The 72089-nt window shown below is 41.7% G+C and overlaps 1 protein-coding gene, 1 non-coding gene and 1 pseudogene across 4 annotated transcripts; 2 read left to right on the top strand and 1 right to left on the bottom strand.

The window, feature by feature from the left end:
• Positions 1–15737: 15737 nt before the first annotated feature.
• LOC135965347 (cyclin-dependent kinase 2-associated protein 2 pseudogene) lies at positions 15738–16067 on the bottom strand (annotated as a pseudogene).
• Positions 16068–20060: 3993 nt separating this feature from the next.
• LOC135965571 (POTE ankyrin domain family member B-like) lies at positions 20061–49012 on the top strand. 3 transcript variants are annotated; one of them, XM_065522628.1, is made up of 13 exons: positions 20061–20304; positions 20677–20842; positions 25249–25363; positions 25523–25696; positions 28530–28636; positions 29967–30104; positions 32545–32615; positions 38365–38435; positions 39808–39852; positions 40875–41041; positions 47934–48054; positions 48710–48856; positions 48965–49012. In XM_065522628.1, the coding sequence occupies exons 1-13, from the start codon at positions 20061–20063 to the stop codon at positions 49010–49012; spliced, it is 1614 nt and encodes a 537-aa protein (XP_065378700.1). The 3 variants fall into 3 exon arrangements, with proteins under 3 accessions (XP_065378700.1, XP_065378699.1, XP_065378698.1); XM_065522627.1 differs by having other exon boundaries at positions 20061–20455; positions 20717–20842; XM_065522626.1 differs by having other exon boundaries at positions 20061–20455; positions 20717–20842; positions 48710–48886; positions 48986–49012.
• Positions 31330–31436, top strand: LOC135965790 (U6 spliceosomal RNA). The gene has a single exon (XR_010578903.1). It is a non-coding gene; the product is annotated as a U6 spliceosomal RNA (small nuclear RNA).
• Positions 49013–72089: the final 23077 nt, after the last annotated feature.

Raw genomic sequence — 72089 nt, 5'->3', positions numbered from 1 at the left:
AAAATAAATATATATGCATACATAAAAAATCCATTATGGGGGCCACATTATAAACAAAAGCATTGAAACATTTAGAAATAAGAAAAATAGAACTTTAATAACATAATTTTATATCCGTATATATTTATGTTGAGTAGATTAGCCATTGAGATTAAAATGAAATGGCTATATAAAGTAGAAAGTTAGGTTAATCTATAAATAATTTGTAAAAAGAAAGATATGAAGAAGTCATTCATAATAAAGCACCAAGTGATTAAACAGCTGCAATATATAAAACAGAGGTAATTCAAAATAGAATCCAAAATGATACAGGTCAACATATTTCAGATTTCCCAGAAAATGATACTGCTTTGGGAACACAATATTCAAATGAACAACGACCATTTTCTGGAATTGCAAATGGGCAGAAATGCTCAATTCAGGGAGCATAAGAAAGATAATTCACTCAGAGATTTTACAGCACCCCAGCAAATGCAAATTAGTACATCTGTAGATAAAACATATCTAAAATGTAGATTTCTCAGCCTCTGTTTCAGTCATGGGTGTTTATGTGATTAGATTTCAGTTTAATTCGACGTAAGCATATCTGATGTGGTCACTTTTCAGAGTATCTGGAAATTAAAGAAAAGCTGCTTGCTCATGAGTTCTTCTTTGCTCCCTTTCTATGGTCTGCAGTGTGTTTGCGGTAGTGAGTACCTTTCACCTTGAATGCAGAAATTAGAGTAAAAATGAGATCAATGTCCTAGGGGATAACACAGCAACAAGAAAATAGGGACCAAGGTCCCTGCATAACCAAATAGAACAGAGCTTTCCTATTAGCCTGGGCCAGTGTGGAAACAGATTACCACACATAAGCCAAAACTGTGAGATCTTTTTGTAATAACATCTTGGTATTTACTATCATGCAGATATTTAGGTACTCATATTGTTTCATCATTTGAGGAGAAAACAATAGCGAAAGGGAGAGAAAGAGAGAGAGGATAATGAGTGGGTAAAGTCATAGGAGAGGGGAGAGATAAAAGTTTAGACTTTGTAAAATTGTCTCATGAAATTGTTTTATTTATAATAAAAAATAAAGTGAGAGAATATCAGCTTAGGGAATCCAAATACATTGCAGCTATGTGAAATTTATAAGTTACTCCCAGAAAACTTAAAGACTAAAAACATTAAAATTAAAGGTTGGAAAAATACACAACCAACAAGCAAAATTACTGCTAGCCAAAAAAAAAATTGTGAAAATGATATGAAAAAAATTGGCTGAAACAAGCAAACCTAAATGGCTAGCAAACATAAAAAGTGTCAAATTTGCTAGTAGTTATTGGGAAATAAAATTGACATATATGTATATGTGTGTGTATTATATATATGCATAAATGTATATATTCATAGATGTATATATCAACTTTTAATAATTAAACTAGTAGAAATCTTAAGAAGAGAAAGCCTTGGCAAATAAACATTTATAGTACATATTGTTACAAACATTATAGAAAGAAATCTGCCAGTGTCTATTTAAATAAAAGTCTATAAACATACTAACCCAACAACTCCACTATTAAAGCTCATCTGTGTAGAAATATCCATATAGCAAAATAATAAATGTGTCTTGTTAAAAAACAGGATTCAGGTACATAAGTTGCTAGGGCTGCCATAACAAATATCACAGACTGAGTGGCTTAAAGAATGGTCTTTTAGCCGATAGCGGTGTCTCACGCGTGTAATCCCAGCACTTTGGGAGGCCAAGGTGGGCAGATCATGAGGTCAGGAGATCAAGACCATGCTGGCCAATATGTTGAAATTCCATCTCTACTAAAAATACAGAAAAATTAGCTGGGCGTGGTGGCGTGTGCCTGTAGTCCTAGCTACTCAGGGAGGCTGAGGCAGAAGAATTTCCTGAACCTGGGAGGCAGGGCTGCAGTGAGCTGAGATCACGCCACTGCACTACAGCCGGGTGACAGAGCAAGACAACGTCTCAAAATAAAATAATAAATAATTTAAAAATGAATAAAAAATAAAAAGAATGGCCTTTTATTTTCTCACAGTTCAGGAGGCTACAAGATGAAGATGTCAGCAGAGCTGGTTTCTTTTTGAGACTTCTGTCCTTGGCTGGTAGATGGCTCTCATTTTACGTGGTCTGCCCTGTGTACACAACTGTGTCCTAATCTTTCCTTTGTATCAGGACACCAGTCATTAAATTAGAACTCACTCGAATGACTTCATTTAACTTAATTACTCTTTGAAAAGCTCTTTCTCCAACTACAGTCACATCTTGAGGTAGTGAGGGTAAGAACTCCAACACATAAACTTTGAGGGGACATAATTTAATGCATAACAATATAGCTGGCTATTCTACTGTATTTTTAGTAATAAAAATGCAGAAAAATTCTGAATTACCATTAATAGAGAAATCATTTTGTAATATTGTAAGTCATCTATAATATAATAATTATACAAATTTAAAATATGATTTTATTAATTTATATTAATGTGTATGGATATTCATAATATGGTATGCTATGGTTTGGATATTTTTGCCCTCCAAATCTTATGTTGGAATGGAATATCCAGTTTTGGAGGTGGCTTGATGGGAAGTGATTGGATCATGGGGCAGTTTCTCATGGTTTAACACCATCCCCCTTGGTGTTGTCAGGGAGAAAGTGAGTTCTTGTGAGATCTGGTGGTTTGAAATTGTGTGGCACCTCCTCCCTCTCTTCCTTGTTCCGACTCTCACTATGTGACGTGCTGGCTTTCCCATTTCCCTCTCCCATCATTAGAGGACTTTTCCAGAAGTAGATGCTGACACTGTGCTTCCTGTTTAGCCTGCAGAGCTTTGAGCCAATTAAGCCTCTTTTTCTTCTTTTTTAATAAATTGGCCAGTCTCAAGTTTTTCTTTACAGCAATTCAAAATTGGCCTAATATATCTGGTCAGGAGTAGAATGTAATGATGCTATTTTCCTAGAAGGGGACATTTTTCCATTTTGCTTGCTAGAACTTAATTTGATTCTTTCTTTCTTTTTTTTTTTTTTTTTTTGCTATTGAGTTGAGTTCCTTTTATACTTTGGGTATTACCTCCTTCTTAGATGCATATTTTGCAAATGCTTTTCTAGAAGGGGAATCTGTGGATTGTCTATTATGTCAATTGAACTTTTTGATGTACAGAAGCTTCTCAGTTTGATGCAATCTCCTTTATCCTTTTTTTTTTAATTTGGTTACCTGTGGTTTTGGGGACATAGTGAAAGAAAAAAGTCATTACTTGGTCTAGTGTCGTAAAGCTTTTTTCCCTATGTTTTCATCCAGCAGTTTTACTGTTTCAGGTTCTACATTTAAGTTTTTATTCCTGTTTGACTTAATTTTTTTGTATAGAGTAAGATAAGCGTATACTTTTAATCCTCTGCATGTAGACATTCAGTTTTTCCAACACCATTTATTGAAGAGACTATGTTTTTCCTATTGTGTGCTCTTGCCTTTGTTTGAGGAAAATTAGTTGACCTTAAATGCATGGATTTATTTCTGGGTTGTCTACCCTGTTCTGTTGGCTGATATGTCGGTTTTTATGCCAGTATCATGCTATTTTGATTACTATAATTTTGTAACATATTTTAAAATCATTTATTGTAATGCCTCTAGCTTTGCTTTTTAAAGAGTTAAAATTATCACAGGATTTAGTTATTGAAGATCAAAGAACTGTGATGAAATTGACAATGGCATATAGTTATACTGTGGTATAAATGTATCAAACTTAAGGCATGAAGAAACAAAGCATAGTGCATGTTGCCTCGGAAATAAGGTCCTGTAGTGGGAGGAAAGAAAATGAAAACAACATCCAAGGCAAGATTGAACTACTCACGGTCAGTATCTTATTGAAAATTCACCAATTAGGTAAATGTTTATATATCAACTATTACATCATGAGTGAGGACAAAGTAGAAGCCAGGATTCTCAGGCAGTGAGATTCTGCCAAAAAGTAAGGTAACATCAGGAGTAGAAAAGAGGTAATCACTTTCATCAACATTTACTTATGAAAGATCATGAATCAAGAGTCATTTATGAGATTTATGTACATGTGAACATATCTGCATTATTGAAGAATAGCACATTTTAAAATATAGTAATATCAAATATTTGAATACTCAATTGAATGCATTCTTCTTGATTTTAGATATATATTCTATATTTTGGATCAATATTTTCTGTCACTTTAGGTATAGTTATAGAAAGCTACACTCTTTGGAAATATAGAGCAATCAATATCATTCTATGCTAACAAAACAGTTATGAAAAAGCTTAAGGATGTTTTGAAATGATAATAAACTAAAAAGTAATGCTACAAGAAAATAAAAGCATCGCGTATTGGGCAAAATCATTGATTTTCACTAGTTTTTTTCAGGTTCTTTTATCTACTACAATTCAGGGTAGTATAATTTTAATACTTAATAAATCATCTATATTAATGTCAAGAAAATAAAGTTAAGCAACCATGTTAAATTTTTTCTGCATTTTTTTTTAATTTGTAAGATTTTATTTTTCAATACACCAACCACTTTCTGTTGATTCCAGTAGTGGTAACTTGAGGCAAATTATTATATTAGCAGACTAACAAAATAGTTATATTGAAGTTCCAAGACACATGCTTTTTTTTTTCTTAATGTGCTACTAGCTAAATCTATGAATTTTGAAAACGTACAGAATATCCTTGTTTAGACGATGTTTGATGAATTATTAATTTATCCTCCTTCTTCTTTTTGTATGTACATATCAATTTGAAAATGCCAATTCTCAATATCTCAGGATTCCTGTAAATTAGAACTCATCATGTGAGAAGTAAGGAAAGGTCTCTTGGAAACCTTTGAGAACATTATGTTTTCCTTGATAAAAGTGGTTGGCAAAGCTTCTTTCCTGATATTGCCTAGACTTTAAAGACTGAAGTGATGACAGACATCTTGTTACAATGAGAAAAATGCTAAGAATGTTTCAGAGAAAATGGCTTTGCTCTAGTTATTTTATTATGTGACACAAATGAATTTCCTTTAAATTTGCTTTTTGGCCATCTGTTGGGATTTTCCATTACTTATAATCAAAGCCATTTCTGATTTACATATAAAGCTTCATTTTTCATTTGAAGCACATATAGGAAGTACAATAAAAGAGAAGACAGATTTTTAAGATTTAGCGTAATATAAATTATGGTATATGGGTTTTATTGTCTCAGTTATTCATATTAAACTGATTTTCATAAATTTCTAAAAAAAGTGTTTATAACAAAACAAACCATTGCATATTTCCTACAGCTATTACTGAATAAATGCTCAAGAAAAGATAAATCCTGGAATCTAAATCTTCTAGGCATGGCAACAAAAAATTTGAAAGATACATAAAGGATACATTTTTTAGCATGTGTCTACAGTTCCTTTAATTTTCTTATTACAGAATAGCATTGTGTGTCCAAAATGTGTTCTTCATCTTGAAGGATCTTTCTTGAAACAAAAACAGAGACTGAACAATACTAAGCCAAGCAAGTTACAACTTATTGATTACTCTTCATCCTCCCTATCAATCAATTAAAAATTTATTTTTCTCTATCATTTCTTTTCTTCTATTTAAAATTTTTGCAATCTAGGAGACAGAATATAGATACATACCCTGATGATGGTTAGAAAATTAGGAATATAGCTACATAGATATTATAAAGTATCACTTAACACTACCAGTTCTTATTATAGTTCAAACAGGGTTTCACACTCATATTTTTTCTATGTTCTTTCTTAATATCAATATATTATTAATATTAAGTTGGTCATTAAAAAAATACATATTGGGTAGATACATTTTCTAGCTATTTGAATGACTTAAGATGTAAATATCATGTTAAGAAACATTTATAGGTGTTTAATGTATGTCTTGAGCTGTACAAATCATCATCTTATTTCACAAAACCTCTATGTAAGAACATTTGCTATACTAATTTTTTCAATGAGTAATTGAGGCACAAATAGCATAATAATTTATTTAAGTTCACACAATAATTGACACAGATAAGACTTGAACTCAGACGATCTCACTTCAGAAATTAACTTTATCCTATAAAGTTTTACTTTTTTTTTTTTAAATGTTAAAGTCTAAAGCAAGTACCCTTTTTAATACTGACATTCTTGCTTAGAAATAAAAAATTATTTGAAGTTTTTCTGGTCAACAAAATAAAGTATTTCTATACTTCTGCTTTTATTTTTTGGCAGGGCATTTTTAGAGTTTTCTGTCATTATAACACATGAACAATATGTTGTAAATAAGATGTCATTTTAATATAACACACATTGTTTTACATTTTAATAACAATTATGTTACATGGATCAGTAAAGGAAAACAGACTTTTTTTCCTGAGACAAAGTCTTGCTCTATTGCCTAGACTGGAGTGCAGTGATGTTATTATGGTTGACTGCAGCCTAGACCTTCTGGGCTCGAGCAATCCTCCTCCTTCAGCCTCCTGAGTAGCTGGGACTACAGGCGTGTGCCACCACATCTGGCTAATTTTTTGTTATTTTATTTTAATTTTTCTAAAAACAAAGTCTTCTTATGTTGCCCAAGCTGGTCTTCAACTACTGGGCTCAAGGGATCCTCCCAACTTTGCCGCCGTAAGTGCTGCAATTACAAGCATGAGCCACCATGCCTGGCCCTAAAAAATACTTTTAAAGTTTTTATGAAACTTAATTTCAGGCTACAACTGAAATCTCAAAATTAGTGTGTAAAGTTGATCATATTTTCTGAAAAGTATTTTAGTTTATATTGGGTTTATAAGCAAATATACTAGTTACTTAGTCTAGTATTCTTTATAAAAAATGCACTAATGTAATGAGCTTAAAATATAATAAACATTAAATAATAATAAATTAGTACATAGAAAAGAGTCAAATGACAGTGTATAAAACTTATTTATGCCAAAGAGAAGTTGGAAAAACTGAAATTAATGTCTATTTTAAATTAGAAAATTTTTAAAAAATTTGAAAGTTACCTAATTTTAAAATTACTTTTGGAATGCAAATACATATAATTCATAATCCATATAAATTAATGATTTATTTCAATATTTTAAAAATGGAGCCTTCTATACCAATGGAAAAGAAAAAAACAGGTGTTTTAAGTATATCTTTTCATAATTGTCTCCAACATGATTGATAATTGATTAGCTATAAATTTTCAATGACTAAAATTAAGATTTATCTGTCTGTATGAATGTTCCATTTCCTTTTCATAGCCTGTTGGAACATTAGTGTTCAAATGTTAACATAGTATTTTATACTTTTTATACTCTTAATCATAATGTCAACCAAAGTTTTGTAAACTGAATATCTGTGATTTGAACTGTGGGGACTTTTATATAGTAGAAGGATCTTTAGGAGTAAGTGGTTGATTGTTTTTGGCTGTCCCAGTAACCAACTAAAACCATTATACTTTTGACCACCATTCTCAGTTTTCCTAAGGTGTTCTACCAAAGCAAAAACAAAATCGGAATAAATTTACAATAGAATTACTTCTGAAATAAAATGAGTTGAAAATGTACAGAAAAACAATAGTACAGTAGCCCTCCTTATCCCAGTTTCACTTTCCACAGTTTTCAATTACCAGTCGTCAACTGCAGTTTGAAATTATTCAATGGAAAATTCCAAGAATAAACAGTTTCTAAGTTGTGAATTGCACACAGTTCTGAATAGCACGATGAGATTTTTATCCCATCCCAGGTGGAACTGAATGTGAATCATCCCTTTGTCCCACAAATGCATGCTGTCTGCGCTTCCTGTGGGTGAATCACTAAGGAGCTAGCTGGGTTATCAGATCAACTGTTGGTATCACAGTGCTTGTGTTCAAGTCACCCTTATTGTATTTCATAAGTGCAAGAGCAGTGATGTGCAGCAATTTGGATATGTCAAAGAGAAGTTGTAAAGTGCTTCCTTAAAGTGAAAAGGTCAAAATTCTCAGTAGGGAAAGAAAAAAATATATATACTCTGAGGTTGCTAAGATCTATAGTACATTAGAAAATGTTAAGAGAGGCCGGGCATGGTGGCTCACACCCACTTACTCCCAGCACTTTGGGAGGCCAAGGAGGGTGGATCATGAGGTCAGGAGATCGAGACCATCGTGGCTAACATGGTGAAACCGCATCTCTACTAAAAGTACAAAAAATTAGCCATGCGTGTTGGCACCCACCTATAGTCCCAGGTACTCAAGAGACTGAGGCAGGAGATTCACCTGAACCCAGGAAGTGAAGGTTGCAGTGAGCCAAGATCGCACCAGTGCACTCCAGCCTGGGTGACAGAGCAAGATTCCATTTCAAAAAAGAAAGAAAAAAAAAAAAAAGAAAAAGAAATGTTAAGAGAGAGGGACCATATTCACATAACTTTTATTGGAATATATTGTTATAATTGGTAAATTTTATATTAAATAATGTTGTTAATCTCTTTCTGTGGCTAATCTATAAACTTTATCATAGGTACATATAAGAAAAATCATAGTACAGGTATATATTAGCTTTCAGTACTATCCATGGTTTCAGGCATCCACAGAGGGTCTTGTAACATATTCTCCATGGATAAGTGGAGACTACTACTGTCCTGAAATCTTAGAACATATAATCTATTAATAAAACAAAAACAAAACCTGGTTACTGGTGACATAGGGTATATTTTTGGAAAGCAGATATTTACTATATGATAAAAAGTATGGAAGTTCTTCATATAAAGATACTATATTTCCCTCTTCACATATAGGAGCAGGTTTAGAAACTATAATACATCACATTATATATCATACTTTCTATGTATTTGGAGGGTAAGGAAGGAAGTATCTAAATAGTTGCATCACTTTGGATATATTTGCAATACTTGTCATTTAAAATGCTTAAATTCTTTAATGTTTATAAAACTACAATATGAAACTTTCAGCCAAATCTAATATTGTTAATATAAAGACAGAAAAAATATATACACAGACAGACTGCACAGTCCTTGTAAACTATAAATCTAAATTTGTGTCTTAATGATGGCCCTGAGTGTAACATACTTTTTATGGTTGAAAAATAATGTATTCCTAACATATCCTTGCTACATAAATGATTAATCTAGGAAGAAATAAAGGAATAGAGAGGATTTTTACTAATACAGTTTCTCTTGACCTACCTGTGACAAAGACTTTCCTTTGAGTAAACTTTTAGTCAGGTATTTGAGTCCTTCTTGACTAGTCCTGACCTCAGACTTTTCTCTGTCCTTGTAGAACCCAGTTTGAACAAGAATCTTGCTAAGTCAGTGAAGGAGTTGAAAAGATTCCACCACAAAATATGCTACTCTGGCATATTGACTATTTTCAATAAAAACAAAGCCCCCCCCCAAAAAAACAAAACCAAAAAAACCCACAAACAAACAAAAAACAAGCAAACAAAAAAACCCAAGGCAGGTTCAAGATCACTCTTATTTTAACTCTGTTTTTTTTTTAAAAACAAGAGATGAGGCCGGGCGCGGTGGCTCAAGCCTGTAATCCCAGCACTTTGGGAGGCCGAGACGGGCGGATCACGAGGTCAGGAGATCGAGACCATCCTGGCTAACACGATGAAACCCCGTCTCTACTAAAAAATACAAAAAACTAGCTGGGCGCGGTGGCGGGCGCCTGTAGTCCCAGCTACTCAGGAGGCTGAGGCAGGAGAATGGCGTAAACCCGGGAGGCGGAGCTTGTAGTGAGCTGAGATCTGGCCACTGCACTCCAGCCTGGGCGACAGAGCGAGACTCCGTCTCAAAAAAAAAAAAAAAAAAAACAAGAGATGAAATTACCATGTGTAATACATATTCTCTATACCAAAAGTAGTAGCGTTCTTGCCATTAATGATTGGAAGGTAAAGCTGAGGAAAATCTGCAGAAATAAATCTTGTTAAACTAACCTTTTTCTTCCTAGTCACTTCTCTAACCAATAAATTACTGTAACCCAAGCCCCTTGGACTCACCACATTTCACAACCACTCATGTTTAATTCAATAAATAACGAGTTGGACTCTTAACCGCCTCTTTGGGTCTTCATTTCCTCATAAAGGCTTTTATGCTGAGTAAGATATATACAGTTGACCCTTGAATAATGCGGATATTAGGGGCATTGACACTCCACACAGTTCAGAATACATGCATAACTTTTGATTCCCCCAAAATTAACTACTAATAGCCTACTGCTGACTGGAAACCTTACTGATAACATAAATAGGCAATTAACACATACACACATACTTCATACATTGTATGCATTATATACTGTGTATATAATCAAGTGGCCAGTGGTAAAGAAAGTTGGTCAAACTAACGAACGACATTTTAGATTAAAAATGACTTTTATGTAACCCAATTATTCTTACCCTATGCTCACAAAGTTGAGTTTAAGGTAGTTCGATGCAGACGGTTACTCCATTCCAAAGCCTGGGTCCAAATACCCTATTTCCAGGAGGAGTCAGCTTTCTTCAGAAGGTGGCAAGAGTATTGCAAAGTACTGAGGAAAACTTTTTTTGCAGTGTCTTTTTTCATCATTCCATATTTTGCTCTTTATAATTGCAACTTCTCTCCTTATACATGTCTCTTTTGAGACTTCTCACTTCTCTAAGGTGCTATTTTCCCTCCTCATCTATTTTTTTATATGTAGCGTATCCCTCCTTATTGTGCTGAAGAGGCTTCTGACTTGCTGTTCTTGCCAGGAAACATTTCTGCAGTGCGTATGGGAGTGGAACGACTTACAGAGTGTCAGGGCAAGTCCTTACATTTGTTTCATGCTTAGGACACAATACAGAAGATAATTTTCTAAGTTAAAGATTGTATGATTTTGTCTTGACTTCAGAAACTGGTCATACTTTTTACTTTAGTTTCTAAGAACCTCAGAGCTGAGCTTGAAACAACTTGAATAATTCCAATGAGACATTTGTTATTTAACCTTTTTAAAAAATACTTCTCTAATTTAAATCATTTTATTATTGTTCTAAATTTGCCAGGTTCATTTTAGAGTTTTATAAACTGTTTTAAAACTAGTTTATGGCCAGGAGCGGTGGCTCACGCCTGTAATCCCAGCACTTTGGGAGGCCGAGGTGGGAGGATCACGAGATCAGATCAAGACCATCCTGGCTAACACGGTGAAACCCTGTCTCTACTAAAAATTACAAACAATTAGCAGGGCGTGGTGGCAGGCGCCTGTGGTCCCAGCAACTCAGGAGGCTGAGGCAGGAGAATGGTGTGAACACCAGAGGCAGAGCCTGCAGTGAGCCGAGATGCGCCACTGCACTCCAGCCTGGGCAAGATCCAGACTCCGTCTCAATAAATAAATAAATAAATAAATAAATAAATAAATAAATAAACAAACAAACTAGTTTACATTAAGTTGGAATAAAGTTAACCAAATTAATACAAACATGTTTTATTGCACTTCTCTTTATTCACAGATATGGCCTTTTTTTCTTTTATTTACTAATGAAATGTTTGTGACAACCCAGGTGAAACAAGTCTATTGGTACCATTTAATAAACAGCCTGTGCTCACTTTGTGTCTTGGTTTCACATTTTGGTAATCCTCACAATTTTTTAAATATTTCATTATTATTATATTTGTTATGGTGATCTTTGATCAGTGATCATTAATGTTATGGGAGGCGGAGTTTGCAGTGAGCAGAGATCACTCCATTGCACTCCAACCTGGGCAACAGAGTGAGACTCCATCTCAAAAAAAAAAAAAAAAGTTTTTATATGTAGGGTACAAAATAATATCTGACCTTAAGGTGTGTGCAAAGTTTTCTGCATTAATGAAGACTTAAATATTAACACGAGTGATTGTTTTTGTTACAATCACCAGGTTCGATACTTTCCCCAGAAGAAAGCATATACAAAATTTTCACATAATTTAAAAACATCCACAGATATGTAGCTATGGATTCAGTTTATGAATCAATAATTCAGCTCTTCAGAAGTAAAAGATGACATGAGAAAATATCTGATATTGAGGTGGCAAGGAATAATAATGTTGAATTGTACCTTGTTAAAAACTGCAGACAGTTGTGGCTGTCTAAGTAAGACATTGTGTATTACTGAGATGCATCCATGTGCCCAGTGAGAAGACTTGTAAGAATCCGTTTGGGAATAATGAGAACATGAGCATTCCCTTCCCTACATCCACTACTCCCCTCCTGCCATTTGAATGTTGTGAATTTACCAAACATGGTGATTTAGGTCACTTTTATTATTTCAGAAATTCCAGATACTTTACTACTCATATTAAATAGGCCTCGAAGGGACGTTTGCCATTAATTAATGTCTAATACAAAGAAAAGACAAATGTATGTGATCTGTAGTAAATAGTAATAATACAATCTGAATAATACATTTAAAATTTTACTCCACTTTCCAAGTAATAAAGCATTGATTCTAAATATATTATCTATTTGTCAAAACAAATAGAAATTATTTAGTGTTTCATTTAGAAAAGAAATTAATTAATGATGTCTCTAAGTTAATTTTTTACTTCTTTCCCCCATATCATTTTTGTATTATATAAGAGAGCTTATTTTTCTACTGTATCTTGGAATTAATTAGCAAAACATAAAGTATGATATTTAACCCATGGCTACCACATTTTATTCAGTGTATTTAGTAGGTTCTCATATATCTGGAAAAGAAAACTTAAGATATAAACATAACCAAACTAGAATAACATCTTTTTTTCTTCTATTTACTTTACTTCTTGAATCCAATGATATAATATGGCTTCCTCTACCTCTGAGAATACACTTAAAACTACAGAAGCAAATTAACATTCTCCCGATTCACAGGTAGTGCAATATTGAAGATTTCATCTCGTTGAACACATGTTGGATCAAATTTACAATACTAAAGCGCTCTTCTAAATACTGCAGTGTGTAGATGGAAGACAAGCTAGTCAGGTGGCAGAGTGAACATCATGCTGGTAGGCCTTTTCAAGCTGTCACTTGCAAGATGTTTGACTGCTGAGAATGTTAGCCATAATTAATCGCAGAGATAGGAGGCTGCAAATGGGCGAGGTAATATCCAACCCCTGGAATGAACACTAGTCATGGTAAAAGATAATAGATGTGGCCACATTGCTTTGAGAAAATTTAGAGAACATTTTGGGTCACACGGATACATTTCTGCCTTATTTGTGAAATGTATTCAATGAAGTTACATCACACATATAGACTTCCAGATCCTGTGTCTAACGTACTTTCCTTGGCTTTCTGGGAGAACACATATTCTAATGAAGCTCATTTTAAGGCAAATACTTTTTGAAAATCTGAAACTGATAGATATATGTATGCAGGATTCCTTCTTATATGTTTTTTATAAACAGTGAGGTTGTATTTCTCCTTCAGTGTTTAATGTGTTTCATCACATAATGTCCTAGAAGTTTTATCAAATTTTTCTGTCCACTTTTTGAAGGTGTGTGAGAGCAAAAAAAATGCAGTCTGCTGCTTCACTAATAAAACTAGGACAAAGGCCATTCCGACTGAAATATGTGAAACACTCACTTTTATTCATTTCAAGCATTTAAAACTCTAAATTTGGACTTGAATAAAGACATTTCATAGAAAAACAATTATTTTTTATTTATTTTTTAATCTTTATAACTTTTAATAGTTTACAGCCACAGTGGCAGCTTTTATATGTGTACATGCATTTAAATACAGTTTCATACCATAAATAGCCATGTGGAAAAATATCTGCCTCTAGGCAAAAAAAAAAAAAAAAAATCATTGCCACTACATAAATACCTTTAAGTAATACTGAAAATAGACGTGAGGTAATTTTTTTATCTAAAGTGACCGTAGCCTATATTAAGACATATTCACTGTAACAATTCAAGTTTTAAAATCCTTGTTTTATAACTCGAAAATGTGTCTTTTTTGAAAAACATCTTTACATTTATCACTATTGTACATTTATTTGGTAGGAAACAGGGGTGTTTAATGTCTTGCAACAGGGATGTTTGATGTCTTGCAATGATAAAATGATCATATTCAATAGAAAATTATCTCACATTCTGCATAACTTCTGAACATTCTATAAGACAATTACAGAAGTGAAAAACCAATTTGTAGATAACTGAATGAGTACGACCATTTAATATATGTGAATAAAGGCATTTCAGAACATTTTAATGTACACTACACTTTCCGATAGTAAGATTTTAGGTTGAAATAAGATTATACTTTAAAAAGTTGACCATTTTGAAAAAATCATATCACTGTTGGCAATGCCATTTTCATACTTGAGATGCTAGTCCAACATATTGCTTATCCATTTGCTTCTGTTTGATTTTATTGTTATTACATTCATGATAATGCTAAAATACACACACACACAATTACTTGGGGGTTTTTTGTTTTGTTTTGTTTTTAATAAAAAGCCCAAAGAAAAATGCTGACAATGTTCAGTTGAAATTTTGAAACTGGGTTTTATAATTCTGCCCACACAGCAAAAGCTGAAATGATCTATGAAGATGTAGTTTTTGAACTAATGAAGCAAGTAGTAAAACTGACAAAACCAAGTGAAAATTATACAAGGAAACACAATAATAAGTTAACAAATGAATTATATATAATACAGTTTTTCTTCATGTTGACAAGACATCATTTAATCCTTTTTAATATTTTCCCTTCTCTTATAAATAAATAAGCTTATTTGTTAATACTTTGTCTAACTCTAACTTTTATTCTGTTACCAATGTCAATAATACTTTATTTTTCATTATTTCTCTTATAAAGTGACTTCTGAACTTGCTAGTTTGTTTAAACTATCACAAGGTCAGAAAACCAAACACTGCATGTTCTCACTCACAGGTGGGAATTAAACAATGAGAACACTTGGACACAGGGCGGGGAACATCACACACAGGGGCCTGTCATGGGGTGGGGGGCGTGAGGAGGGATAGCATTAGGAGAAATACCTAATGTAAATGAGGAGTTAATGGGTGCAGCAAACTAACAGGGCACATGTATACATATGTAACAAACCTGCACGTTGTGCACATGTAGCCTAGAACTTAAAGTATACTAAAAATAAATATGTAAATAAAATAAAAAAATAAATACAAACATATTAATCATAAGTAAATGAAATATCTGATGATCTTATGATGTCTGGTAGTAATGTCATCTAAATATTTAAATATTCATCGATATATTCCTTTGCTAAATTTTCTTTTATTTCTCTTTTATATTAAACTTTTTTTAGAGAGCACAACTCCAAATCATCTTTTATTAATGTAGAAAGGTCATATTTAGCAAAAGACACAAGGCAGGGAAGTGTCAGGCCTGAGGCCTGAGCCCGTGCTGAGGGAGAAGGAGGCTGGGGACACGTGGGAGAAGTGCTGGGAAGGGCTGAGTGGTGGGGCCCACAGAAAGTTCCAGTGGGCAACACTGTGGGCAGGTCATGGGTGGGACTCACGGGGACCTCGCTGCTAACTCTTGTTGCTTTGGCGGAGTGGGATGGGGGGAAGGGAGGATCGTTAGTGCTGCCACCTGGAGTGAGAGCCACCCCTTGGTTCCTGAGGGCACCATCAAGGGACACAGGACCCAGGAAGCCCAGGATGGTTAGTGCAACTAGGGATGAGGGCCAGGGAGAAGCAGGTGCTCTGGAGTGGCCGGGAAAAGTCCAGACACAGAGGCTTAGGAGCTTCCTGTTAAGTGTGTGGGTTCCTCTGTGTCTCCGCCAGGCACTCTGACTAGGGATGGATGATCCCTCTCTTCAGGCGCTCCGTGGTGCTCTTGCTGCCAGCGAAGGTGGTCCGGATCCCTTTGCCCATCTCCCCTGTGACCGACAGCAGTTCCGTGTGGGTGCTCTGGCAGCCCTGGGTGCCAGGTGGTTTCATGGCCTGCACGCAGCCCATGGAAGGCGGTCCAAAGTCGTTAAACAGCGGTCTGAAAGGGACAGCGGCTCCTGGCACTGAACCCGACGGCGACAGGACGCTTCCTGTAGGGACCGGGGTGCCCGGCCCAGGGGTGCTGGAGCCGGGGGTGCTGCTGGGGGCAGGCATGATGGATCTGTAGAACATCCTCAACTTCTGGGCACTGCAGAGCCAGCAGGCCGCTACTCGGGGGTTGGCTGCCTGGCCGCTCAGCCGAGATCTGATTTGCAAGCTGGCTGCACACCCCGTACTAAATCTATGTTAAATTTTTTAACTGCCGTTTTTATTAATCTAAATACAGTTCAGATATTCTCGATGAAAATTTCACATTTGAGTTGAGACGTACTAAAATGTAAAATACACAATGGATTTCAAAGATTTCATAAGAAAAAAGAATGCAAACTATCTCTAGTAATTTTTACATTGATTACATGTTGCCACAGTATTTTGGATTTATTGAGTTAAAATATGCATTATTTTTTTTAAAAATCTATGCTACATTTTTGTTAAAAAAATTTAAATAAACTATGAAATTACTTCTTGGGATAGAAAAGGGGACATTATTAAATATTTACCTAAATTTTTTTCAAAAATGTATCTTTAACAAAAACATTATCAAACAAAACAAAAGTATTTTAATTTTGAATAGGTAAAATAAACTTATTCCTGCTGAAATTCAATCCTGGTATGATTTCTTTTTTACGCATTTGAGGACTCTGTTTATAACCCAGATAAAACATAAAGCTTATGAAACTCCTCTGAGAATGTCGAACACAAATTACCTGTATAGATATCAGGGTGCAGATGATGCTGAGGCCGGGCTGGCTGAAGAAGAGCAGGATGAAGATGCTGTACTGGCACAGGGGCTGGCCCCAGGTCACCAGCCCTTCATGTACATGGCGATGGTCACCTGGCTCACCAGCAAAGTGAACAACAGGTCGTTGGTGGCCAGCCGCATACCAGTGTGTAGAAGGCGGTCTCCTTCTGCTCCTCGCGCGACTTGCACAGCAGCACGATGGCCACCAGGTTGCCCACCACCCCGAAAATGGACGGTCCCAGGCTGTCCAGCAGATTGGGCTCCAGGTGAGGGACACATTGACCTGGGAAGGGGTTAACATGACGGTGGCTGGTGGTGTGCAGCCCTGGAGTGTGAAGCTGAGTCTGGGGTGATGGAAGAGAGACAGAGCCTCCATGAGTGAAATGACCACCTGCAGGATGTCAGAGCCGCGCCCAGGAAACGGGATGCTAACATGACAAGAGAGGATCTCAGTCCCACTCTCTGGATTGCAACCACTTACCAACTGCAGCCACCCAAATCTCCAGGCTCGCTCTGCTCCTGCCAGCGGCACACCATTGCTGATCTTAATATGTGTAAACTGAGCCTCACATTCCTCTTCGTCACCCCCACCCCCCCACACACCTATCTCACTACTCTGACAAGAGCCATCGTCAGGGAAAGGTAACTCCCTAGTATTATTCCTGACAGATTCTGAGTTAATAAAATGCTCATGGAAACCCTGGAAGACAATTTGGAGAGTGTTCTCTTTCCTCCCTGGCTCCGCTGGCAGTGCCCCATCTCCACGCCTTCTACCCAATGGCCCAAATCCCATGTCACGTGTAGCGGCCCCAGTGGTGGCCTCTGCACGACCCCCTATGGTCAGCCCTCAGCTGTCTTGGACCAGCCTCCAGTCTGCCTTCACCTCCTCCTGCTCAGCCTGGAAAGTGCCAGGGCTTTGGCTTCTGAGAGCCAGGTCTCAGTGGCTGCGATTTAGGGATCTGAGGTCAGAGTAGCCAGTTTTCAAAAACGTGGGAAACAAGAGGGCCAGCGGGATGGATCTGGAAAGAACAGTGCTGGGTTACTCGTTCGATTTTTTTCCTTCCTTCAAACATGAGTCCCAGCTTTGCTGTGCCCCCCGGTGTAGGCTGTGGGAGGACAGCTTCCAGGTGTGCGCCGCACGCACAGGTGGCAGGAAGCCTGGGTTCCGGCTCTGGCCGCTGTCCGCCCCAGTCGCTAGCAGTGTCAGCAGCTGCTGATGTTGGCGGCTGCCGCACACTGGCACTTATAAAGTACTCCACCCTTGGCTGGGTGCGGAGGCTCACGCCTGTAATCCCACCACTTTGGGAGGCCAAGGCGGGTGCATCACCTGAGGTCAGGAGTTGGAGACCAGCCTGGCCAATACGGCAAAACCCTGCCTCTACTAAAAATACTAGAATTAGCCGGGTGTGGTGGCGGGTGCTTGTAATCCCAGCTACTGGGGAGGTTTAGGCAGGAAAATCGCTTGAACCCGGGAGGCGAAGGTTACAGTGAGCCGAGATCAGGCCATTGCATTCCACCCTGGGCAAAATGAGCGACACTCTGCCTCAAAAAAACAAAACTAAACGAAACAACAAAACCCCCTGCTCCTCCACCCCCTAGCATCAGAATACAGCAGAACATTTAGGTACCCACAGAACATAAACCAAGATGGTCTGTGTCCTGCATTTTAACAAACATTAGAGTTTTAAAAGAACTGAAATCATGTAGAATGTATCCTCCAGCCAAAATGGCATCCAATTCAAAATAAAAAAGTAAGATAACAGCAAAATCTTAAATACTTGAAAGATAAACAGCACACATTTTAGTTTTGTTGGTTTTTTTCTTTTTTACATTTTTATTTATTTTATTTTAAGTTCTGGGGTACATGTGCAGGATGTGCAGGTTTGTTACACAGGTAAATTTGTGCCATGGTGGTTTGCTATACATATCAACCCATTGCCTTGGCATTAAACCCAGCATGCATTAACTATTTTTCCTGATGCTCTCCCTCTCCCGCCCCCATCCAGGGGCCCCATTGTGTGTTGTTTCCTTCCCTGTGTCCATGTGTTCTCATTGTTCAGGTCCTACTTATAAGTGAGAACGTTAGGTGTTTCGCTTTCTGTTTCTGCATTAGTTTCCTGAGGATAATGGCTTCCTGTTCCATCCATGTCCCTGCAAAGGACATGATCTCATTCTTTTTTTATGGCTGCATAGTATTTCATGTTGTATGTGTACCACATTTTCTTCATCCAGTCTATCATTGATGGACATTTGGATTGATTCCATGTCTTTGCTATTGTGAATAGCACTAAACAGCAAGCACACTCCTAAGGGAAACGTCTCAAGGGAAACTATTAAATATATTAAACTGAATAAAAATACGACATATCACGCTTGATTCAACACAGGTAAAGCCAGTGCTGGCAGGAAAATGTGTTTCACTAAATGTGTATGACGGAAAAGTAGAAATTTCTCAAATAAAATTTCAGCTATCACATCAAGAAAGTAGAAAATAGTAGCAAAATAAAACCAAAACAAATATAAGAAAGAAGCCCGAGCTCTGAGCAGCAGCCGTGGCCACCGGCAACAGCACGCCACGAGTCTCTTGCGGGCTTTCCTCAGAGGAGCCTGTCAGCATCCTCCAGTTCCAGGCGCTCTAGCCCCTGTCCTGCCTCAAGAGGCTTTTTCCAACCAGAGGCCTCTCCTCCATAGCCTGAAGGCTCGGCCAATTCCCACGAAGTTTGCCGGGAACGCAAGGCTGTCACTGATATTCGTGGCACCAAGACTTGTGCGCAGGTTGCACACATTGGCCACTGTCTGTGCCACGTGCAATGACGCCGCCTGAGGCGCGCACACCGCACGCGCACCCCCGTAACGGCTTGGCTTGCCTGTAACGGCTAGGCCTGGCTCTGCGTTCCTGGCTTGGCTTGGCGTTCCTCGCTTGGCTCGGCGTTAATCGCTTTGCCCAGTGTTTCTCGCTTGGATTGACGTTTCCTCCATCGCGTTCCTTTGCTGGGCTTGACCTTTTCGCTGCTGGGCTTGGCATTCCCTTGGCTGGGTTGGGTGTTTCCTTTGGGCGGGGCGGGCCGGGGGTTGGCCCTTCCTGGGGGGGGGGGGGGGGGGGCGTGGGATCACCCCGGCTGGGCGTGGGCTTTCCCCGGCTGGGTGTGGGTTTTCCCGGGTGGGGTGGGCTGGGCTACCCTGCTGGGGTTGGCAGGTTTTGGCTGGGATTGACCTTTCTCTTCAAACAGATCGGAAACCCAGAATTTCCTGCTAGTTGGTGAAACTGGTTGGTAGACGCGATGTGCTCGCGACTACCGGCCTCCCCTGGCTGTTCAAAACAGATGGTGGCTGAGGTTTCTTCAATACCCGCTGCCTCCCCTGTGAAGAAGCCATTTGGTCTCAGGAGCAAGATGGGCAAGTGGTGCCACCACTGCTTCCCCTGCTGCAGGGCGAGCGGCAAGAGCAACGTGGGTGCTTCTGGAGACCAGGACGACTCCGCTATGAAGACACTTAGAAGCAAGATGGCCAAGTGGTGCTGTCACTGCTTCCCCTGCTGCAGGAGGAGCGGCAAGAGCAACGTGGGCACTTCTGGGGACCACCATGCCTCTGCTATGAAGACACTTAGGAGCAAGATGGCCAAGTGGTGCTGCCACTGCTTCCCCCGCTGCAAGGGGCGCGGGGAGAGCAACGTGGAAGCTTGGGAAGACTACGACGACAGCGCCTTCATGGAGCCCAGGTACCACGTCCCCCGCTGCAAGGGGCGCGGGGAGAGCAACGTGGAAGCTTGGGAAGACTACCACGATAGTGCCTTCATGGAGCCCAGGTACCACGTCCCCAGCTGCAAGGGGCGCGGGGAGAGCAACGTGGAAGCTTGGGAAGACTATGATGACAGCGCCTTCATGGAGCCCAGGTACCACGTCCCCAGCTACAAGGGGCGCGGGGAGAGCAACGTGGAAGCTTGGGAAGACTACGATGACAGCGCCTTCATGGAGCCCAGGTACCACGTCCGTGGAGAAGATCTGGACAAGCTCCACAGAGCTGCCTGGTGGGGTAAAGTCCCCAGAAAGGATCTCATCGTCATGCTCAGGGACACTGACGTGAACAAGACGGACAAACAAAAGAGGTAACCGGGCCTGGGCTGGGAGGAGGCGGGACGTGGGGGGATGATGGGGGCATACCCTCCTGGAGGGATCCGGGTCCTGGCTTTCTGTTCCTCCGCAGGCCCCACACCACCCTGGGTGTGGAAACCTCAGAGAGGTCAGGGCACAGGCCCTTTATGAACAACAACACAGAAACAAAACTTTAGCTGATTTCCTATCCGATTATAATTTCCCTTATAGAACACTAATAGACTGTATGAAAGTAACTTAACTCGCAAAATCAAGTCGATGCAGCAGATTATTTTTAATGTACACATTTTAAAACAATGTTCTATACATTATAGAAAGGTGTATATTGAGAACTAAGTCCCATAATATATCAATTTCTGGGCTAAATATTTTTCAAATAAAATCCAATATGGATTTGATATCAATGTACCCTATGTAAATATGTCCTTTACTGAGGAACCTTACAAGGAAACTGAAATGGGAAGATGGTTTGTGTCCTTGAATAGGAAGATTCGTTTTTCTTAAGATGTGAGCTTTTTCTCTGTTTATCACTTTTACGTAAGCCAAATAAAAATAGCAAAGTTTTAGCATTTTTACACTGCACATCCTGTATTTTATTGCTGTAATAAGTTAATTTTTTGTAACAGAACGGAAAAAGACTTGCTTTTCCAGATATCAAAATGTGAATGTGCTATTTCCACAAATTGTTTACTAACAACTGAAAAAATATCAATGAATAGAACAGAATAGGAAATCCAGAAATACCCAAATATATGTAAGAATTTAGCACTTGAAAATGGCGATGTTTCATATTGATAAAGCAAGATTAATCATTAATAAATGAAATGCATGCTGTTTGGAGAAAACTAGCTAGATTTTTATGTCACAAAAGTAAGTTCCTGGAGTATAGATTAAAATTTTTAAATATACAAAAGGAGAAAAATACCAGAAGAAAACACAAAAGCCTATTTATATATGCAACTATTTATTTATTTATTTATTTATTTTTCTGGGACAGAATCTCACTCTGTTGCCCAGGCTGGAGTTCAGTGGCGCAGTATCAGCTCACTACAACCTCCGCCTCCCGGGTTCGAGCAATTCTCTGCCTCAGCCTATTGAGTAGCTAGGATTACAGGTGCCCGCCACCACACCCGGCTAATTTTTTGTATTTTCAATAGAGGCAGAATTTCACCATCTTGGCCAGGTTGGTCTTGAACTCCTATCCTTGTGATCTACCCGCCTCAGCCTCCCAAAGTGCTGAGATTACAAGCCTGAGCCACTGAACCAAGCATATATATGCAGATATAATAAAATAAGCTCAATTTAAGATTGGGCAAGGTACTTTTTTGCATATCTACCAGTGACCTGTGCACATAGGAAAACGTAGTGTTCCTGGTAAGAGAAGGAATTTAAGTTAGAAGAGGAAGGAAATACTGTTTTCTATTGAAGTTAGAAGAGGAATGAAAGGCCGGCCGCGGTGGCTGACGCCTGTAATCCCAGCACTTTGGGAGGCCAAGGCAGGTGGATAACGAGGTCAAGAATTTGAGACTAGCCTGGCCAGCATGGTGAAACCCCGTCTCTACTAAAAAATACAAAAAATTAGCCAGGCATGGTGGCATGCACCTGTAATCCCAGCTACTCAGGAGGCTGAGGCAGGAGAATTGCTTGAACCAGGGAGGTGGAGGTTGCAGTGAACTGAGATTGCACCACTACACTCCAGCCTGGATGATGGAATGAGACTTCATCTCAAAAGTAAATAAACTAATTAATAATAAAAATAAATAAATAAAGGAATGAAATACTGTCTTCTATCCACAAAGTTTGTGAGGGTGAAGAACAGTGGTACTTATGTAGTTGCTGAAAGTTTAAGCTGCTGCAACTTTTCTAACACACTTTGATGATAAGAACCACATGTTAAAAATGTGTATGCCTTTTACCTATCAACTCTATTATACTGAAATATCTATATGAAATAGAGACATATGTTTTTCTTAGTATTGCTTAAAATAGCAGTGTATTAAGAAGAGCTCACATAAAGATTTTATGAAAAACTTTCAGTGCATCCATAGGATGGAATAACATGTAACCATTGAAGGTATCAGTAGATACAGAGATATGTTGTCGTGCAAAGATGTGCTTTGCTATATCAAGTGAGGAAAAAATCAGTTTGTTAATACACCTACACAAACAGAATCTGCTCTTGTGTTACTTGAAAACATGTAGAAAACATAATCAAACTTATTTCTGGGGATTTGTAAGTGAAGTTCTTCCCTTTCTCTTATCTGTGATTTCTGCAATGAATATCTGAAAAGTTTTAGTTAAATTTCACTAGTAATGAAATAATCCTTGGGAAGAGAAGGAATGTGCTACTTGCATAGATACAAATAATTTCTCACATTTTATTATTTATTTTTATTCCTGTGGATAGCTATCTTCTGTGAACTTTTACCCTGTTGAGAAGTAGAGGGTTTCTGTTTACCTGTTCCTGTAGATTTTATTGTATATACATTTTATTATAAAATTATCTTTTCATTATATATATAAACATGTGTAAAAAGGTATGAATTAATTATTTTATTTTAGTTATATATTTATGAAAACTAAAATAGCAAATATAAATGACCATTACTATTGTAAATGTATTGCTCTACTCAACAGGAGCATTCTTTAAAAATATTGAACTCCCAAGCTGTGTTTATGCATTCTTTCAATCCGTTTAGTCATCAAACATAAGCCAGACACCTATTATGTGGAAGGCATATTCTACCATCTCTCAGGATCCTTCCATCTTTGAAAACTTCATATTTACCTGCTGGGCCTGAGCAAGTTGAGAGATTTAAAATTGGGGCATTAGGAGGTAATCTCAATTGAAACTTTTCTTCCCTCCTTTCAAACAAAAGCATTTCTGAAGGTAGACAACAGTAAAAGATAACCCTCAACTACCCTTCTGAAAATGTATAAGTCTTGGGTAAAGACTGTTTTAGTACTTTTAAGAACTAAAATGTGGTACACAAACAGCATGGAATACTATGCAGTCATAAAAGAAAGAACGAGAGCATGTCCTTTGCAGGGACATGGATAGTGTTGAAGGCCATTACCCTTAGCAAACTAATACGGGAACAGAAAACCAAATACCGCACGGTCTCACTTATAGGTGGGAGCTAAATGATGAGAACACACAGACACCTAGAGGGAAGCGACACACACTGGGGCCTATCAGAGGGTGGAGGGTGGGAGGAGGGAAAGAAGCAGCAAATAGAACTAATGGGTACTGGGCTTAACACCTAGGTAATGAAATAATTTGTACAACCAACCCCCTTGACACGTTTTTACCTATGTAACAAACCTGCACATCCTGCACCTGTACCCCTGAAAGTAAACGTTGAAAAAAAGCTCCACAAATAGTTTCATAAATTCATTTTAAAAGGAGAAGAATTATAATAGTCTTAAATCCTAATATGAATGATTGGAAATATCTAATGTACATACATTGTATAAATCTAAGTATTGATAAAAATGAGCCCATGCCATTCATTTGAATTTCAAGCTTTCTTTGGCTTAAAGTTTTTGAAAACCAAAGTAAGAAATAGATTATTTTAGAAATTTGTTTGTGTTTTCACCTCAGCCCTCTTATTCCATACTTCTTTTAAGAACTAAAATTTATCTAAATGCTAGTCATCTGACTGGAACCGCCCCAGACGTGTTATATTGTAACATATTCTACTTAATGTAAGGCACCAGGGATTGTATGATGCCCCATTATTGTATGTCTCAATAAGAGAATTATTTAAATGCTGCCAATTACAGTTATAGTAAATCATGAATTATAAGTGGTATTTCAGTGTGAGAAATGGTGAAACATAGAGACAATGATCATCTTAGAATCAATAAAATACATCGTTACCTGTAATCTTTAAAACATACCTGAAAGTGTAGGTATAATTGTATCATCTTACTGAATTCAAATGTTGTCTTTAGTGGTATTAGTAAAAATTAAAATATCTTACAATTACTGAGCTGTTATTTGTGTTAGGAACTATTCTATATCTTTCGTGTAGAGTCTTATTTAAGCAATACTGTGGTTTCCTCTGAGAAATCGACTCTTTTCATTCCCATTTTATTGATGAGGAAATTGAGAGCCAAAAAAGGTAAGCAACAGCTGGGAAGCATCAGAGCTTCAAGTAGGATTCCAGCCCAGGTTGAATGCCATTCAAGGGCTCTGCTCTTCCTATTCAAATAGGCTGCTCTTTCATTCATACAGTGAGTCATGAGGTAATAATAGTGTGCTTTCTTCAAAGGGAAATTAAGTTTGTTTTGAAGGCAGAGTAATAGCAGGCTATTCTGTGTTTGCTATTGCATGAATCATTGATGTAGCTGTAGATCGTGCACTACAATTTCCTAAAACTTCTCACTCTCATAGGACTGCTCTACATCTGGCCTCTGCCAATGGGAATTCAGAAATAGTAAAACTCCTGCTGGACAGACGATGTCAACTTGATATCCTTGACAACAAAAAGAGGACAGCTCTGATCAAGGTATGCAGTAGTCAACTATATCAGTATGAGATGGCTTTGATTTCAATACACAGCATAAAAATGAGTTTTCTCATTTAAATGGAACTAGTTGGTGAAAGCAGTGGAATGTTAGTTTTAATTCTCAGGACTTATAATTTATTTTTGGTCTAATACTGACAGGCTGTACAATGCCAAGAAGATGAATGTGCATTAATGTTGCTGGAACATGGCACTGATCCAAATATTCCAGATGAGTATGGAAATACTGCTCTACACTATGCTATCTACAATGAAGATAAATTAATGGCAAAAGCACTGCTCTTATACGGTGCTGATATTGAATCAAAAAACAAGGTATAGGTCTACCAATTTCATCTTCAAAATACTGAAATGCATTCATTTTAACATTGACCTGGGTAGGAGCCAGTTTTCCATATTTGGAAGCTCAAGCATAACCTGAATGAAAATATTTTGAAATGAGTTTATTATCTAAGACTTTATTTTAAATATTGTTACTTTTAAAGAAGCATTCGAGGGTACAGTTTTTTTTTTTTTTAATGCTCTTGTGGTTTATGTTTTTTTAAAAAACACTGTATTTGTAAAAGGTAATACTTTGTTTTTTTTCATGCCAGGTTTTTTTTTTCCCCTAATAAATGTAAAATGACAAAATTTGCCCTGGAAATAGGTTTTACATTAAAACTCCAAGAAAACTCAAACACAGTTCAGTGAATAGTAATCCTGCCCCTTTGGCAAGTTCCCCCCCCCCCAAAAAAAAAAACAAAAAACAGTAATAGATATGAGGTGATGGATTTCTCAGTGACAAGTCTTTTTCTCAGTGACAAGTCTTAAGATATTTCTGATTACACATGAGGCAGAAGCGGAAAGGGAAAAAGACAGCAATCAGAAATATCAAGACCAATTTAGAAATTAGGTAATGGAGGGAAAGACCATGAAGAGGTTTTCTGTGTGTGTGTGTGTTGCTGTTGATCATTCATTTGTTTCCTTTGTATGGTGAGACAAGGTTATTTTCAATTTTAGAGAATGACAGTTTTCAGTTTGGGAGAGGGAGTTAGTGGGTTGTAAACTGCTTAGAGATCAATTTCAGGAAGCCTCTGAGGATCCAGATAGGCAGTGAATAGGTGGTAATGTAGTGGGAAACACTTGAGCAGAGGGAACAACAAGTAATTAACTGACTTAGTGTCCTATTCTGGTAAAAATGGCCAATTGGAGTCTCAACTCTGCTTTCAACTCTAGAATATCTTGATGGGAAGGTGGGTGATAAGGGGCTTATAAGGAGCAAGATCAGGTTGGATTTTGAGTTTACTAGACCTTGTTCTACTCTTACCGGGGAAAATTATGTGATGTTTTCAGCAAATGAGTCTCTCTCCTACTCTTTCCTCTTTTTGGCCAAATCCTCAAATGATAAAGGGAATTGGTTATGTGGATGAGCGCTGAGACTGAAGTAATCATCTATTGTACTAGCTTCCAGCTAGAGTTGTGCATTCCAGTTACCTCAGGAAAATTTTCAAATAATCCACAAGTCTAGGCTTTCCCCTGAAGGTTTTGATAGAGTAAGTCTAATATGTACATTTAAAAATGTTTCCTTGAAGCCAGGCGTGGTGTTGCAGGGCTGTAGTCCCAGCTGCTGGGGAGTCTGAGGTGGGAGGATTGCTTGAGCTCAGGAGTTCGAGTCTAGCCTGGTCAACATAATGAGACCCTGTCTCTAACAACAACAACAACAACAACAAATTTCTCAAAATCTGGATACACTTCTGCTTAAGAACCATGAATACATAAGTGTGATATGTAAATTCTTATGTCTCAGAAACTTAAGATATTTCCAGAAGAGTTGGAGTTGCATATGTGCTAATTCCTTTAAATCTTTCCTTTCCAATAACATTAATCTAACTTTTTTTTTGGTTTGTTTTTGAGATGGGGTCTCAATCTGTACCCCAGGCTGTAGTGCAGTGGTGTGATCACAGATTACCACAGCCTTGACCTCCCCAAGCTCAGGTGGTTCTCCAATCTCAGTGGTTTTTTTTGTTTTTGTTTTTTGTTTTTTTGTTTTTTAGTAGAGATGAGGTTAATGCCATGTTTTTCAGGCTGACCTTGAACTCCTGGGCTCAAGTGAATCACCCACCTCAGCCTCCCAAAATGCTAGGATTACAGGTGTGAGCCACCATTCCTGGCCAAGCCTGACTTTTATATGTGGATGAGACATTAAAATGAATATTATTGGCACTATCAGCTTACGGAATAATACCTTTTCCTTTATACCTTCTGTTATTCCCTGCCATTCAGAACGTCTTTAGAAATTTGCAGTGAGTAGTCTTTCGTTAAGTAGAGAATGGCCCTCTCAGGATTTTGTGTCTCTTTGTTCACTTATTCAAGTGCTTAGGTCAGTAAGTCATTGTTAAGAGCAGAGTTTTCTCAGTTAGAATTGTAGCAAATTCTAAACCTTTTTTTAAATCAATTGAAGCTGTATTGTGGACTATCCATTATGTCTCTTATGTTTGCAGAGCTTTGACATAATCAAGATGGCAGGTTTAAACACTAAAAACCATGGAGTTATTAAGAATACAGACGGGAATTCTGTTAGTTTCAGTAATCCTATGAACTGATGATTTAGTTAACAATCTGGAAAAAGTAAATACAAATAGATTTTAAATGAATGAATGGAAAAATTCTTCAAATGGGCAGTAGGAGTATTAATAGCAATTTTTATTGCACATTGGAGCTTGAACTTTTGGTAAAACGTGAAACTAAAGAAATATTTTACATTCAAATTCTTGCTTTATACACAAGAATTTTGTCTTAGGGTTGGATAATATAGAGATAAAAGATACATCCCCTGCCCTCAAGAAGCTCTTTGTTTAAATGGAAAAAAAATCATCATCCAAAAGTGCCATGCCAAATGCTGGGTTAGAAGCAAAGAGTCTTAGAAGCAGTAAATGTTGAAAATGAGTTTTTGAGATGATCAGAGTTGATGTGGTCAGGCAGCGAAGGGGTGTTTCCAAGGGAAGCAGCAGCATGTGGGAAAGCACAGAAGAGTAAGATGGAAGCAGCTACATTTGATTTACTTTCTATGAGTGTAAGTCCACGGGATCTTATATAAAGTTTCCAGTTCAGCTGAGAAATAGGTAATTTTTTGAATTACATATTGTTTTTGTTTTATATTGTTTTACAGCATGGCCTCACACCACTTTTGCTTGGTGTACATGGACAAAAACAGCAAGTGGTGAAATTTTTAATCAAGAAAAAAGCTAATTTAAGTGCACGTGACAGATGTGGAAGGTATAGTTATTTCTTTTAATCTGTGTGTTGTTCGAGATTGATAGCAGTCACTCAAGTCATAAATAATAAATTAGTAAGATTAAATTATACTTATTGGGACATAGTGATGAGTATCAACACAAATCAGTTAAGTAGAAAAACAATTATTTGGACTGGGCAACATGAAGAACAGTTTTAGTAGGATTCATCTTCTCTTATTGTATTGACTGATGTTATTTGTTGTATGATGTTTTTGGTTAGATGAGATTATGTTAGTTAAAGGGATTTCATGTTAATTTTATGAAATGTGAACTTTAGCTTTTAGTTTACTTTATGACCCAGTATTGAATGTCTTAACCTTTTCTAGTAGTTTTTAACCTCTGTGTCTTATATGCTTTTCTGCTAAATAGGCTGCATGAAACATAAGTAGGAGTTGAAAATCCTTTTTTCTATTCAATGACTCTGCTTTAAGTTGCCTTGTTTGAAGAATATTAATGTTAGCTTATCTCTACTTGACAATTAATTGCTATTCCCACATACGGTGGGTCCAACAGCTTTTCCTTTTTTATTTCCAGTGTATTTTGATGGTTTTATTTTTAATTGGTATGGAGAGAGGGAGTGAAGATAGTTTTAAGTGGATACACTTTTCCTTTTATGAAGGCAAGCCGTAGGTGGGTGATAAAGAGAAAAGAGCTAGGCTTTGAATTCACACAAGACTGGGTTTAATCCCTAGCTTTCTTACTTGGTAAGTGTGTGACCTTGGGAATCTTATTTACCACCAAATGTGTTGTCATATATGAAAAGTAGGAGAATATATCCTTCAAATTAATTGTGCATAAGTAAGGAAGATATATATGGCATTTAATTCAGTGCCTAGCACATGCTTATTGGCATCATTAACTGAAACTCCTATGACTATTCTTACCATTATTATTAATATTACTGCTTTCAGCAAGCAGAGAGGTCTTACTTATCTTACCCTCTAGCTGATTTTCTATTACAGCATATCAATCTAGGGAAGCTGTAAGGAAATTTTCACTTATAACCTTGTCCACTTCAGATAAGTGGCCCTAGCATTGTTTTTTGCCCATTGAAAGACTTTAAATTAATGTCTTCTACTTTCCAATACCTCACCGAGATAAGAGGTTTCCTTGTTGTCCCTTCTTTTAAACCTTGTTGGTATTTTACAAAGATGAACACTTAAGCACCCAAGTGCTTGTGTGTTTTAGTGCATGTAAATCTTTAATTCTGTATGGACAGGTAAGATGTTAAGTTGATAAAGTATATCAAATTAGCTTTTAAAATAAGTTTATTACAGTTCCTAAGGGAGAAATTATCTCTGTCATTTTAGAAATGCTCTGATACTTGCTGTATGTTGTGGATCAGCAAGTATAGTCAGCCTTCTACTCGAGCAAAATATTGATGTCTCTTCTAAAGATCTATCTGGACAGACAGCCAGAGACTGTGCTGTTTCTAGTCATCATAATGTGTAAGTGTTTACATTAAAAGGCGAATTAATGCTAAATTGAGGTTTAAAATAATTATAACAATAGCATCTTACATATCAGGTGAGATGTCATAGTGCGGTTCACCTAGTTTTAGAGTGGCAGTCAGTTAGTCCCCTGCATCAGCAAGAAATAAAAAAAAAAGCAAGATGATTTAGAAGTACCAATGGATACAGGATTCTTTATCTCAGGACTTTTAAGACCTTGATACTTAGAGATCCCAACATTGTTCATTTCATCCAAGTATAACACCTATGGATGGGATTAAAAAACAGTGTCATATCTTTCATTTTTCTGATTAGTTATTTGAGTCTTGAAATGTCCAGCTTAACAGAAAACCTTGTACTGTCTTCTGGTGACTATTTCCTACATACTCCTTGAATTTTTCAATAACTGAAGAGATTCACTAAATCCAAGGAAGACAGTCCCTTTTATCAAGTCAGAAGGAGGAGAATAAAAAGGACATTCCAGTCATTCTGATGTTTCCCTTGTTTCTGTTGCTGCGTTGTTGCCACTCAAACTGGTCCTGTTGCCTGGTAATGGTTGACCTTTGACACCAAGATGCCCTTACTGATTCAGATCCCTCAAGTCTTTAAGTTCCCATATCTATGCTTCTGTGCTCAGCCATTGTTCCCAAAGCACCAGCACCCTGCTCTGGCAGCTGGGCATCCTGACTTGATCTGCAGACAAAGTGAGCAAAATGACACTTGCCCCCATATTCAGAACCTAATGTGGAAACCACATCTTAGCCAAGAATTAGCTGAGACCTTCATGGTACAAAATCCTTTGAGGCCGTTGTTGGTCTTTTCTCTGGCAGATATTAATTGGGCTTGTTCTAAAGGGTCAGAGGGGTTCAAATAATGTGACAGAAAGAGATCAGTGTTTGTTTCTTCTTCTTTGCTATCAGATCTGTACTGTGAGGCACCTTTATATTCTCTATAGAACCTTAGGCAGTAGAAAGTCCCATATGAACCTTCTCCAAGCAGTGGCTCCCAGTTGTGGTCGGCCCTTGAGTGATCTGTTTTACATGATAATGAAAATCGTCCAAGCTACTTTCATCTGTAACTCAAGATTTTAAAATATCTTCAAATTCTACCTCACAGGGAGCCATTGAAGAGAATTCTCAGAATCTCAAGTAGGTTAGTTGGACTTAACAGAACCAAGCCCTGTGCATGACTCATCACTAATCATGTGTAAAAATAGGGCTTTGTGCTTGCTTCCGCAGCACATATCCTAAAATGGGAACAATACAGAGAAAATTAGCATGGCTTCTGCATAAGGAAGCAGCACAAATTTTTGAAGCATTCCATAGTTTGGTCAGTCACTGGAAGGTCATTTGACTATTTGCTGACTAGCTCTAAGGAAACAGTGTGAATCAAAGCAAAAAATGGGTGCCACCAAAATATTGAAATTGTGATTTGTACTAAAAAAATAGTCATGTAAGATGGTCTATGAGGTGATTCAGAGCTGAATAATGTGTTTGGTGCAAAATATGTTGTTAGTGTGTATGTCAAAAATTAGAGAATGTCAACTTACAACTTCTTCATGGAAACTAAAAAACATATAGGTAGAGTTTTGGTCTCCATGTCAGCTGGAATTGAACATCAATATAAACCATTATCCTAAGAAACATCTGCTGGCTCAGAGTTGGAGTCGGTAGAGAAGGATCACTGGTCCAAGCCAGGTCTTAACATCCATTGGTTTTTCTGCCGTTGGTGTGATTGGTCAACTCCGTAATAGTGGACACTCACATTATCTACTTTAATAAGATATTTATGAGTAAATTTAGTTACAAACTAAGACGTAGTTGAGATGCCCAGAATTATAAGCCCTAAGGAGCAGGAAAACTAAGAAGCAAAATTAAGACTTAATAACATTTGCTGAAAACTATAACATTTGCATATTAGAACCTATGAACAAAATATGCATTGGGTTTTATTTGGGATTCCAAGATAATTTTAGTTATAATGTTTAGGAACAGATTATTTCTTTGCTTTACTATTTCTCTGAGCATTTAAAAAATGTTATCTTGTTAAATCTTTGTAACAACCTAGTGAAAGAAGGTAGCAAAGTCCTCACTTTGTTGAAGAAGATAAGCAAGTCATCCAAGAACAAATAGCAGCTGTTCATTATGGAGCTAGGACTTAAGCAGAGTTGGAACGCTTTCTATTATGTCATGCTAATGCAAGCTAATTTACTGGGTCACACTGCTCTCGATTTATGAGCATTTCACCCTACATTTTTGTCTTCTTTACTTAGAAGCTTCAAGAGAAGTTTGTAGAATGTACTCATAAGTGGATGGGATAATACTGTTAAGTTCTGATATTATGATATTGTTTGAAATACTCTAAGAATTTTACATTTGGTAAGTGTTTTACATCAGTATTAAAATAGTAATTTGGTTTATTACATTTTTATACATAGAATTTGCCAATTACTTTCTGACTACGAAGAAAAAGAGATGCTAAAAATCTCTTCTGAAAACAGCAATCCAGGTAACCCTTGTGATAGTGAATTACTTTAGGTCAGTTGTCCCTGATCTTTTTGGTACCAGGGACCAGTTTTGTGGAAGACAGTCTTTCTATGGGCTGGGGGAAGGTGGGGATAGTTTCAGGATTATTCAGTCATGTTACATTTATTGTGCTACTTTATTTATATTATTATTACATTGTAATATATAATGAAATAATTATACAACTTACCATCATGTAGAATCTGTGGAAGATCTGAGGTTGTTTTTCTGCAACTAGATGGTCTCATCTGGGGGCAACATGAGACAGTGACAGATCATCAGGCATTAGATTCTCATAGGAAGCACACAACGTAGATCCCTCGGGTGGGCAGTTCACAACAGGGTTCATGCTCCAATGAGTAGCTAGTGCTATCACTGATCTAGGAAGGGGCAGAGTTCAGGCAATAATATGAGCCATTATTATTGGTTGGCTGTAAGTACAGGTGAAGCTTCCCTGGTTTGCTTACTGCTCACCTCTTCCTGTGTGGTGTGGTTCATAATAATCCATGGGTTCATAATAATCCATGGACTGCTACCGGTCTGTAGCATGGGAGTTGAGGACCCCTGCTCTGGGTGGTCCTACCATAGATAAAAAAGTAAAAGTAAGGAACTTTTGATCTCAAAAGAATGCTGAAGCAAAGTTATGTTACATATGCTTGTCCCAACAAGGTCTCACTATTACTGACTTCATTCCTCCTCATTTGAAGTTGGAAAGAGACACATTTACTTTGTTGGAGGAAGATGTGCTCTTCTACCTGCTGGTTAGTTATCATGATAACAGCAATTTTGTTAGAACAAATGCTCTGCTACCATTTGTCAAAAGATTGTCATAATAAATATACAAATTTCTCAACTCTAGGCTCAGGAGATTATAATAAAATTAGAAAAATGTTTCACAATAACAAAAATGCTAGTATGCTACCTGGTTGTGGACACCTAATACATTGTATAACCCAAACGATATGAGAACACCTTTAATTTAGCCATCAATTAATCAAAGAACTTTTATAAGTTTGGTTTTATAAGTTGCAGGAGATAAAGATGGAGCAGATGTAGTTTTGATCCTAAAGGTGCTCATAATAGAGCTGTCTCTATTTCATTTCTGTGCTTTTTCAATAGAATTTACAAAGAGGATATTTCCATTTATGTTTTCACTTCACTTAACAAATAACTATTGAATGTCTTTTAGATACTAAGCATTTTTCTAATGCAATAGAACACAATTAAAAATACAGACAGGAGTTTGTTATTATCATTGTCATTATTTTTTTATTTTACTACTTTATTCAGTTCTTACTGTGTGCTAGATGCCCACTGGAAGCTTATAATTTATTATATATTGATTATGTGCCAGACATAAGTGAGGAGGAAGGAAAGTTTTGGTAAAAAAAAAAAAAAAAAAAGTAGGTATGATTCAAGGGAAGCATGCAGAGTGAGAAGAATTTTTCTAGGTAAAGAAGCAGAAGAATAATGTTTGACAGAAGGAACATGCAACAAGATTGTGTGTTGGCCAGAAGGAACATCTAAGGAGATTGCCTGTTTGGCAGGAAGGGCAGCAAGTGCAAAAGACAAGATGCTTGAGTGAACTTTGCAGGGTTTCTGAGCAGTTCAGTTCTGCTAGCACCAAAAGTGTGAGATACCAGAGGTTGGGAATGAGGTGAATACTTAGGTAAGGCAAGTTTATGACAGACTTTTTAATACTACAGAAATGAGTAGATTTTATCCTGTGGGCCATGGGATGTTTACCAGGTAGAATGCTTTGGACTGCAAATACTGATGAACAGTGGTGAAAACAGTAGGAACCAGAGTTGTTTTGTTTGTTCAGTGATATCCTAGGGATCCCTCTTGTCCCTCTTTCTGTGCTGTCGACAGTGTTTTATTCATGTCTCCTTTCATGATTGGGTAATCTGCAACAGCTCCAAACATCTTGTTCTCACAACACAACATCTCAAGGGCTTCTTTTCTTCACCTGTGTTTTCTAAACAGGGAGAAAACTTAGAAGTACACAAGGGGCTTCCTGTAACATTTCATTGGCTGTGTTACACTACCTGCTCATTCCCAAACCAGGCACTGGGAATGCAAATACGTGATTAGCTTAGAATTAACGTTTCCCTTTCTAAGGCTGAGGAGGGAGATTGGGATAATAAACTCCCAATAGACTTGTGTTTCTTCTGCAAGAAAGAATAAGGAATGGCTATTGGTAGGGAGTCGACAATGTTTGCTGCAGGGGCTCATTGGAGACATGGGAGCAGGGGAGTCACAAGATTAAATGTGAGTATTAAGGCATTCTGGTTATGGTGTAAAATGGGTTAGCAAGCTTTTCCTGTAAAGGACCAGGTGGGAAATATTTTAGACTATGTGGTCTCTGTCATAACTACTTACCCCTGCTGTTGTCTGCTGTTGTAGAGTGAAAGCCACCATGATTCTATGTAAGCAAACAGGCATGACTGAGCTCCTTTAAAACTTTATTTACAAACCATAAGGCAGATTTAATTTGGAATGTGGCCTATAGTTTCCTGGGATTGGTGGAAGGTTACCATGGAAAGAAACCAGGAGACAAAGGAAGCTTTTGCAATAGTCAGCTATAGTTTTCGTCACACGTCCTTGGACTAGTATCAATGTATTATAAGGTTTTCACCCATCCATGGTGGAATAAAGTTAGGAATCTCAGTTACTCATTTTAATATGTTGGTCTTTGTTTTTATGGTGTTATGCCTTTTTATTTGTTTTGCTTAAGTTTTTCATGTAAGAACTAACATTAGTAGTTGACGGTTTTCTTTTAAATAGAAGCCATTTTGTAAAGTTTATTTTCCTAGTGGCAGTGGGAATATAAAGCAGAGGCAGAAGAGAGGTATAGTCCATATGATTTAGTGATAATTGAATGAGAAAGGCTTGGGGGACCGAGAGAAATGTCAGATGATTTACAGGTTTCCAGGTCGTACACTAGTATTTAACCTGGACATGAGGAAGGAGTAGGAAATTTTCTGGTGAATACAGAAGAGCAAAGAGCTGCAGGTCAGCAGGAATGACCGTTTTTTTCCTATGCATGTTTAATGGAATATTCATGTAGTATATTTTGAGTAGGTAATTGGATAACCAGCATTTATAACTCACATCCTACTACTTTGACTCTCAGTAACAAGACTTATCAAAGATCAAAGAATCTGAAAGTTGATGAAACTGTCCCTGTGTATCACTATCAGTGACCGAAAGTCGGCATCCACAGAACACAGAATTGGGATAGGTGAACTTAATAGATAAAGATGAATATCAGAATTGTGTTCCTCTTAGGGAATGATAGTCTCCATGACCTGTGTGAGTCACGGCTGCCAGAAAAGAAAGAGAGCAAGGAGTGTATTAAAAAAGCACAGCAAATTCAGTCCTAGAGTGCCCTGCTTGACTTCAGTGGGGCATTTTTGTGTTCTTCCTTTAATAACAGCAACATATAAATAACAAAAAGAAGTAAGAGAAAGAGTGTTTTTTTATAGGCTAGTATTTAACGTAAACTTGAGAGTGAGTACCAAGATTATACTTAGAATTTACAGACCGGGTAGGAAGACGAGATAGAAATCTGAAGATTACTGACTCAAACACAGTGTATTTTCATTGCTTTATTGTCACATCTCTGAATTCACAACTATGAATTATATTCGTATGCACTATAACTTTAGAAAGCACCTTCCCAAACCAAATATTAAGTGATTGATTATAATTTCTTTGAATTATTATAGAATTGACTTTCCAAGTGCTCATGAGAATTATTGAGAATTTGCTACATAGTAACATCTCAGCTGTGTCCACAAGAGCTATCTGTCACCTTGTCTTAATGACTATTGGCTCACTAGGAATATTGGTTTTGGCATTAAAATGATATTTTTCTAAATGCAGATAGGACCAGGGATCACTCTTGAACATTAATGTCCAAGCATCTTAAAATTACACATCAGGTTTCATAATCTGACTTCTGCCCCACTCTCCATCTTTAGCCCTTTTCCCTGTGCGCCCTTTCTCTGGCATTACTGAGTTGCTGGTAATGTCCTACTCACTCGTTCACTCTTTCAGGCCTCACTCCTGCTCTTGCTGCTGTGTGGAATGCTGTTACCCTTTCCTTCCCTCTACCACTTTTAATCTGGCTAGCCTCAATATTTCAGTCTGTGCTTGGGCATGTGTTCTAGAAAAGCCATCCCTGATATGCTTTATTTTCATTGTTTTTAAACCCTAATGCCTAGCATGTATGTAGCAGGACTCAATAAGAAATTTCTGAGTAAAATAAAGACTGTTTTTACAAAGATGATGTGCAAGACTGTTCTCTGCAGTCTTGGAGCAGAGGGGACAGATATGTGGGGGAATAACATAGAGTTCAGGTGGTAAAGATGCAGTAGAAAAATCAGTGAATTCAGAAGGCAGCCTCAAGAAGGAGGTACCTTTTTATCTGGGGAAAGACATGCAGAATCAAGGAAGACTTCACATATCATTGTTTTAAAAGATGAAAATAAGGCCAGTTGTTGTGTCTCACAACTGTAATCCCAGCATTTTGGGGGGCTGGAGGAGGTGGATCACAAGGTCAAAAGATCAGGAACATCCTGGCCAATCATGAAACATCATCTCTACTACAAATATGAAAAATAGCTGGGCATGATGGTGCATGCCTGTAATCCCAGCTTCTTGGGAGACTGAGACAGGAGAATCGCTTGAACCAGGGAGTCAGAGGTTGCAGTGAGCTGAGATTGTGCCACTGCACTCCAGCCTGGTGACAGAGAAAGACCCTGGCTCAAAAAAAAAAAAAAAAAAAAGAAGAAGAAGAAAAAAAAAAAAAGAAAAGAAAATAAATTTGTCAGAATAGTAGAGGGAAACATTTTAGATATTAGGAAGACATTGTGCACTAATAAAGGTGTCAGTAGTAGTTTTGGAAATCATTTATAAGGTACTATTGTTGCAGAAAACAGGAGGCAGGAGAGACCCAGTGGGTGAAACAGGAGGATTTTATTTAGGTGCACACCGGTTCAGTGGATTTGCATCCAAATGCTGAGTCCTGAACAAAGACAGAGCCTGGCTTATAAAGGCAAGCTTACAGAAGCAGAACAAAGGCAGTTAATCATATAGTGACAGTTTTGCAACCTCAGCATAGCTTGTGACTTTGCAACTACATTGAAGGAAAAGAAGAACTTGCAAAATATATACATTTGTACAAATAGCTATGAGTAAATGCTGAGGGGAAGGGGAGACGGTAAAGGAATTTGTTTTCTTAACCTTGCTCTGGGATGTCTGGACCCATACCTGTGGGCTCTGGCTTCTTGGACAGGGTCAACACAACCTTACCTGGGCCCTGCCTGTTACTATCCTTAGAGTCAGAGTAGTTAAGTGCAGGAAAACTTGTTTCTCTTTAAAACTAAATTTCCTTTTCATTACATTTACTGCTTCATGATTAGGAAGTGGAGAACAACATTCTGTGTTACCTTATATGTTTCTACTGTATTTTAAAATTGTGTTTCTGGTGGTTTTGTTCATTTATGTTGGGTGGATGAATTTGTGAGTGAATCTCATCAGGCGTCTCCCCAAGTGGTTTGTTGAAGTCTTAGAGAGTGATTTCCTAAGTAACTATTTCATGAAACACTAAACACTCAATTTATGAGATAAAATAAAATGTTGTCTTAAATCTATTTTTATAAAGGCAATAGTTTTTAACTGTTCTAAGTGGTTCATTTTAACTGAATATATGGATTTCTCAACAGAACAAGACTTAAAGCTGACATCAGAGGAAGAATCACAAAGGCTTAAAGGCAGTGAAAATAGCCAGCCAGAGGCATGGAAAATTTTACATTTAAATGTTTGATTTAATGTTGTTTTCTTTGCTTTAATAATATTAGGTAGTCCAAATGAAATTATCTTTCAGACTAGGTTTTGAGGATGAATAGATTCTTTTTTCTAAGAACTTTTTAATAGATTCATAAAATTTAATAAATTCAGCAACCTCATTAACAGAAGAATCAATAGATTCTAAGTTAGCATTTGAAACTTACCTTAAAAAACATAACCACTATAAACTTTAAAATACTCTTACTTTACAATATTCTTATTTAAAATATTCTTATCTGCCTTTTTGATTAGCTTATAGGTAATCTTTCCTTTTGGAATAGAGGCAAAAGAAATTCCAGAACTTTGTTCTTTTATTCTTACAGCACCCTGACATAATAAAGAAAGTAACATCAATTATTGGATTATATTATTAAGCAATAGAATTATGAACAATGTAACACTGATGGTCCCTGAGCTGGATTCGTGGTTGAAGAGTAATCATGGCCAGTGATTGAAAATCTGCAGTTTTATATTGCAGTCACTGATAGCAAGGTGAAAGATATATTCTGCCTTGTGATCTCTCATTGACCTCAGCGTTTCTCTTCAGGGAGGGAACCAGGTCATAAAAGCAACCCAAATGCCTATTACAAGAATCGTATCTTGCAGAATGGGACCTTTGGTGTTAGTGCAGAAACACAATAACATTTGAACTTACTGCAGTTGCAGAAAATGAGTACAGATTATTAAAATTTTTATCCACTGTCGTTAGTACACATTAGAATATATTAGAACTGGACTTAAGCAGATAAACTAGATACATAACACTATCATATTATGACATATAATTTCAATTAAAATTTAAGAATTTGCATTTCTTTCTGTTTGGTGTTGATTTCAGCTCCTAATAACTGAAAGCATGCCTACAATTCAGTTAGTAATCTGTAGAGGCTCACTGGTTAGGGTTTGGTGAGGTAAACTCTTTTCAAGTGAGGAAGACTTTGCAACACTACAAATCATCCGCTGATGCATTTTTGGCAGATTTAACACGTAATAAATTAAGTGGAGTCCAAACAAATGGTGACAAAGTTAAGTTTGCTGGTTCATGTTTATCTTCTCCCGTTGGCTAAGGTGAATTATTTTTCTCATGTTAGTCAGAAGCCAGTGATGTGGCAGTAGCTGAACGTAGATTAAAAAGTTAATTTTTAATTTTAATTAATCATTTATTTTAACAGTTAAATTTTAATTTTAATTATTTTCTAATTTTTCATTGTCTATACTTGATTACTTAAAATAAAATTATTTTTAAAACATGCATTCCAAAAGAGGAAACATCACAGAAATACAACAAGCAAATTAACCTTCTATTTTTGCATTTGCAGGAAATGTCTCAAGAACCAGAAATAAACAAGGATTGTGATAGAGAGGTATACCATTATATTCAAATGTTTCTGTTGAATTAGATTTTTACATTATGTTGTTTAATAAAGTGTTGTAAGTATAGGCACACATGATCCTATCATGTAAGTAGCATAAATCATCAGTGAAAAATTTAATATTTAACTCAGAAAGAATTCTGTAGATTGAGTTTTAAAGAGATACAAACCCCAGAAATATTCTTTCATTATTATGGAATAATCCTGAATGGTGCCGTAAAGTGCTAGGTCATGCGACTTTAGGAGCTTTGGATTAATCATTTTATCTTTCTTGGTTTTAGTCTGATTATCAATAGTTAATGAGGCTAAAGAAGATAATTTCTTATTCTGTGTATCTTCCAGCTAGAAAATTGTACGGCTATCGAATGTGAAATTTGGGGAACATCTTATTTTCTGGGCATCCACGCTTGTACCTCAGCAGTTTCACTCTGCTCCTTGTGTTGTGGCGAACTTTGGTTCCCATGTTTCAGTGAGAACCATCATGTTTTTGATATCCCAGGGACCAAATGAAAAAAAATGATCAAAGGCAGTGGGGGAGAAGAATATCTCAGTGCAGAAAAGTGCAATCTTCCTTTCTATTCCTGAAGCCCCACAGTGTCTCATCCTCTAAATCTGACTGCTTAATGTGAGATCTAGGTGGTAAAGACAGAAGAAGACACATTTTGCATCTTTGTCTTTTTATTTGTGTGTTCCCACGAGTCAAATGGGATAAATACATATATAAGATTCTGAAGAGTCATTGGGAATAAAAGCACAAAATGAAGGAGGGCCCTTTTTGAATTTTGAAAAATTCTGTTTTATTCAGTCAAGCAGAAATGAAGCAAACTTTACAATGATATGATAATTACATCTTAAAATTAGATGGTAATTGTTCTGTATACATGATCAAACTTAAGTGTGAAATATTTTTAATGACTACAATAATGACAAACTGAGTCAATTGATAAAATCAATCAAAAAGGTTCTTTTTATTCAATAAAGTGAATATCCTTAATATCAAACTTCCACTCAAGGCTGAAGAAGACATGAAGAAGCACGGAAGTAATAATATGGGATTACCAGAAAACCTGACTAAGGATGCCGCTGCTGGCAATGGTGATGATGGATTAATTCCACAAAGCAAGAGCAGAACACCTGAAAGTCAGCAATTTCCTGACACTGAGAATGAAGAGTATCACAGGTAAGCCTCTGACAACATTTAATAGGAGACAGCCATATGCTGTCAAACTAATCCTAATTTGGGCTAATATTCATGATTAAAAATTTTATATTTTTCCTAGGATATTCAGCCTTGCCTGGTAATCAGAAAAATGAAAATCAGCAAAAAATGAGTTACCATTTTTTCCAGTCATTAATTTATTTGAAAAATAACGAGTATTGGCAAATGTGAGGGGAAAGGAATTTCTTTACATTTTAGTGAACTTTTATTTTAGCTTCAGAGGTACATGTGCAGTTTGTTATATAGGTAAACTGTATCATGGAAGTTTGGGCTACAGATTATTTCATCAGCCACATAATAAGCAAAATACCCAAAAGGTAGTTTTTTGGTCGTCTCCCTCCATCCATGCTCCACCCTCAAGTAGACCCTTTTGCCTGTTATTCTCCTCTTTGTGTCCATGAGTTCTCATTGTTTAGTTTCCACTAAATGAGTAAGAATATGTGGCATTTGATTTTCTGTTTCTGCATTAGTTTGCTTAGAATAGTGGCCGCCAGCTCCATCTGTGTTGCTGCAAAGGAAATGGTCTCATTGAAAAAGACATGTCGTACACTGTTGGTAAATGCATTTCGAAAATTAATTGAGTAGCATATTCACACACACATATATAACATAGTAAGGATATATATGTATGTTAAGGATACTTGTATAGATTAGTTACGTATATACTTACATATAAGAACATTTATTACAGCTTCATTATATCAAAAGATGGGTCCTTATCAGTAGGAATTTATCATTATTAAAAGTAAATCCTTACCAATAGGAAATAGCTCAATTTTCGTTCCCAGAAAATAATGTAGTATGGAACCATTTTTTACAAATGAGGTTAGATCTAGAGTATACGGATTATTTCACAATTAAAATGTATTTAAAACCTTTACTTTGATAACACATCTTAAGATAATTTTGTTAGAATTCTTGTAATATCTGCTGTGTTGCAAATGGAAGCTGCATGCTCCATTGACACTGTACCTTGATTGCTAGTTATTAAATTTTTGTTGTCAGTGCCTGAGTGCTGAAATATTGGATCTTCAATCTGAATATTGCCAAGGGATTGTATGGAGATCTATATTTAATATAAACATTTCAGTATATTGGGTAAAACTTTTATTAAAATGTATCAAAGGATCTTTCATCTACTAAACCAGGATTTGGTCAGATTTTTCTGCAAAGAGTCAGTTAGTAAATATTTTAGGCTTTGCAGACTGTATATATATTTTTGAGACAGGGTCTCTGTTGCCCAGGCTGGAGTGCGGTTTTGTGATCATGGCTCACTGCAGCCTCCACTTTCTGGGCTCTAGTGATCCTCCCACCTCAGCCTCTCTGCTAGCTGGGACCACAGGTGTGCAACATCACACCCAGCTAATTGACTCTGTGAACTGTAGAGTGAATAAGCGTGGCTGGGTTCCAAGATACTTGACTTACAAAAACAGGCAGTGGGATTTGGCCCACAGGTGCTAATGTGCTGACCTTGTGCTAAAAGGAAGGTGCTACTAATGCAGTAACTCTTATTCATAAAAGTGTCCGGCATGTGTGACATTATCCTTCCTTTTAGAAAAGGATATATTTCAGTATTCACCACACCACATTTTTCCACAGTGACTTCATATAATTTTTTAAATTTCATTTATAACATAAGACTATTTTCTGCATTTCTGCCACTTTATTCCTGTGAATAGAACTCAGTAGTTTACTGTGATCAATTACTTTGTATATTTGATGAGTATCAACTGTTCTAGAATTGGCTGATTTTTATCAAGCCAGAAATACTCTCCTTGAAACGTTTAGTGTTTCTTGGTCTTTATGTATAAGCATGAACAAAGTGATATTCAGCTTATGGAATCTAGAATTGTTTAAGGTGACTTTTAGTTCTATAGTTTTAAGGATTTACCACCTCAGTCTGGCATTTTTAATGCCACATGTGTATAATTTTATAACTTTTAAAATATATAATTGTTATGTAAAATTTGAAGACTACACCTGTTATATAAAATTTGAAATTAATTGTCTATTATTTTCCATGACTGTGGAAGAAAATAACAACATTCTCAGCCATGACTTCTAAGTATGATGTCCTTAAAAGAACATGTCTACACTCATGAACTCAATTTTCTTTTCATTCACTCTTGATCTCACACCAGTAAGTCTTCAGTTTCAGTACTCCTCCAACGTTGTTTTTCCTCAAGATTATCACTAATTTTTTTCTGTAATAAATCTAGACATTTTTCGTACACTTCATTTTATTTAATCTGTTAGCAGAATTTGAGCCAATGGAGGACATCTCCTCTCTAACAGCGTCTTCAATTTGGCTTTCAGGACCTCAGTCCCTCAGGCTTTTCCTCCTGCCTTTCTAATCCATTCATCATGGCCTCTTTTGCTTGCTCCTCCTCATCTTTCTCCATTTGGACATTGTTTTTTCCGAGGGCTCAGTCCTCAATCTTCTCTCTCATGACTTTTTCTTTTTTTGAGACAGAGTTTCACTCTGTCACCCAGGCTGGAGTTCAGTGGTGTGATCTCGGCTCACTGCAACCTCCACCTCCTGGGTTCAAGTGATTCTCCTGCCTCAGCCTCCTGAGTAGCTGGCATTACAGGTTGGTGCCACCATGCTCAGCTAATTTTTGTATTTTTAGTAGAGACAGCATTTCCCTATGTTGGCCAGCCTGGTCTCAAACTCCTGACCTCAGGTGATCTCTCTGCCTTGGCCTCACAAAGTGTTGGGGTTGCAGGTATGAGCCACTGCTCCCAGCCCCTCGTGACTTTTTCTACCGTGTATATGCTAGTGATTTCCAAATGTATGTCTCTGGCTCAGATCTCTCTCCCTAATTCCAGATTTCCATATGAGCCTGCCTACTTGATATCTCTATTTGGTTAGCTATTGGGTATCACACACTTGTCAGACCCAAAATTGGGCTACTAATGGCCTTCCTGAAATCTACCCCTCATGTATTCTTTCCTACTTTGGTTAAGGGCAACTCTTCCAGTTGCTCTGCCAAAAATCTCGTTGTCATTCTTGACTCATCTCTCTCTCCGTCTCTGACACCTTACATCTATTCTCTCAGTAAATCTTGTCAGGTCTACCTGAAGAATATGTCCAGAAGCCAGTCATATCTTCTACATCTGAGCCACCCTCATCTGCAGTCTACATGAGTGTCATAGACTGGTAATTGATAGTTCTGGCTTTTAAAAACTTCCCTTTTCATCAATTCTTAACTCAGTGGATGTACTTAAAATATAAGTCAAATTGTGTCAGTCCTGTGCCCCAGCCCTTCTGATTGCCTCCCATTTCACTCTGAGTATGTGTCAAATTTCCTCCTAATTCTCTCCCTTGCTCTGCTTTAGCCACACTGAACTTCTTGCCATCCCTTATCTACCCCTAGTGCTTAAAGACTCCAAGCACACCTCTGTACTTGGCAGTTCCCTGTGTCTGGAATGCTTTTTCCCCACATATCCTCCTAGCTTACTCTTTCCATTCCTTCAGTTCTTTATTTAAAACCTCCTTTCTGCTAAGAAGTAGAAAAAGGGTAAAAAGAAACACATTATGGAACAACCACTTTCTGAGGAAGAACCATGTACTGCCCAGATGCATCATGCTTAAGATTCAACTGGGAGTGTACCAGGGAGGCTCTCTAACGTAACCAAGGGAAGGTTCAATGAAACAAAGTGATTTATCATCTCTAACTTCAAATCCATTTGTATCTTGACATCAACACTCTTAACCTTATATCATCATTTCTTAGAGTCTTTGATATACAAATAAAAGGTTTTTTGTATTAGAAAGAAAGAAATCCCCTTTCTCAGCAGAGACTTTTCTGACCATCCCAACTTTCCTACCACCCTCCCCATCAAACACATAAATGTTTCATTTTCCTGCTTTAGTTTTTCTCCTCTAACGTACTGTATATTTTGTCTTCTCTGTCTGTTGTTATTGTGTGTTTATCTCACTCTCATGAATAAGGATTTTATTTTTCACTACTATATCCTCACTGCCTAGAAAAAGGCCTAGCGTATTGGATGTAGCTACCTAATAAATCCTTATTAAATGAGTGAATGGAGTTTATCCTGGGTATGTTGTTTGATTGATTCTCACTGTAAAATTTTGACATGGGTCATTCTATTAGTTTTGTCTGGTAATTATATGCATTTTAGTAATAGTTTTGGCTTTTTATAATAAGCTACATTCTTTATATTAATTTTTTTATTTAGGGAGAAAAGCCCAATATTGTGGTTATTCATTATTTATTCTTTTATTTGTAATCATAATTGTAATTATGGTAAACTGAGTCAGAGGAATTGCAAACTTTACTAGTATTTTATTTGATTTGATTTTTGAGATAGAGTCTCACTCTATCACCCAGGCTGGAGTGCAGTGGTGGGGTCTCAGTTCACTGCACCCTCCGCCTCCTGGGTTCATGTATTTCTCCTGCCTTAGTCTCCTGAGGAGCTGGGATTACAGCGCCATGCCACCACACCTGGCTAATTTGTGTATTTTTAGTAGAGACTACTAATTTCACCTTGTTGGGCAGGCTGGTCTCGAACTCCTTACCTCAGGTGATCCACCCACTTTGGCCCTTCAAAGTGCTAGGATTACAGGCTTGAGCCACTGCACCTGGCCACCTGCTTTAAAAAAAAAAATTGGGGTGGCACATTTAATGAACTTACAAATTCTTTTCAAGGGATTATGAACCTTTGGTATTTGAAATAAAAAGACAGAGTTGGAAATTTTTTGCTTCCTATAGTAAGAGGAATACTGGTCCGGCACTGGCTATTCTGATGGAGCAGGTGCTGCTGCTTGGCTGTATTTCAGAAGCAAGCTGCTCACATCTGTATTGGTTGGTGAGCAAGACCAGTGGTCATTGATTGGTTGATTAGATTTCAAACTGGCTCTGGGTGGCTTCTTGTTACCATTGGTACAGGTCATTTCTTTCCTAAGTTACACTCAACTTTAACTGAACATTTTCTGTTTAAAAGTTGCCTTCAATTAACTATGTTCAAAATGAAACTATTTTATATTCCAGAATTTTAGACCTCATTTTAAAATTGTGGTCACGATGAATTGGTTAATAATAGCTCTCAGGAAGATCTATTTACATTTTTTAAAATACATATTTCTTTGCATAATTTATTCCTTAAAATTAATTGCCTTGTTTCTGTTATTGGTATTTCTAGAAGCTTTTGTTCAAGTCCTAACATAAACTCCAGTAGGAGATTTTAGTCTCTTTGTCAGTTAATATATGTATATGGTAGTGATATTCTCTTTTTATATTCCTTTTCTTGTTCACTGTCTTCTCTGTACAATAACAGTAATATTCTTATGCATTTTTACCTCATTAAAAATAATTACAGTTTTCAGGTCATGTGATGCCAACATGTTTGTTCCTTTTGCTTGGTGTGTGTGCTGCTATTCAGGCTCTGTTGTGGTTCTACATGAATGGCAGCTTTTTAAAATAACTCTGTGAAGAATGACGTTGGTACTTGGATAGAAATTGTATTGGATCTGTAGACTTCTTTGGGCACTATGATCATTTTCACAATATCAATACTTTCAGTCCAGGAACATAGGATGTATGTTCATTTATTTGTGTCATCTCTGATTTTCTTCATTGGTGTTTTCCAGTTATCCTTTTATAGTTGACTCACCTCCTTCGTTACGTATTTTCCTAGGTATTTTACTCTTTTGCAGCCATTGTCAAAGGGACTGGGTTCTTGACGTGACTCGCAACTTGGTTGTAGGTAGTGTATAGTGGTACTACTCATTGGTATTTGTACATTTTGTAGCCTCTGAGACTTTACTGAATTCATTTATCAAGTCTAGGAGTGTTTTGTAGGAGTCTTTAGGGTTTTCTAGGGATAAGATCATATCATTGGTGAAGAGATAATTTGACTTTCTTTTTTCCAATTTGGATGTCCTTTATTTCTCTTGCCCAATTGCTCTGCCTAGGACTTCCCAGTTTTATTCTTAACATGCATGAAATAAAAGTAAAATCAAAAGTGATTAATGATTACTTTATTTCACATTTCTGTCACATACACAGATAAAATTAATTCAAAGTTGTATGTTAAAAACACAATATTAGACCCTGTCTTGTTCCAAAAGGAATTTCTGAGTTGTCTATAAAATACAGAGGAATCAAGAATATAAGTGGAAAGTGTTTCCCAAAAATAAATATAAAAAGTATGGGTTAGCACAGGGCTTCCCAATCCCCAGGCCATGGACCAGTACCAGTCCCTGGACTGTTAGGACCTGGACCACAGAGCAGGAGGCTAGTGGCAGGTGAGCAAGCAAAGTTACATCTGTTTAAAGCCACTCTCTGTCACTCACATTACTGCCTGAGCTCCTCTTCCTGTCAGATCAGTGGTGGCACTGGATTGTCATAGTAGTGTGACTCAAACCCTGTTGTAAGCTGCTTACACAGGGTATCTAGGTTGTTCACTCCTTATGAGAATCTAATGCTTTATGATCTGTCACCATCTACTGTCACCCCCAGATGGGACCATCTAGTTGCAGGAAAACAAGCTGAGGCTCCCACTGATTCTACATTATGGTGAGCTATGTAATTATTTCATTATATATAAGTAATAATAGAAATAATATGCACAATGAATGTTATGTGCTTGAATCATCCTGCAACCATCCCCCAACTCAGGTCTACAGAAAAATTACCTTCCACAAAACCAGTCCCTGGTGCCAACATGGTTGGGGAGAGCTGGGTTAAGAGATGTGAGACCCCTTTGCCTTGTCTTGGATTAATGTGCAGATATGCATTGTGTGAATGACATCTGATGGCACCATGTTGCCCTGTAGATCATTTTAGGGACACCTCCAGTATTTCATGAAAATCAAAATTTCTTCTAGTGATGAACAAAATGATACCCAGAAGCAAGTTTCGGAAGAACAGAATGCTGGAATATCACAAGAGATTCTGACTGGTAAACAAGAGCAGATGGAAGTGGCTGAAAAGAAAATGAATTCTGAGGTATTTTCTTTAGTCATTTTCAAATGTTTTAATATGTGTATTTATTTAAAAGACAACTTTATGTATTTTGGAAAGCACACAGGATTTTTAAAACAGAAGTGCAATGTTTAGATGCCTACATGTACATTGTGGAAGGGTAGAATGCTTAAACAGTTATGAATAAATGCAATTCTTATAACTGACTGTAAAAATATTAGAAAAGTAGTATATTGATAAAACTTTCTTCAGAAAAAGGAACTTAAAGAACTTTAAGAAATTGCTTCTGTCCAAATATATGCATAGCTAAGGTTCTTACAATGGTGTGGTTGATAGATTAGATATCAGAGAATAAACCCAATTTAAAAAATATTCTCAAGGTTATTAATCTTATATTTTATGCATTTGTGTTTTTTATAATTCAGAGAAAGGCTTTTCCAATTCTGAAATTCTAAAAATCCTCTAGTGACTTATTTTTCATGGTCTTTAAATAAGTATTTCAACTTTTTGGAATTTACACATTTTTAGATTTGAAGTTTTGTCCAACTTTTTTCCAGTTAAATATCCACTATGGGAATTTTTTCCTTATACAAATATAAATGTCATCCTTTAATTTCAGAAGAAATCATGATATGTCATTCTCTTGAGTGCTAATTAAAAGTTCCCTTTGTTTACTTAGGTTTCTCTTACCAATAAGAAAGAAAAAGATCTCTTGCATGAAAATCGCATGTTGCAGGAAGAAATTGCCATGCTGAGACTGAAAGTAGACAAAATAAAAGAGCAGAGCCAGCTAAGGGAAAAGAAACTTTTGGAGGAAATTCAAAGTGTGAAAGCAAAGAATGATAAACTTCTAAAGGCTGTAAAATTAAGGGAGGATCATTAACAAAAGTCAGCATTTAAGTACAGTGGACAGCTTAGCATGTTGACAACTGAGAATAATGATAAACTTCTTAAGGCTGTAAAATTGAATGAGGAAGCATGAGTAAAAATCAGTATTTCAGTAGAGTGGACAGCTTAGCATTTTGACCGCTGAGAATGCTCAGTTCTGAACTGCAGAATGTAAGACACAGCTAGGAAACACTGGAAATGGAAATCCTATCATGTCGTTTTAGACTGACTACTGCCCTACATGACTGTGATAATGTCAAATAGATGAAAGAGACTTCTTTACAGAGAACAACATGAACAGGTTTATTTACAGGAAAAAATGAATTCTCATATATCTAACCTAAAAGATAACAGTGAGATTCTTTCTGAACAACTCTAATGTTGACAGCAAAATTAACAGCCTAAACATTAAGCTGCATCACACAGGATAAATTCTGAGAGACAAGATGGGGCAGGCCCCCATCTTTCCTGTTCAGACAACTTAGTCATTCTAGTGTGTGGGCTTTGGAGACTACAAACCCATCAAGGGCAGAAGAGATCCTGTGGCACGGCACAGCTGCTTTACCAAATCATGGCCAGACTGCTTCTGTAAGCAGGCCCTGATCCTGTTCCTCATCACTGGACAGGACCTCCCACCTGAGGCCTCTAGCTACCCCCACTAGTGTTCCCTGGCCAACGGAGATTTGAAACCTTCCTGGGACAGAGTTCCCAGAGAGAGGGGAGGGCCACCACCTTTGCTGTTTGGGCACCTAGCCATTCTGGCCCATGGGCTTTGGAGAGCCCAAGCTGACCAGGGGTGGAAGTGGTGTCTCAGTGCAGCACAGCCACCCTCCAAAAATGTGGCCAGACTCGTGTTTAAGTCAGTCTCCGACCACATTTGTAAACACTGGGTGCAGGCTTTCAACCAGGGTCTCCAGCCACCTTCACTGCTGTTCTCTGGCTGACAGAGGTTTCAGACTTCCCTGAGTCAGAGCTCCAGGGGAAGGACCAGACTGTCATCTTTGCCGTTTGGACAACTTAGCCATTTCAGTCTTCAAGTTTCAGAGTGTCTGAGGCAACCAGGGGCTGAAGTGAACCCCCAGCACAGCATAGCCACTCTACAAAAATGTGACCAGACTTCTTTTTTAAGCAAGTCCCTGTTCCTGTTCCTCCTGACTGTTCAGGACTTCTCAACTTGCCTCCAGCCACATCCTACAGGTGTGTACAGATTGGCAACTGGTTCATACCTCCGAGGTGCAGAGGAAGGGGCAGGCTATCATCTTTGCCTTTTTGCAGACTTCACTGCTGATACCTTCAGGCACTGGAAAATAGGAGGCCATTGGGGACTGGAGTGGACCCCCAGCATACCACAGCAGCCCCACAGAAAAGTGGCCAGACTGTTATGTGGGTGCCCATTTCCATATCTCCTCAATGGGTAGGCCCTCCTGGCAGGGTCTCCAGCCAGCCCCCCACTGGAACTATCAAGCCTGTAGCAACTTGGCAATTCCCTGGACTGAGCTTCCAGGAGCAACTGAAATCCTCTCTGCCGCTGCCTCTGCAGTGGAACTGCCCTTGCTTCCCTCAGAATATCAAGGGAGCAAAGACCCTAAGTGCCATATCGACACCTCCAACAAGCTGCAGTTGACCCAAGGAACACACCAGTCCATTTCCCACAGGTACAACACACCCTGCACTGTTCATCACCAGACAGGGAACCCTGACTTGGGCTCACAGCACAGACCCTCCATCCTGGGGTGATTACATTAAGTAACTGCTAACTTACATCTCTCTCGGGTGGAGCCTCCAGGAGACAAAGTTGTAGAGCAACAAGTCAGATGATATGCAGCCCAGAGGGCAGGGACAGCTATCTCTCTAGCTCTGCTTGCTCTTATGAGACACTTTATCCCAGCACTTAAGGAGTGCTGCGGTCAGACCAGCCCTGTCTCATGTGCAAGATTGCCCAGCACAGATCAGGTATAAGAGTTACCTTCTTTAAAAAGGGGAGTTGCTTAAAAAAGAAGTCTGGCCATGTTTGTGTAGAGCAGTTGTGCTGTGCTGGGTTCACTTTTGAGAGAGTTCTCTGAGACCTGATCTCTGCTAGGCAGTTTTGCACATCAGGTGAGGCTGCTCTGACCTCAGCACCCCTTAGTCAGCTTGCCTCTCCCAGGACCCCAGCCAGGCCACACCTGCTTACAGGACACTCTCAGATGCACACACCATAGCTTCTGTACCAGTGGACCGTGCCTGATTAGTGGAGAGCTGCAGCAAGGTGGCCCCTACAGCCATGCACCAGCCTGCACATCACCTCTCCATACTGCAGCCCTTTATATGGAAACTTCTCACATCCCTTTGCTGTGTGTGTTTACACAGGTGGGTTTTTCTGTACTTGCCCTGATAGCACTAGCACATGGGAGTGCAGCACACACCCCAACCCACACCAACTGCCACTGAAGACGAAACCGTGGTTGGAACAGAGCCAAAAACCCCACCCTTGTCAACATCTCACCATTGAGGTAATGCTGTGCAGAGAAAAAGGGACCTTCTTATATCCTGAGTGACCACTGCTGCTTTGGGGAAGGGGGGGCTCAGAGAAGGCACCCAGACGTGCACTGGCCAGCAGTCCACCCCAAACCAGCACTGCCTCCAGTGTAACAGCACACAGAGTCAGCAGGGGCTACCTGGCCCACACCCCTGCAGTCTTGCCTCCACCCCCGGTCAACGCTCGCAGGGAGGCAGGGACTCCTGCATCCGCTAGCATTCCGCCACAGCTGCCACACTTGGATCCCCTCAGTGCAATGGACTCCAAACCTCAAGGAGCCAGAGAACAAAGATGGGTCCCAATACACGTTCCCCAGAGTTAAAGCACACAGTTCAGGAATTGGGAGCTGCGTGTTGGCCCCCTAAAATCCTCCAAAAACAAAACCAGTTGGCTGAGTCTGTCTTACACCACAATCAAATCCTCACGGTCATCAGATATAATAAAAGAAAAATACCCTGTCCAAAGGTCAGCAACCTCAACGACTGAAGGAGGATAAGCCCATAAAGATGAGAAAAGATCTGTGCAAGAACACTGAGAACTCAGAAAGTCAGCATGCCTCCTTTCCTCCAAATGACTGCATCAGCTCTCCAGCAAGTGTTCAGAACTGGGTTGAGGCTGAGATGTCTGAAATGATACAAGCAGAGTTCAGGGTACGGGTAGGAATAAAGTTCACTGAGTGAAAGAAGTACGTTGTCATCCAATACAAGGAAGCTAAAAATCGTTGTACAACACTACAGGAGATGACAGACAAAATAGGCAGTACAGAGAAAAACATAACTGACCTGATAGAGCTGTAAACCACACTACAAGAATTTTCATAATGCAGTCACATGGTGATTGTGTGTGATGGCATTATGAAAATTATTGTAGTGTGTGTGGGCACCCGAGAGTGCCCTGTAAGCAGGTGTGCCCAAGCTGGAGTCCTGGGAGAGGCAAACAGACTAAGGACGGCAGAGGTCTGACCAGCTCCATCTCATGTGTAAGACCACCCAGCAGAACAGACGAAGCAGAGGAAAGAATCCCAGATCTTGAAAACTGGCTTTCTGAAATAAAACAGGCAGACAAGAATGGGAAAAAAAAGAATGAAAAGCAATGAACAAAACATCCGAGAAATATGGGATGATATAAATGACCAAATCTGTGACGAATTAATGTACCTGAAAGGGATGAGGAAAATGGAACCAACTTGGAAAACGTACTTCAGAGTATCATTCATGAGAATATCCCCAACCTAACCAGATGACCAACAATCAAATTCAGGAAATCCAGAGAACCTCAGTAAGATATGCCATGAGAAGATCATCTCCAAGACACACAGTCATCAGATTTTCCAAGGTCAAAATGAAAAAAAATATGTTAAAGGCAGCTGGGGAGAAAGGCAAGGTCACCTACAAAGGGAATTCCATCAGACTTAGCAGAACTCGCAGCTGAAACCCGACAAACCAGAAAAGATATTCAACTTCTTAAAAAGAAATTTCAACCCAGAATTTCATGTCCAGCAAAATGAAGCATCATAAGTGAAGGAGAAATAAGATCCTTTTCAGACAAACAAATGCTGAGGGAATTCATTATCACGGGATCTATCTTACAAGAGCTCCTGAAGGAAGAACTAAATATGGAAAGAAAAGACCATCACCATCCAGTACAAAAACGCAATGAAATACACAGTCCACTGATGCCAAAAACCAACCACATACACAAGTCTGCAAAATAACCAGCTGACAGCATGACGACAGGATCAAATCCACACATACCATGACTAACCTTAAATGGAAATGGGCTAAACGCTCCAATTGAAAGACACGGGGGCAAGCTGGATAAAGAACCAAGACCCATTTGAGTATGCTGTCTTCAAGAAACCCATCTTGCATGCAGTGCCATACATAAGCTCAAAATAAAAGAATGGAGAAAAATATTTCAAGCAAATGGAAAACAGAAAAAAGCAAGTGTTGCACTCCTAGTTCCTGACCAAACGGACTATAGCAATAAAGATAAAAAAAGACAGAGGGCCGGGCGTGGTGGCTCACGCCTGCAATTCCAGCACTTTGGGAGGCCGAGGTGGGCAGATCTCGAGGTCAGGAGATCGAGACCATCCTGGCTAAGACGGTGAAACCCCGTCTCTACTAAAAATACAAAAATTAGCCGGGCACGGTGGCGGGTGCCTGTAGTCCCAGCTACTCGGGAGGCTGAGGCAGGAGAATGGCATGAACCTGGGAGTCGGAGCTTACAGTGAGCTGGGATCGCGCCACTGCACTCCAGCCTGGGTGACGGAGCGAGACTCCGTCTCAAAGAAAAGAAAAAAAAGAAGGAGATTACAAAGGTGGTCCTGACCTTTGATAAATCTCATTATTGATTGATACCAACCTGGGCTATCTTTATTGCCCAAACCAATAGGATAATTTGCTGAGGTTGGGGAGCTTCTCCCCTGCAGAGAGTTCCTGATCTCCCAAAATTTGGTTGAGATCTAAAGTTGATTTTGCTGTACAAGTCCTTTCCTGAAGTTTTACTCATTTCCAACAACAAAGGCAAGTTTTCCTGCTTCCATGGCGATGGAGAGCAGGCACCTCCTTTCCTGAGTTTCGGCTTGCTTCTGACAGGAAAGGTGAGTGTCAGTTTTTTCCAGCATCTAAGATGGCAGAGAACGATCACCAGCCTGAGCCTTATTTCCAGGTAAGTAGCTGAATTAGAATTTTGTCTTAAAAATTTTTCTAATGACTAAAATTTAAGATTATCCACCAGCTGCTTTTAATTTCTCCTTACCATGAGAACACTCAGTAATCATATAAATGGTGCATTTGTTTGTTTTGCTCAATTCTTTGTGTGTGTTTGTGTTTGGGGTTTTATTGTTGTTGTTTCACTTTTCTCCCATCTCTTCCTGACTTGGTCAAATCCAAGGGAATGTTCCAAATTGTGGGGAGCATGGCATCTGAATTGGCTAAAAGCCCTGTGGCTGCAAAAATGAAAGAAAAAATTCCAGTTATCAGAAAATATTTTTTATTTTTATTTTTTTTTGTTTGTACATAAGCGGGCTCACCTACATAACAAGGCCATCTTTTGCTAGCCAAGGCCAGGCTGAAGGAGTAGTCTTGGTGACCCAGTGTTAAGATTCTGCCTGTTAACTACAGAAACCTGAGTTTGGTTCCTAAGTCTAGTTCTTTCTGTTTGATGTTTGTGTTACTTTTAAAATATCAGCAGTTTGTCCAAGCTATGATGTGGTAGTAAAAGATTCAAAAGGATTTTTTTTTAAAGTTCTATGATTATAAGTTTACTTAAAAGCAAATTTCCTTTTTTTAAAATTATACTTTAAGTTCTGTGGTGTATGTGCAGAACATGCAGGATTGTTTTATGGGTATACACATGCCATGCTGGCTTGCTGCATCCATCAGTCCGTGATCTACATTATGAATTTCTGGTAATGCTATCCCTCTCCTAGCTCCCCACCCTGACAGGCCCTGGTGTGTGGTGTTCCCCTTCCTGTGTCCATGTGTTCCCATTGTTCAACTCCCACTTATGAGTGAGAAGGCGTGATGTTTGGTTTTCTGTTTTTGTGTTAGTTTGCTGAGAATGATGGTTTCCAGCTTCATCCATGTCCCTGCAAAGGATATGAACTCATCCATTATTGTGGCTGCATAGTACACCATGGTGCATATATGCCACATTTTCTTTATCAAGTCTATCCTTGATGGGCATTTGGGTTGGTTCCAGTCTGTGCTGTTGTCAACAGTGCCTCAATAAACATATGTGTGCATGTGTCTTTATATTAGAATGATTTATATTTTTGGGGGTATATACCCAGTAATGGGATTGCTGGGTCAAATGCTATTTCTAGTTATAGATCCTTGAGGAATCATCACACTGTCTTCCACAATTGTTGAACTAATTTATACTCCCACCAACAGTGTAAAAGTGTTCCTCTTTCTCCACATCCTCTCCAACATCTATTGTTTCCTGATTTTTTAATGATGGCCATTCCAACTGGCATGAGATTGTATCTCATTGTGATTTTGCTTTCCATTTCTCTAACGACCAGTGGTGATGTGCTTTGCTTCACATGTTTGTTGGTTGCATAAATGTCTTCTTTGGGAAGTGTCTGTTGATATCTTTGCCCACTTTTTGATGGGGTACTTTGTTTTTCTCTTGTAAATTTGTTTAAGTTCTTTGTAGATTATGTATATTAGCCCTTGGTCAGATGGAGAGATTGCAATAAATTTCTCTCATCCTGTGGGTTGCCTGTTCACTCTGATGATTGTTTCTTTTGCTCTGCAGACACAGTAGTTTAATTAGATCCCATTTGTCAATTTTGGCTTTGGTTGCCATTGCTTTTGGTGTTCTAGTGATGAAGACTTTGTCCATGCCTATGTCCTGAATGGTATTGCCCTACTCAAGGACACTTCTGTGCCTGAGTGCCATACCACCTAAAGTAATTTATAGATTCAGTGCTATTCCCATCACGCTACCACTGACTTTCTTCAAAGAATTAGAAAAACTGCTTTAAATTTCATATGGAACCAGAAAAGAGCCCACACAGCCAAGAGAATCCTAAGCAAAAAGCACAAAGTTGGAGGCATCACAGTACCTGACTTCAAACTATTCTACAAGGCTGCAGTAACCAAAAGAGCGTAGTACTCATATCAATCCAGATATATGGACCAATGGAACAGAACAGAGACCGCAGAAATGACACCATGCAACTAAAACTGTCTGATCTTTAACAAACCTGACAAAAACAAGCAATGGGGAAAGGATTCCCTATCAATAAATGGTGTTGGGAAAACTGGCTAGCCGTATGCAGAAAACTGAAACTGGGCCATTCCCTTACACTTAATACAAAAATTATATTAAGATGGATTAAAGAGTTAAATGCAAAACCTAAAACCATAAAAAACCTATAGAAGAAAACCTAGGTCACCAACTGCAGAGAAAGGTACTTGCAGTGAAATGCATGGTACAAACACGCATTCCTGGCTTCCCTGAGTGGGTCAGGTTGACGAGTGGTCCACCTGCTCCTGGCAGATCCCTGCAGACATGGCTGGTTGCTCTTTGAGCCAGGTTGGCCTTGCCTGGCATGAACAAGCTGCAGTGCAACAACTGTGCTTCAAATGGAGCCACACAGAGAAAAGTAGCAGCAGGATCAGGTGCAGGGTGTGCGCTGCCTTCAGAGTTCCAGTCCATTCCTCAGGGCTCAGATGGCACTGTGGCCTTCTTCGTTGCAAAGAGGGAGACCACAGGCCATCTTGAGGAGGACTTTATGTTCAAGTGCAGAAAGCAGCCAGGAGTTCCAACCAGTGGACTCGGCCTTCTGTGCCCCTGGCCAGATTTAGAATTTGACCCGAGGCAGGACAAGCTCACTCAGAGTAACATGGTGGTAGCTGGGGTCTATGCATGCCTGGCAAGGACAAGCTAGCTCCAGGAGCAAGCAGCCACGTCTGCAAAGGTGTGGCTGGAACAGGTAGAACAGCCACTGACCTCACCCACTCAAGGAAGCAGAGATGGTTTCAACAGCCAGACTGGCTGCCACCTGATGGCTGATGGAGCTGAGGCCTGAGGAGAAGCAGATGGCACTGGGGCCCTACCTCTAGGGTAGAACTGATGTACCATGAGCGGCAGAGAGTGAGGTTGGTGGCTGGTCCACCAGCTCCTGGCACACCCTTGCAGAGGTGATTGGTTGCTTTTTGAGCCAGCTTGGCCTTGCCTGGCATGCACAAGCCTCAGTGCAACAACTGTCTTACACATGGAGCCACATAGAGGAAAGGAGCAGCAGGCTCAGGAGCAGGGTGTGCGCTGCCTTTAGGGATCCAGTCAATTCCTCAGGGCTAATATGGCACTGTGGGCTTCTTTGTTGCCAAGAGAGAGACACAGGCTGTCTTGAGGAGGACTTTCTTCTCAAGTTCAGAAAGCAGCCAGGATTTCCACCCAGGGGCCTAGGCCTTCTGTTACCCTGGCCAGACGTAGAATTTGGCCCTAAGCAGGACAAGCTCACTCAGAGCAGTACTTTGGTACCTGTGGTCTGTGCATGCAAGACAAGGCCAAGCTGGCTCAAAGAGCAACCAGCCACCTCTGCAAGGGTGCCCCTGGAGCAGGTGTAGCAGCCACCAACCTCACCCACTCAAGGAAGCAGGGATGGCCAGTTTCCAACAGACTGAGTGACTGCCACCTGATGTCTGGTGGAACAGAGGCATGAGGAAAAGCAGATGGCACTGGGGCCCTACCTCTAGGGTAGAACTGATGTACCATGAGCGGCATCGAGTAAGGTTGGTGGCTGGTCCACCGGCTCCTGGCACACCCTTGCAGTGGTGGCTGGTTGCTCTTTCAGCAAGTTTGGCCTTGCCTGGCATGCACAAGCCTCAGTGCAACAATTGTCTTACACATGGAGCCATATAGAGGAAATGAGCAGCAGGCTCAGGAACAGGGTGTGCGCTGCCTTTAGGGTTCCAGTCAATTCCTCATGGCACAGATGTCACTGCGGGCTTCTTGGTTGCAAATAGGGAGACCACAGGCCATCTTGAGGAGGACTTTCTGTTCAAGTGCAGAAAGCAGCCAGGATTTGAACCCAAGGGACTCGGTCTTCTGTGGCCCTAGCCAGACTTAGAATTTGGCCCAAGGCAGGACAAGCTCACTTGGAACAGAATGTCCGTAGCTGGGGTCTGTGCATTGCCAAGCGAGGCCAAGCTGACTCAAAGAGCAACCAGCCACCTCTGCAAGGGTGCGCCTGTAGCAGTTGGACCAGCCTTCAACGTCACCCATTTAAGGAAGGAGGGATGGCCAGACTTAGAAATTGGCCCCACGCAGGACAAGCTCACATGCAGCAGTGTCTGTTTCTGGGGCTTGTGCATACCAGGCAAGGCCAAGCTGGCTCAAAGAGCAGCCAGCCACCTCTGCAAGGGTGCGCTCAGAGCAGGTGGAGCAGCCACCAATCTCACCCACTCAAGGAAGCACGGATGGCCAGATTCCAACATACTGAGTGGCTGCCACCTGATGGCTGATGGAGCAGAGGCCTGAGCAAACGTAGATGGCACTGGGGCCCTACCTCTAGGGTAGAACTGATGTACCATGAGTGATAGCGAGTGAAGTTGGTGGCTGCTCCAACTGCTCCAGAGGCACTCTTGCAGAGGTGGCTGGTTGCTCTTTGAGCCAGCTTGGCCTTGCCTGGCATGCACAAGCCTCAGTGCTACAATTGTCTTACAAATGGCGTCATATTGAGGAAAAGAGCAGCAGGCTCAGGAGCCACGTGTAGGCTGCCTTTAGGCTCCAGTCAATTCCTCAGGGCCCAGATGGCACTGCGGGTTTCTTCATTGCCAGGAGGCAGACCAGAGGCCGTCTTGAGGAGGACTTTATGTTCAAGTACAGAAAGCAGCCAGGATTTGCGCCCAGGGGCCTAGGCCTTCTGTGTCCCTGGCCAGGCTCAGAATTTGGCCTCAGGCAGGACAAACTCACTCAGAGCAGCACTTTGGTACCTGAGGTCTGTGCATGCCAGGCAAGGCCAAGTTGACTCAAAGAGTAACCAGCCACCTCTGCAAGGGTGCCCCTGGAGCAGATGGAGCAGCCACCAACCTCACTCACTCAAGGAAGCAGGGATGGCCAGATTCCAACAGACTGTGTGGCTGCCACCTGATGGCTGATGGAGCAGAGGCCTGAGGAAAAGCAGATGGCACTGGGGCCCTACATCTGGGGTAGAACTGATGTATCATGAGCAGCAGTGAATGAGGTTGGTTGCTCATCCACTGTCTCCTGGCACAGCCTTGCAGAGGTGGCTGGTTACTCTTTGACCCAGCTTGGCCTTGCCTGGTATGCACAAACCTCAGTGCAACAATTGGCTTACAAATGGAGCCATATAGAGCAAACGAGTAGCAAGCTCAGGAGCAGGATGTGGGCTGCCTTTAGGGCTCCAGTCAATTCCTCAGGGCTCAGATGGCACTGCAGGCTTCTTGATTGCAAATAGGGAGACCGCAGGCCCTCTTGAGGAGGACTTTATGTTGAAGTGAAGAAAGCTGCCAGGATTTCCCCCCAGGGGACTCGGCTTTCTGTGGCCCTGGCCAGACATAACAATTTGGCCCCATGCAGGACTAGCTCACTCAGAGCAGAATGTCAGTAGCTGGGGTCTGTGCATGCCAGGCAAGGCCAAGCTGGCTCAAAGGGCAACCAACCACCTCTGCAAGGGTGCACCTGGAACCAGTGGACCAGCCACCAACCTCACCTACTGAAGGAAGCAGGGATGGCCAGATTCCAACAGCCTGAGTGGCTGCCGGCTGATGGCTGATGGAGCAGAGGCCCGAGGAAAAGCAGATGGCACAGAGGCCTTACTTCTCAGGTTGAAGAAGTTATGTACCCTGACCGGCAGCGAGTGAGATTGGTGCCTGGTCCACCGGCTCCTGGCGCACCCTTGCAGAGGTGGCTGGTTGCCCTTTGAGCCAGCTTGGCCTTGCCTGGCATGCACAAGCCTCAGTGCAACAATTGTCTTACAAATGGAGCCTTATAGAGGAAATGCGCAGCAGGCTCAGGAGCAGGGTGTGCGCTGCCTTTAGGGTTCCAGTCAATTCCTCATGGCACAGATGTCACTGCGGGCTTCTTGGTTGCAAATAGGGAGACCACAGGCCATCTTGAGGAACACTTTATGTTCAAGTGCAGAAAGCAGCCAGGATTTGAACCCAAGGCACTTGGTCTTCTGTGGCCCTAGCCAGACTTAGAATTTGGCCCAAGGCAGGACAAGCTCACTCGGAGCAGAATGTTGGTAGCTGGGGTCTGTGCATGCCAGGCAAGGCCAAGCTGACTCAAAGAGCAGCCAGCCATCTCTGCAAGGGCGCACCTGTAGCAGTTGGACCAGCTGACAACCTCACCCACTTAAGGAAGCAGAGATGGCCAGATTCTAACAGCCTGAGTGGCTGCTGCCCGGTGGCTGATGGAGCAGAGTCCTGAGGAAAAGCAGATGGCAGTGGGGCCCTACCTCTAGGGTAGAAGAAATGGTGTACCCTGAGCAGCATCGAGTGAGGTTGGTGGCTGGTCTACTGGCTCCTGGCACACCCTTGCAGAAGTGGTTGGTTGCTCTTAGAGCCAGCTTGGCCTTGCCTGCCCTGAACAAGCCTCAGTATAATTATTGTCTTACAAATGGAGCCATATAGAGGAAATGAGCAGCAGGCTCAGGAGCGGGGTGTGCACTGCCTTGAGGGCTCCAGTCCATTCCTCAGGGCTCAGATGGCACTGCAGGATTCTTGGTTGCAAAGAGGGAGACCACAGGCCATCTTGAGGAGGACTTTCTGTTCAAGTGCAGAAAGCAGCCAGGATTTGAACCCAAGGCACTCGGTCTTCTGTGGCCCTAGCCAGACTTAGAATTTGGCCCAAGGCAGGACAAGCTCACTCGGAGCAGAATGTCCGTAGCTGGGGTCTGTGCATTGCCAAGCGAGGCCAAGCTGACTCAAAGAGCAACCAGCCACCTCTGCAAGGGTGCGCCTGTAGCAGTTGGACCAGCCTTCAACGTCACCCATTTAAGGAAGGAGGGATGGCCAGACTTAGAAATTGGCCCCACGCAGGACAAGCTCACATGCAGCAGTGTCTGTTTCTGGGGCTTGTGCATGCCAGGCAAAGCCAAGCTGGCTCAAAGAGCAGCCAGCCAACTCTGCAAGGGTGTGCTTAGAGCAGGTGGAGCAGCCACCAATCTCACCCACTCAAGGAAGCACGGATGGCCAGATTCCAACATACTGAGTGGCTGCCACCTGATGGCTGATGGAGCAGAGGCCTGAGCAAACGTAGATGGCACTGGGGCCCTACCTCTAGGGTAGAACTGATGTACCATGAGTGATAGCGAGTGAAGTTGGTGGCTGCTCCAACTGCTCCAGAGGCACTCTTGCAGAGGTGGCTGGTTGCTCTTTGAGCCAGCTTGGCCTTGCCTGGCATGCACAAGCCTCAGTGCTACAATTGTCTTACAAATGGCGTCATATTGAGGAAAAGAGCAGCAGGCTCAGGAGCCACGTGTAGGCTGCCTTTAGGCTCCAGTCAATTCCTCAGGGCTCAGATGGCACTGCGGGTTTCTTCATTGCCAAGAGGCAGACCAGAGGCTGTCTTGAGGAGGACTTTAAGTTCAAGTGCAGAAAGCAGCCAGGATTTGCGCCCAGGGGCCTAGGCCTTCTGTGTCCCTGGCCAGGCTCAGAATTTGGCCTCAGGCAGGACAAACTCACTCAGAGCAGCACTTTGGTACCTGAGGTCTGTGCATGCCAGGCAAGGCCAAGTTGGCTCAAAAAGCAACCAGCCACCTCTGCAAGGGTGCCCCTGGAGCAGATGGAGCAGCCACCAACCTCACTCACTCAAGGAAGCAGGGAAGGCCAGATTCCAACAGACTATGTGGCTGCCACCTGATGGCTGATGGAGCAGAGGCCTGAGGAAAAGCAGATGGCACTGGGGCCCTACATCTAGGGTAGAACTGATGTATCATGAGCAGCAGTGAATGAGGTTGGTTGCTCATCCACTGTCTCCTGGCACAGCCTTGCAGAGGTGGCTGGTTACTCTTTGACCCAGCTTGGCCTTGCCTGGTATGCACAAACCTCAGTGCAACAATTGGCTTACAAATGGAGCCATATAGAGCAAACGAGTAGCAAGCTCAGGAGCAGGATGTGGGCTGCCTTTAGGGCTCCAGTCAATTCCTCAGGGCTCAGATGGCACTGCAGGCTTCTTGATTGCAAATAGGGAGACTGCAGGCCCTCTTGAGGAGGACTTTATGTTGAAGTGAAGAAAGCTGCCAGGATTTCCCCCCAGGGGACTCGGCTTTCTGTGGCCCTGGCCAGACTTACAATTTGGCCCCATGCAGGACTAGCTCACTTAGAGCAGAATGTCAGTAGCTGGGGTCTGTGCATGCCAGGCAAGGCCAAGCTGGCTCAAAGGGCAAACAACCACCACTGCAATGGTGCGCCTGTAGCAGTTGGACCAGCCGACAACGTCATCCACTGAAGGAAACAGGGATGGCCAGGTTCCTGCAGCCTGAATGGCTGCCTCCTGATGGCTGATGTAGCATAGGCCTGAGGAAAAGCGGATGGCACTGAGGCCTTATCTCTAGTGTAGAAGATATATGTACCCTGACCAGCAGTGAGTGAGATTGGTGGCTCGTCCACCGGCTCCTGGCACACACTTGCAGAGGTGGGTGGTTGCCCTTTGAGCCAGCTTGGCCTTGCCTGGCATGCACAAGCCTCAGTGCAACAACTGTCTTACACATGCAGCCACATAGAGGAAATGAGCAGCAGGCTCAGGAGCGGGGTTTGCACTGCCTTTAGGGTTCCAGTCAATTCCTCAGGGCTCAGATGGCACTTCTTTGTTGCCAAGAGGCAGACTACAGGCCGTCTTAAGGAGGACTTTATGTTCAAGTGCAGAAAGCAGCCAGGATTTATACCCAAGAGACTCGGCCTTCTGTGGCCCTGGCCAGACTTAGAATTTGGCCCAAGGCAGGTGAACCTCACTCGGAGCAACATGTTGGTACCTCGAATCTGTGCATGCCAGGCAAGGCCAAGCTGGCTCAAAGGGCAACCTGCCACCTCTGCAATGGAGCTCCTGTAGCAGTTGGACCAGCCTTCAACCTCACCCACTGAAGGAAGCAGGGATGGCCAGACTTAGAATTTGGCCCCATGCAGGACAAGCTCACATGGATCAGTGTTGGATTCTTGTGCCTGTGCCTGCCAGGGAAGTCCAAGCTGGCTCAAAGAGCAACCAGCCACCTCTGCAAGGGAGCGCCCGGAGCAGGTGGAGCAGCCACCAACCGCGCCCACTAAAGAAAGCAGGGAAGGCCAGATTTCAACAGACTGAGTGGCTGCCACCTGATGGCTGATGGAGCAGAGGCCTGAGGCTCCTGGCACACCCTTGTAGAGTTGGCTGGTTGCTTTTGAGCCAGATTGTCCTTGCCAGACATAGACAAGCGTCAGTGCAACAATTGTCTTACAAATGGAGCCATTTAGAGGAAATGAGCAGCAAGCTGTAGAGTGGGGTGTGTGCTGCCTTTAAGACTCCAGTGAATTCCTCAGGGCTCAGATGGCACTGTGGGCTTCTTTGTTGCCAAGAGGCAGTCCACAGGCCATTTTGAGGAGGACTTTATGTTCAAGTGCAGAAAGCAGCCAGGATAGCAATCCAGGGGACTAGGAATTCTGTGGCCCTGACCAGACTGTGAATATGGCCACAGGCAGGACAAGCTGACTCAGAGCAGCACGTTGGTACCTACGGTCTGTGCATGCCAGGCAAGGCCAAGCTGGCTGGAAGAGCATCCACCCACCTCTGCAACGGTGGGCCCGGAGCAGGTGCTGATGGAGCAGAGGCTTGAGGACTCTGCCTTCTGTGGCCCTGGGCAGATTTAAAATTTGGCCCCAGGCAGGACAAGATCACTTGGAGCAGCTGGGGCATGTGCATGCAATGCAAGGCCATCCTGGCTCAAAGAGCAACCAGCCACCTCTGCAAGGGTGTGCCTGGAGGAGTTGCACCAGCCACCAACCTCACCCACTCAAGGAAGTAGGGATGGCCGGATCCCAACAGCCTGAGTGACTGCCACCTGATGACTGATTTAGCAGAGGCTTGAGGAAAAACAGATGGCACTGAGGCTTTACCTCTAGGGTAGAAGAAATGAGGTACAGGAGTGGCAGTGAGTGAGGTTGGTGGCTGGTCTACCTGCTCCTGGCACACTCTTGCAGAGGTGGCTGGTTGCTCTTTGAGCCAGCTTGGCCTTGCCTGGCATGCACAAGCCTCAGTGCTAAAATTGTCTTACAAATGGAGCCATATTGAGAAAAAGAGGAACAGGCTCAGGAGCAGGGTATGTGCTGACTTTAGGGCTCCAGTCAATTCCTCAGTGCTCAGATGGCACTGTGGGCTTCTTCATTGCCAAGAGGCAGACCACAGGCCATCTTGTGGAGGACTTTGTATCCAAGTGCACAAAGCAGAAAGGATTTCCACCCAGGGGCCTAGGCCTTCTGTGGCCCTGACCAGAGTTAGAATTTGGCCTCAGGCAGGACAAGCTCACTCAGAGCAGCACTTTGGTACCTGAGGTCTGTACATGCCAGGCAAGGCCAAGTTGGCTGAAAGAGCAACCAGCCACCTCTGCAAGGGTGCCCCTGGAGCAGGTGGAGCAGCCACCAACCTCACCCGCTCAAGGAAGTAGGGATGGCCAGATTCCAACAGCCTGAGTGGCTGCCCCCTGATGGCTGAAGGAGCAGAGGTCTGAGGAAAAGCAGATGGCACTGGGGCCCTACCTCTAGGGTAGAACTGCTGTACCATGAGCGGCAGTGAGTGAAGTTGGTGGCCTGTGCTTTATGTTCAAGTGAAGAAAGTAGCCAGGATTGAAACCCAAGGGACTTGGCCTTCTGTGGCCCTGGCCAGACTTAAAATTTGGCCCCAGGCAGGACAAGGTCACTCAGAGCAGCATGTCCATAGCTGGGGTGTGTGCATGCCAGGTAAAGCCAACCTGGTTCAAAGGGGAACGAGCCATCTCTGCAATGGTGCGTCTGTAGCAGTTGGACCAGCCTTCAATGTCACCCACTGAAGTAAGCAGGGATGGCCGTGTTCCCCCAGCCTGAGTGGCTGTCTCCTGATGGCTGATGTGGCAGAGGCCTAAGGAAAAGCAGATGACACTGAGGCCCTAACTCTATGGTAGAGGAAATGATATATCCTGACCAGCAGCGAGTGTGATTGGTCGCTGGTCCACCGCCTACTGGCACATTCTTGCAGAGGTGTCTGGTTGCTCTTTGAGCCAGCTTGGCCTTGCCCGGCGTGCACAAGCCTCAGTGCAATAATTGTCTTACAAATGGAGACATATAGAGGAAATGAGCAGCAATCTCAGGAGCAGGGTGTGTGCTGCCTTTACAACACCAGTCAATTCCTCAGGGCTCAGATGGTACTGCGGGCTTCTTCATTGCCAAGAGGCAGACCACGGGCTGTCTTGAGGAGGACTTTATATTCAAGTGCAGAAAGCAGCCAGGATTGCAATCCAGGGACTAGGCATTCTGTGGCCCTGGCCAGACTTTGAATGTGGCCACAGGCAGGACAAGCTCACTCAGAGCAGCACATTGGTACCTGCGGTCTGTGCATGCCAGGCAAGGCCAAGTTGGCTCAAAGAGCAACCAGCCACCTCTGCAAGGGTGCGCCTGGAGCAGGTGCTGATGGAGCAGAGGCCTGAGGACCCTGCCTTCTGTGGTCCTGGGTAGATTTAAAATTTGGCCCCAGGCAGGACAAGATCACTCGGAGCAGCTGGGGCATGTTCATGCAAGGCAAGGCCATGGTGGCTCAAAGAGCAACCAGCCACCTCTGCAACGGTGCACCTGGAGCAGTTGCACCAGCGTACAACTTCACCCACTCAGGGAAGTAGGGATGGCCAGGTCCCAAAAGCCGGACTGGCTGCCACCTGATTGCTGATGGAGCAGAGGCCTGTGGAAAAGCAGACGGCACTGAGGCCTTACCTCTAGTGTAGAAGAAATGAGGTACACGAGCGACAGTGAGTGAGGTTGGAGGCTGGTCCACTGGCTCCTGGCACACCCTTGCAGAGTTGGCTGGTTGCAAGCCAGTTTGGCCTTGCCTGGCATGCACAAGCCTCAGTGCAACAACTGTCTTACAAATGGAGTCATATAGAGGAAATGAGCAGCAGGCTCAGGAGCAGGGTGAGCGCTGCCTTTAGGGCTCCAGTCAGTTCCTCAGGGCTCAGATGGCACTGCAGGCTTCTTCATTGTGAAGAGGTAGACCACAGGCCGTCTTGAGGAGGACTTTATATTCAAGTGCAGAAAGCAGCCAGGATTTCCACCCAGGGGCCTAGGCCTTCTGTGTCCCTGGCCAGACTTAGAATTTGGCCTCAGGAAGGACAAGCTCACTCAGAGCAGCACTTTGGTACCTACATTCTATGCATGCCAGGCAAGGCCAAGCTGTCTCAAAGAGCAACTAGCCACCTCTGCAAGGGTGCCCCTGGAGCAGGTGGAGCAGCCACCAACCTCACCCACTCAAGGAAGCAGGGATGGCCAGATTCCAACAGACTGAGTGGCTGCCACCTGATGTCAGATGGAACAGAGGCCCGAGGAAAAGCAGATGACACTGAGGCCTTGCCACTAGGGTAGAAGAAATTAAGTACCTTGACCGGCAGCAAGTGAGGTTGGTGGCTGATCCACCGGCTCCTGGCACACCCTTGCAGAGTTGGCTGGTTGCTCTTTGAGCCAGCTTGGCCTTGCCTGGCATGCACAAGCCTCAGTGAAACAATTGTCTTACAAATGGAGCCACACAGAGAAAAGGAGCAGGAGGCTCAGGAGTAGGGTGTGGGCTGCCTTTAGGGCTCCAGTCAATTCCTCAGGGCTCAGATGGCACTGCGGGCTTCTTCATTGCCAAGAGGCAGATCACAGGCCGTCTTGAGGAGGACTTTATGTTCAAGTGCAGAAAGCAGCCAGGATTTTCACCCAAGTTCCTAGGATTTCTGTGGCCCTGGCCAGGCGTAAAATTTGGACCCAGGCAGGACAAGTTCACTCAGAGCAGAATGTCCATACCTGGAGTCTGTGCATGCCAGGCATGGCCACGCTGCCTCAAAGAGCAACCAGCCACCTCTGCAAGGGTGTGCCCAGAGCAGGTGGAGCAGCCACCAACCTCACCCACTCAAGGAAGCAGAGATGGCCAGATTCCAACAGACTGAGTGACTGCCACCTGATGACTGGTGGAGCAGAGGCCTGAGGAAAAGTAGATGGCACTGGGGCCCTACTTCTAGGGTAGAACTGATGTACCATGAGCGGCAGTAAGTGAGGTTGGTGGCTGGTCCACTGGCTCCTGGCACACATTTGAAGAGGTGGCTTGTTGCTCTTTGAGCCAGCTTGGTCTTGCCTGGCATGAACAAGCCTCAGTGCAACAATTGTCTTACAAATGGAGCCATATTGAGGAAAAGAGCAGCAGGCTCAGGAGACGCGTGTGGGCTGCTTTTGGGCTCCAGTCAATTCCTCAGGGCTCAGATGGCACTGCGGGCTTCTTCATTGCCAAGAGGCAGACCAGAGGCCATCCTGAGGAGGACTTTATGTTCAAGTGCAGAAAGCAGAAAGGATTTCCACCCAGGGGCCTAGGCCTTCTGTGGCCCTGGGCAGACTTAGGATTTGGCCTCAGGCAGGACAAGCTCACTGAGAGCAGCACTTTGGTACCTGCGTTCTGTGCATACCAGGCAAGGCCAAGCTGGCTCAAAGAGCAGCCAGCCACCTCTGCAAGGGTGCGCCCAGAGCAGCAGGAACAGCCACCAACCTCACCCACTCAAGGAAGCAGGGATGGCCAGATTCCAACAGACTGAGTGACTGCCACCTGATGGCTGAAGGAGCAGAGGCCTGAGGAAAAGCAGATGGCACTGGGGCTCTACCTCTAGGGTAGAACTGATGTACCATGAGGGGCAGTGAGTGAAGTTGGTGGCTGCTCCACCGGCTCCTGGCACACCCTTGTACAGGTGGCTGGTTGCTCTTTGAGCCAGCTTGGCCTTGCCTGGCATACACAAGCCTCAGTGCAACAATTGTCTTACACACGGAGCCATATAGAGGAAACGAGTAGCAGGCTCAGGAGCAGGGTGTGCACTCCCTTTAGGGCTCCAGTCAATTCCTCAGGGCTCGGATGGCACTGAGGGCTTCTTGTTGCAAATGAGGAGACCACAGGCCATCTTGAGGAGGACTTTATGTTCAAGTGCAGAAAGCGCTTGGATTTAAACCCAAGGGACTCAGCCTTCTGTGGCCCTGGTCAGAGTTAGAATTTGGGCCTAGGAAGGACAAGATCACTTGGAGCAGCTGGGACCCGTGCATGCAAGGCAAGGCCATCCTGGCTCAAAGACCAACCAGCCACCTCTGCAAGGTTGCACCTGGAGCAGTTGCACCAGCCACCAACCTCACCCACTCAAGGAAGTAGGGATAGCCAGGTCCCAACAGTCGGACTGGCTGCCACCTGATGGCTGACAGAGCAGAGGCTTGAGGAAAAGTAGATGGCACTGAGGCCTTACCTCTAGGGTAGAAGAAATGAGGTACACTGACCATCAGTGAGTGAGGTTGGTGGCTGGTCCACCGGCTCCTGGCACACCCTTGCAGAGTTGGCTGGTTGCAAGCCAGCTTGGCCTTGCCTGGCATGCACAAGCCTCAGTGCAACAACTGTCTTACAACTGGAGTCCTATAGAGGAAATGAGCAGCAGGCTCAGGAGCAGGGTGTGTGCTGCCTTTAGGGCTCCAGTCAGTTCCTCAGGGCTCAGATGGCACTGCGGGCTTCTTCATTGTGAAGAGGTAGACCACATGACGTCTTGAGGAGGACTTTATATTCAAGTGCAGAAAGCAGCCAGGATTTCCACCCAGGGGCCTAGGCCTTCTGTGGCCCTGGCCAGACTTAGAATTTAGCCCCAGGCAGGACAAGCTTACACAGAGCAGTGTCAGTTTCTGGGACCTGTGCATGCCAGGCAAGTCCAGGCTGGCGCAAAGAGCAACCAGTCACTTCTGCAAGGGTGCGCCTGGAGCAGGTGGTTCAGCCACCAACTTCACCCTCTCAAGAAAGCAGGGATGGCCAGGTTCCGACAGCCTGAGTGACTGCCGCCTGATGGCTGATGGAGCAGAGCGCTCAGGAAAAGCAGTTGGCACTGTCGCCCTACGTTTAGGATAGAAGAAAGGATTTACCATGTCTGGCAGCGAGTGAGGATGGTGGCTGGTCCACCTTCTCCTGGCACACTCTTGCAGAGGTGGTTGGTTGCTCTTTGAGTCAGCTTGGCCTTGCCTGGCATGCAAAAGCCTCAGTGCAACAATTGTCTTACAAAGGGAGCCATATAGAGGAAAGGAGCAGCAAGCTCTGGAGCAGGGTGTGCGCTGCATTTAAGACTCCAGTCAATTCCTCAGGGCTCAGACGGCACTGCGGGCTTCTTCGTTGCCAAGAGTCAGACCACAGGGCATCTTCAGGAGGACTTTATGTTCAAGTGCAGAAAGCAGCCAGGATTGCAATCCAGGGGACTAGGCATTCCGTGGCCCTGGCCAGACTTAGAATTTGACCCCAGGCAGGACAAGCTGACTCAGAGCAGCACATCGGTACCTGCGGTCTGTGCATGCCAGGCAAGGCCAAGCTGGCTCAAAGAGCAACCAGCCACCTCTGCAAAGGTGCGCCTGGAGCAGGTGCTGATGGAGTAGATGCCTGAGGACTCTGCCTTCTGTGGCCCTGGGCAGATTTAAAAGTTGGCCCCAGGCAGCACAAGATCACTCGGAGCAGCTGGGGCATGTGCATGAAAGGCAAGGCCATCCTGGCTCAAAGAGCAACCAGCCACCTCTGCAAGGGTGTGCCAGGAGCAGTTGCACCAGCCGCCAACCCCACCCACTCAGGGAAGTAGGGATGGCCAGGTCCCAAAAGCCGGACTTGTTGCCACTTGATGGCTGACGGAGTAAAGGCCTGAGGAAAAGCAGATGGCACTGAGGCCTTACCTCTAGGGTAGAAGAAATGAGGTACACGACTAGCAGTGAGTGAGGTTGGTGGCTCGTCCACCTGCTCCTGGCACACCCTTGCAGAGGTGGTTGGTTGCTCTTTGAGCCAGCTTGGCCTTGCCTGGCATGCACAAGCCTCAGTGCAACAATTGTCTTACAAATGGAGCCATATTGAGGAAAAGAGCAGCAGGCTCAGGAGCAGGGTATGAGCTGCCTTTAGGGCTCCAGTCAATTCCTCAGTGCTCAGATGGCACTGCGGGCTTCTTTTTTGCCAAGAGGCAGACCACAGGCCGTCTTGAGGAGGACTTTATTATATTGAAGTGCAGAAAGCAGAAAGAATTTCCACCCAGGGGCCTAGGTCTTCTGTGGCCCTGACCAGACTTAGAGTTTGGCCTCAGGCAGGACAAGCTCACCTGGAGCAGGTGGAGCAGCTGCCAACCTCACCCACTCAAGGAAGCAGGGATGGCCAGTTTCCAACAGACAGAGTGGCTGTCACCTGATGGCTGATGGAGCAGAAGCCTGAGGAAAAGCAGATGGCACTGGGGCCCTACCTCTACGGTAGAACTGATGTACCATGAGCGGCAGTGAGTGAGGTTTGTGGCTGGTCCACAGGCTCCTGGCACACCCTTGCAGAGGTGGCTGGTTGCTCTTTGAGCCAGCTTGGCCTTGCGTGGCATGCAGAAGCCTCAGTGCAACAATTGTATTACAAATGGAGCCGTATAGTGGTGAGGAGTAGGAGGCTCAGGAGCAGGGTGTGCGCTGCCTTTAGGGCTCCAGTCAATTCCTCAGGGCTCAGATGGCACTGCGGGCTTCTTGGTTGCAAGTAGGGAGACCACATGACATCTTGAGGAGGACTTTATGTTCAAGTGCAGAAAGCAGCCAGGATTTAAACCCAAGGGACTCGGTTTTCTGTGGCTCTGGCCAGACTTAGAATTTGGCCCCAGGCAGGACAAGCTCTCTCAGAGCAGCACTTTGGTACCTGCAGTCTGTGCATGCCAGGCAAGGCCAAGCTGGCTCAAAGGGCCACCAGCCATCTCTGCAAGTGTGCACCCAGAACAGGTGGAGCAGCCATCAACCTCACCCACTCAAGGAAGCAGGGATGGCTGGATTCCAACAGCCTGAGTGACTGCCTGCTGATGGCTGATGGAGCAGAGACCTGAGGAAAAGCAGATGGCACTGAGGCCTTACCCCTGGGGTAGAAGAAGTGATGTACCCTGACTGGCAGTGAGATTGGTGGCTGGTCCATTGGCTCCTGGCCCACCCTTGCAGAATTGGCTGGTTGCTCTTTGAGCCAGCTCGGTCTTGCCTGGCATGCACATACCTCAGTGCAACAATTGTGTTACAAATGGGGCCATATAGAGGAAAGGAGCAGCAGGCTCAGGAGCAGGGTGTGCACTGCCTTTAGGGCTCTAGTCAATTCCTCAGGTTCCCACAGCCTGAGTGCCTGGCACCTGATGGCTGCTGGAGCAGAGGCCTGAGGAAAGCAGATGGCACTGAGGCCCTACCTCTAGGATAGAAGAAATGATGTATCCTGAACGGCAGCAAGTGAGGTTGGTGTGCTGGTCCACCGGCTCCTGGCACACCCTTGCAGATTTGGCTCATTGCTCTTTGATCCAGCTTGGCCTTGCCAGGTATGCACAAGCCTCAGTACAACAATTGTGCTGCAAATGGAGCCAGACAGAGGAAATGAGCAGCAGGCTCAGTGGCAGGGTGTGTGCTTGCTTTAGGGCTCCAGTCCATGCCTCAGGGCTTGTATGGCACTGCGGGCTTCTTGGTTGCCTCCACAAGCCATCTTGAGGAGGACTTTATGTTTTAAAATGCAATTCAAATGAGCATAAAACATTTACAGCCTAGGAAAAGGCTTATGGCATTAGAATCCTTATTTATATGATTATTTTGTGTTTTTTTGAGATATGGTCTTTGTCTCTCATCCAGGCAGAAGTGTAGTAATTTTGTCGTAATTCACCACCGCCATGAACTCTGAGTCCAATCCATCCTTTTGCCTTGGTCTCCCAACTAGTTGGAGCTGCAAGCATAAGGCACCCTGCCTGGCTAGTTTTTTAAATGTGGTTTTGTTGTTGTTGTTGTTGAGAGTATGGTATCATTATGTTGCTCTGGCTGGTCTCAAATTCCCGGCCTAATGTGATCTTTCTGCCACAGCCTCCTAAAGTGCTGGAATTACAGGCATGAGCCACCATGCCTAGCGTAGAGTATTACATTATTTTCAAAGTCTTTTTCTAAGATCCATTTATTGACTTTGG

Source organism: Macaca fascicularis, chromosome 10 (genome assembly GCF_037993035.2).
Source record: "Macaca fascicularis isolate 582-1 chromosome 10, T2T-MFA8v1.1".
NCBI classification, from domain to species: domain Eukaryota; kingdom Metazoa; phylum Chordata; class Mammalia; order Primates; family Cercopithecidae; genus Macaca; species Macaca fascicularis.
The sequence above is the reverse complement of the archived record's forward strand: the minus strand, read 5'-3'. Positions and strand labels throughout refer to the sequence as shown.

What these genes read in the sequence shown, in the direction of transcription:
- LOC135965571 (XM_065522626.1), top strand. Translation starts at nt 20,061, where the DNA reads ATGGTGGCTGAGGTTTCTTCAATACCCGCTGCCTCCCCTGTGAAGAAG. An exon ending in TTCTGAAAACAGCAATCCAG is followed by an intron (nt 32,616 to 38,364) that starts GTAACCCTTGTG and finishes ATTTCTCAACAG; the next exon opens with AACAAGACTTAAAGCTGACA. An exon ending in AAAAGAAAATGAATTCTGAG is followed by an intron (nt 48,055 to 48,709) that starts GTATTTTCTTTA and finishes TTGTTTACTTAG; the next exon opens with GTTTCTCTTACCAATAAGAA.